This window comes from Carcharhinus amblyrhynchos, chromosome 9 (assembly GCF_965287045.1).
Source record: "Carcharhinus amblyrhynchos chromosome 9, sCarAmb.v2.hapA, whole genome shotgun sequence".
In the NCBI taxonomy this organism is placed as follows: domain Eukaryota; kingdom Metazoa; phylum Chordata; class Chondrichthyes; order Carcharhiniformes; family Carcharhinidae; genus Carcharhinus; species Carcharhinus amblyrhynchos.
This window is the reverse complement of record NC_137332.1, coordinates 5,445,184-5,505,255: the sequence shown is the minus strand read 5'-3', so window position 1 is coordinate 5,505,255 and position 60,072 is coordinate 5,445,184. Positions and strand designations below refer to the sequence as shown.

The 60,072-nt window shown below is 45.2% G+C and overlaps 1 protein-coding gene across 1 annotated transcript; it reads left to right on the top strand.

Moving 5' to 3' along the window:
* Nucleotides 1-7,989: 7,989 nt before the first annotated feature.
* On the top strand, nucleotides 7,990-55,807 carry spata1 (spermatogenesis associated 1). Its single transcript, XM_080196488.1, has 12 exons — nucleotides 7,990-8,179; nucleotides 27,562-27,668; nucleotides 30,620-30,737; nucleotides 42,374-42,427; nucleotides 42,519-43,089; nucleotides 44,330-44,477; nucleotides 44,584-44,638; nucleotides 45,445-45,568; nucleotides 47,181-47,306; nucleotides 50,063-50,235; nucleotides 52,544-52,642; nucleotides 54,617-55,807. The coding sequence occupies exons 1-12, from the start codon at nucleotides 8,141-8,143 to the stop codon at nucleotides 54,743-54,745; spliced, it is 1,743 nt and encodes a 580-aa protein (XP_080052614.1). The 5' UTR covers nucleotides 7,990-8,140; the 3' UTR covers nucleotides 54,746-55,807.
* Nucleotides 55,808-60,072: the final 4,265 nt, after the last annotated feature.

Genomic DNA, 60,072 nt, shown 5'->3' with positions numbered 1-60,072 from the left:
TGACCACTCAATATAACTGACTGACCACTCAGTATAACACTGACCACTCAATATAACTCACTGACCACTCAATATAACTGACTGACCACTCAGTATAACACTGACCACTCAATGTAACACTGACTACTCATATAATTCACTGGTCACTCAATATAACACTGACCACCCAATACAATTCACTGGCCACAAAGTACAGTCAGGAATTAAACTCATTGACCACACATTTCAAATCGCTGACTATTCATTACAACAAGAAAAGAATTGATGACCACTCATTACAGCTCACTGGCCACTCATTACAGCTTGCTGACCACTCATTACAGCTCACTGACCACTCATTACAACTTCCTGACCACTCATTACAGTAAGAGTTCACTGACCACTCATTACAGCTCACTGACCACTCATTACAGCTCCCTGATCACTCATTACAGCTCACTGACCACTCGATATGGCAACAGCTCACTGACCACTCATTACAGCTCACTGACCACTCGATACAGCAACAGCTCACTGACCACTCGATACAGCAACAGCTCACTGACCACTCATTACAGCCAGAAATACATCTCACTGACCAATCATAATGGCTCACTGACTGCTGAGAGAGAGAAACAGAGAGAGAGAGAGAGAACACAAACTAAATGCACTGACCACTCAGAACAGTGAAGCAATCTCCAGCACACTGACCTTTCATTTAAACACACTCCAGACACACTCTGTGTGATTATTTTTCACTGCGCTCTGAAGCAGACTCTACGTGCTCTATGTGACTGTGGGGAACTGGTACCATTACTGGGACAGAAGGGATGAGCAGAGCAGAGACCAAAGCTTTGACAAAGGGTCAACTGGACTCGAAACGTCAGCTCTTTTCTCTCCCTACAGAAGCTGCCAGACCAGCTGAGATTTTGCAGCGTTTTCGTTTTTTGGTTTAAGGGAAACCCCCATGTTACGTTTAGCCAGTCTAATGACTTCAGAATGCTTGTGGAACATGTCAGCTCCGAGCAAGGTTCATCTGGACCTGAGAAATGCAATCTGGCCGAGACAAAAAGCAAACACATCAGCCCAAGATCTAGCTTGTCCTCTGTAACTGTCGTGTTCTCAGTTTCTGAAATAACTGGAGATTCTGGTTCCACATTTACATCCCAGTAACCAATCCAGGCGGATCTCCATGCGCTGCTGCAGTCACCATGTATCAGTACTACTCTCCTCCGCAGGTGACGTTCATGTTCCATGATGCAGCAACCTTGTATCTCTATAATATAGGAGACTGGCCCCGGCCTTACTGAATAAAATATTCATGAATGATTGTCATGGTCACCATTACTGAATAAAAATACAAGAAGGTAGGATAAAAACTGTGCAGGACATAAGTCTATTAAGGATTGGGTGATCGATTGGAAAGAAGTTGTTCTTGAGGAGCTGCGAATTAAAAGTAAAATAGACAGCAATAATGGTTAACCACAGGAAATACTTCAAATGGTGTTTGTCCAGATAACATATATTTCTCAAAATACCAAGAACAAATTAAATCCCCATGAGGCATTATACATTACCAAAGACATAAAGGCAAAATTGAGGATAAGGAAAGAGATTTTGTCATCATCATTATAGAGACCTTTAACTTCTAAAAGAAAGTTTGAATTCCAAGTTATGGATTTAAAGGAATTGCAAAAAATGAGGGAGATGGTGGTAATGTTACTGGAATAGTAACCTTGTGATGCAGGTTAGTGTTTAAACATAGAACATTACAGTGCAATACAGGCCCTTTAGCCCTCGATGTTGCGCTGACCAGTGGAACCAATCTAATGACCCTCTAACCTAAACTATTCCAATGTTATCCATATGCCTATCCACTGACCATTTGAACGCCCTTAAAGTTGGCGAGTCCACAACTGCTGCAGGCAGGGCACCCTTACTACCCTCTGACTAAAGAACCTACCTCTGACATCTGTCCTATAATTACCACCCCTCAATTTAAAGCTATGTCCCCTCTTGTTAGCCATCACCATCCAAGGAGAAAAGCTCTCAGTGTCCACCCTATCTAACCCTCTGATCATCTTGTATGCAAGATTTGGGTTTAAATCCCGGCAGGACAACTTGCGTGCATTTAATTAATAAATCTGGAATATAAAGTTAGCCTCAGTAATGGTGACCATGACAATTAACACTGATTGTTATCAAAACTAGTTCCCTTTGGGGAAAGAAATTTGCCGTTTGTTTCCCTGCTGCCATCAGACCTTTGAACGGACCTACCTCATATTAAGTTGATCTTTCTCTACATTCTGCACTCTCCTTTCCTTCTCTATAAACAGTATGCTTTGTCTGTACAGCCCGCAAGAAACAATACTTTTCACTGTATGCTAATACTTGTGACAATAATAACTCAAATCAAATTAAATCTTGTGGATTGTAAACACTATGCCATTGTTTGTCAGTGGTGGAGGGATTGGATATTTGTGGATGGGGTGCCAGTCATGCGGACTGCTTTGCCCTGGATGGTGTTGAGCTGTTAGAATGTTGTCGGAGCTGCACTCATCCAGGCAAGTGAGCATATTCTATCACATTCCTGACTTGTGCCTTTTAGATAGTGGACAGGAAGTCAGGAAATGAGTTACTCACCACCGAATTCCCAGTCTCTGACTTGCTCCTATAGCCACAGTATTTATATGGCTAGTCATGTTCAGATTCTGGACAATGGTAACCCCCAGGATGTTGATAGTGGGGGATGGAATGGAATGCAATGGAAATACTATTGAATGTCAAGGGGCGATGGTTAGTTTATCTCTTGTTGGAGATGATGATTGCCTGGAATTTGGGGTGTGGGAATAGATTTTCAATTTGATCCTTCAATTATGATTCTGGATTGAAGAAAAAGTGGGATTGTGTCAATCCCAATCAGAATATGAAATACACCACCATTGTCTCCTTGACATTGTTGAGAGTGGTCTAAAATACATGGCAATGTTTGCATGTAGATTTTGCTGGTCTGTTTGAGTTATATGCTCATGGTCACAATTTATGTACACTTAGAGTGGCTGGAAGTGACCCTGGGGTGTCATTTGTTAGCCCAAACCTGGATATTGTCCAGATCTCGCTGCATCTAGACATGGACTGCTTCAGTATCAGAGGAGTCATGAATGATGCTGAACATTGTGCAGGCATCAGTTAACATCACCATGTTTAGCCTTATGATGAAAGGAAGGTCATTGATGAAGCAGCTGAAGGTTGTTGGACCTTGCTTGGACACTATAATGTCCAAACTATCTTAGGGGTTGTGAATTTTATACAGAAATATGATTTGCACATGGAGATTCAAACTAACACACAAAAGGTTTTATTGAACAAGGCGTCCAATGCACTGCACAGATTACAAAGCTGAAAGGAAAACAGCTCTCTGCAATACCCTAATGACATCATTAACAAAGCATATGATCAGCTCTTCAAGTAATCTGCAGCTGTTTTAAGAACATAAGAACATAAGAACATAAGAAATAGGAGCAGGAGTAGGCCATCTAGCCCTTCGAGCCTGCCCCGCCATTCAATAAGATCATGGCTGATCTGTTGTGGCTCAGTTCCACTTTCCCGCCCTCTCCCCATAACCCTTAATCCCCTCTCTTATCAAGAACCCATCAACCCGCTTCTTAAAAATATTTAGCGAGGCAGCCTCCACCACTTCAACGGGCAGAGAATTCCAGAGATTCACCACCCTTTGAGTGAAGAAGTTCCTCCTCAACTCCATTCTAAACCGCCTCCCCTTTATCTTGAGGCTGTGCCCCCTAGTCCTACTGTCTTTTTTGAGCGGGAAGAGTCTCTCCACCTCTATCCTATCCATCCCATTCATCATCTTATACGTCTCAATGAGATCTCCCCTCATTCTTCTAAACTCTAACGAGTACAAGCCTAGTTTATTCAGCCTCTCCTCATAGCTCAATCCCCTCAACTCCGGTATCAGCCTAGTAAACCTCCTCTGCACTCCCTCCAGGGCCAAAATATCCTTGCGCAGGTGCGGCGCCCAAAACTGCACACAGTACTCCAGCTGCGGCCTCACCAATGCCCTATACAGCTGCAGCAAGACCTCCCTACTTTTATATTCAATCCCCCTCGCTATGAAGGCCAGCATCCCATTCGCCTTCCTGACCACCTGCTGCACCTGCAAGCTGTAAATGTATAACATCCCTCCCTCTTTTTGTCTGTGGTCATGACAAAAAAAATCACTCTAGACACAATACTCTACACCATTCATTATGCACAGCCAATAAGAGAGTCAATCAGGAGGACACCTATTCCTCTTTGGTTGTATATGACATTCTGAAATTTGGCTGTTCTTGACTCAAGAAGTATGATTGGGAGCTTCAGTGGAAACCTCTTCTCTTGGAACTAATTCTGTATCATTTCCACTCTGTTTTTTGTTTCTGTCTTCACGGAGGAGGACGTGAATAATTTGCCAGGTGTTAGAGATAGAAAGGTGGTAGGACTGGAGGGTCTTAATGACATTACTGTTACTAGAGAGGAGGTGCTCGACAGACTGGAGGGGCTGATTGTGGACAAGTCGCCAGGACCGGAAGGAATGCATCCGAGGGTTCTGAAAGAAATGGCGGAGGTGATAGTGGATGCCTTGGTGGTTATTTTCCAGACGTCACTGGATTCCGGGGAAGTGCCGGAAGATTGGAAAACGGCTAATGTTACGCCGGTGTTTAAGAAGGGTGCCAGGCAAAAGGTGGGGAATTATAGGCCGGTTAGTTTAACGTCTGTTGTAGGTAAAATGTTAGAATCCGTCATCAAGGAGGAAATAGCGAGGCATCTTGAGAAGAATTGCTTGATAGAGCAGACGCAGCACGGTTTCGTTAAAGGGAAGTCGTGTCTGACAAATTTACTGGAGTTCTATGAGGACGTGTCTAGGGCGGTGGATAGAGGAGAGCCGGTGGATGTGGTCTTTCTTAATTTTCAGAAGGCGTTTGACAAGGTACCTCACAGGAGGTTATTGCAGAAGGTCAGGGGACATGGAGTTGGGGGTAGGGTGTTAGCGTGGATAGAGGATTGGTTGTCAAATAGGAGGCAGAGAGTGGGGGTCAATGGGTGCTATTCGGATTGGAGGATGGTGACTAGTGGAGTGCCCCAGGGGTCGGTGCTGGGGCCTCAGCTATTTACCATTTATATAGATGATCTGGAGGAGGGAACCGAGTGTAGGGTGTCGAAATTTGCTGATGACATCAAAATTGGTGGAAAGGCAAATTGTGCGGAGGGTGGGGAGAGTCTACAGAAGGATCTAGATAGGCTGGGCGAATGGGCCAGGAAATGGCAAATGGAATTTAATGTTGGCAAGTGCAAGGTGGTCCACTTTGGTAGGAATAATGGTAGGAAGGATTATTACTTACGTGGAGAAAAACTGCAGCAGGCGGCGGTGCAGAGGGACCTTGGGGTCCTTGAGCATGAGTTGCAAAAACCCAGCTTGCAGGTGCAGCAGGTGATCAGGAAGGCGAATGGGATGCTGGCCTTCATAGCGAGGGGGATTGAATATAAAAGTAGGGAGGTCTTGCTGCGGCTGTATAGGGCATTGGTGAGGCTGCAGCTGGAGTACTGTGTGCAGTTTTGGGCGCCGTACTTACGCAAGGATATTTTGGCCCTGGAGGGAGTGCAGAGGAGGTTTACTAGGCTGATGCCGGAGTTGAGGGGGTTGAGCTATGAGGAGAGGCTGAATAAACTAGGCTTGTACTCGTTAGAGTTTAGAAGAATGAGGGGAGATCTCATTGAGACGTATAAGATGATGAATGGGATGGATAGGATAGAGGTGGAGAGACTCTTCCCGCTCAGAAAGGATAGTAGGACTAGGGGGCACAGCCTCAAGATAAAGGGGGGGAGGTTTAGAACAGAGTTGAGGAGGAACTTCTTCACTCAAAGGGTGGTGAATCTCTGGAATTCTCTGCCCGTTGAAGTGGTGGAGGCTGCCTTGCTAAATATTTTTAAGACGCGGGTTGATGGGTTTTTGATAAGAGAGGGGATTAAGGGTTATGGGGAGAGGGCGGGAATGTGGAACTGAGCCACGACAGATTAGCCATGATCTTACTGAATGGCAGGGCAGGCTCGAAGGGCTAGATGGCCTACTCCTGCTCCTATTTCTTATGTTCTTATGTTCTTATGTTCTTATATTAGCAGAGACACAATCATCGAGCGAGTCAAGTTCAACTAAGTCTTCCATTCATAATAGCATTCATAATACTAGGGACTAAAGAAGTTGGTACTTCTGGAGATGATTCTGAAAAATAATTTTGTGACGACAACAACAGTCAGCATGTTCATTTTCTGTTTGAACTGTTCAAGAACTTGGATCTGTTGCTAAAGTTGCTTAAACTATGGCTGGCACCATTTCTTACTCATGGCATAATTACATGCAAAGTTTTGATTTTCTTCTGAAATGACCACTGTTTTGCCCTCACTTCTCTTCCAGTGACTTGAGATTGTTGTTGACGCTTTACTATCTCTGAAGTTTCTGGAGATAATAACAAATCAAACATAATTCTCAACTTTCCCTTTAAGTGTAGTGATACAGGTGAATGTTGGGTAGTGTTTCTATAAGATACCCAAAAGCTATTCACATAATGTAATAATGCACCTTGCTCTTTTGAAGCTTTGAAAGAATGTTTGAAGATTGTATAATCTTTCAGCTAATCCATTGATTAATGGATAACAAGGCGTGGATTTTATATGCTAAATACCAGTGAGATATTTGAGATAATCTATGAGATAATCCTCAAACTCTTGTGAAGTAAACTGTGAACGATTATCACTAACAATCTGTTCCAGTTTACAAAATCTTGCAAAAAAGTCATTGAGCTTTTCAAAGTTTTATTCAGTTGTAGTAGATCTCATGATAACAACTTCCAGCCACTTTAAGTGTACACAAATTGCAACCATGAGCATGTAGCTCAAACAGACCAGCAAAATCTACATGCAAACATTGCCATGTATTTTAGGCCACTCTCAATGGTGTCAAGGAGACAATGGTGGTGTATTTCATATTTGTGATTGGGATTGACACAATCCCACTTTTTCTTCAATCCGGAATCACAATTGAAGGATCAAATTGAAAATCTAATAATGAACAGTTAACACGGATTTTGAAAGGAGAAGTCTTCCTTGACCAACCACATTGAATAGATCAGCTTTTTTAAAGTTTATTTATTAGCGTCACTAGTAGGCTGACATTAACAGTGCAATGAAGTTACTGTGAAAATCCCCTAGTCACCACACTCCAGCTCCTATTCAGGTACACCGAGGGAGAATTTAGCACGGCCAATTCACCTAACCAGTATGTCTTTTGGATTGTGGGAGGAAACTGGAGCACCCGGAGGAAACCCATGCAGACCTAGGGAGAATGTTCACAGACAGTAACCCAAACCAGGAATTGGACCCAGGTCTCTGGCGCTGTGAAGCAGCAGTGCTAACCATCATACCAACAGGGGGAATAGATGCAGGATTAGATGGGATATACGTCACAGAAAGAGGCCATTTGGCCCAATCATTCCATGCTGGTGTTTATGCTCCAGTTGAGTTTCCTCCCATCTTTCCCCATCAAAATGTACTGTTGTTGCTCGCTATTTCCTTCTTTCTTGTTCTCTTGTTTTCTTTGAAATATATCTACGGCAGCAAGGCCCACGTTCTCTCCACTAGCTGGGTAAAGAGGTTCCTCCTCAATTTCTTTATTGAATTTCTTGGTGATTTGTTCACAATCACTTCATCTAAGTGGATTCGAACCAGCTGTCACTCACTGTCAATGTAACACTCCCACTGGACAGGACTCAGTCAATCACTACCAATCGGGAATTGTGACTGGGTGAATATTCCGTCAATCATTCCCAATGTAACACTCTAACTGGACAAGCCCCAGCCAGGCAGCCCTCTGAATGGTCCCTGTTACTTGTCAATCACACCAATGTAGCAATGTAACTGGACAAAACTCCTGTCCATAACTCACCAAGTGTCAGCGCTTGTCCAGCACCCCTGGGCTGGGTTGAGATATAAAGGGTCTGAGTGCAGCTCGCTTACAGGAGAGGTGGGGAGTCACTGAGATCGGGAATGTCCTCTTTCTCACTCGGGAATAATCCCCAGGCATTTCTAGCTTCGGAGTTCCTTGGGAAGTATGAGATCGGCAGGACGCCGGAGAACTCCGAGCGCTGGGGTGAGTCAGTGCATTGAGAGTTTGGTACCGTCTTATCCAATGTGACACGAGGTAAATCACTGTCTGGTAACATCTGCCCCAGCTTGTGGGGAATACTTGGTGCTGCCGAATACTTCCAGCTACAATCATGAGGAGTTAAGAAAACTTTAGAATATATACACTTTTGAAAAGATCAAACTGTTAAAAGAAATGAAGGAATGGGAGGATGATTTGGTCGCAGTGGAGTAGGGCAACATTGGGAAAGGTGAGATAAATAAATGTTAAATTTCCCAAATTGCAACAAGTGGGGAAACTTCACAGCACTCGCGTGATTATTCCACTGAATCCAGATCTTCCTTTCCAGCTGCCTTCATTTCATTGCTTTCTTCACACAGTGATGGGTCCAGTGACTGTTTTAGAGAGAAAAAAAACCCACCAGTCATTCTGCACCAATATTTCCCATACAGCAGGTCAAATTGTACTGGTTGATTTCAACTGGAGATAAATCTACATCACATCAAGTTTAAACAAAGGTAGCATTCCAGGAAAAAATCTCAGCAGGTCTGGCAGCATCTGTAAGGAGAGAAAAGAGCGGACGTTTCAAGTCCAGGCAACAATTTGTCAAAGGGTTAAAAGGATATTATATGCATTGGTAAAGTGCCTTTCGTTATGGTGAGAGGTTTGCAGGCACTGAAGTAATCAGCCATGCTTGTTTATTTTGATTTATTATTGTAACATGTATTAACATACAGTGAAAGGTATTGTTTCTTGCGTGCTACATAGACAAAGCATACTGTTCATAGAGAAAGAAAGGAAAGAGTGCAGAATGTAGTGTTACAGTCATAGCTACGGTGTAGAGAAAGATCAACTTAATGTGAGATAGGTCCATCCAAAAGTCTGACAGCAGCAGGGAAGAAGCTGTTCTTGAGTCACACCATGTAATAATGCACCTTGATCTTTTGAAGCTTTTAAAGAATGCTTGAAGATTGTGCACATCTTTCAGCTAATCCATTGATTAATGGATAATAAGGTGTGGAAGAGAGAATGCCCGGGGTCCTCAATTATGCTAGCTGCTTTGCAGAGGCAGTGGGGAAGTGTAGACAGAGTCAATAGATGGGAGCCACAGCTACCCAGGCTCGTGGAGCAGATGGTTTAACATTTCATGACAATGCAGCACACCCCCAGTACTGCACTGGAACATCAACCTTGACCAATTCCTGGAGTAGAATCTGAACCCAGAACCTCGAGGCAAGAGTGTTACTGAGTGAGCCACAAGCTGTGACTTAGAGTAAAGGTAAAGTCGCCAGAGTCTCAAAGAACAAAGAACAGCACAGCACAGGAAACAGGCCCTTCGGCCCTACAAGCCGCGCTGCCCATTTTAACACTCAGTGAGTGCCTTACTCAAGTCCTTCTTCTACCTACGACTTTTGTCTATATCTAGTGGACCCCACAATAAAGGGGTGCAAATCTAGGGAATTATATGTGCGCCAGGTTAAGGGAGATCCAATTTAGGGACAATTTAGTAACACCAATCAGCCTAAAAGCATGTTTTTGGGGTGTGGGAGGAAACTGGAGCATCCAGAGAAAACCCATGCAAACACAGGGAGAATGTGCAAACTCCCACAGACATTGACCCGGGTCCCTGTAACTGCACAGCAAACAGTGATAGTCACTGAGCGCGAGTAAGTCTCAGATCACCATAAGCTGCTCTCCCATTTGAGACTGGTGATTTAACCTGAGGGTCACTACACCTCAGGCAAGAGGCAAGGTTGAGAAGTTTCATGAATAACCTCAGCCCGTGCGGGAATTGAACCCATGCTGTTGGTGTCACTGTACATCATGAAATAGCTGTCCAGCCAACTGAGCTAAACTGGCTCAAAGTACGGCACAGAAACAGACACAATAGATAAGCCTGTTATCATCCCTCTTCATCAAAGTTTACAAATTAATCTTCTCTATTTAGCTTCCCCTCATATTATACAATTGACCTCAACAACTTCCTGTGGTAGTGTGTTCCACGCTTTAGGTAAAGATGTTTTTCTAAGTTACACATTGCTGATTCTTTCATTTATGAACTTGGGTTTTGGACTTGCTGATAGGTAGAAACTTCTCAATGATTTTCCATACCCCTGTGGGGGATGGGGCAGGACAGCCAAGAGTCCACTGACTTTCAGTGGGACCGGGCTACAGAAAATCCCACCCAATGTTTGCCCTTTATGTTAAAGAACTCACTTCCCTCAACCTTCTCTTTTCTAGAGAGTGGTTCCCAACTCTTTATATATCAGGGCACACCTCCATATTGCAAAAGTAATTTGAGGCATATCTAAGAACATAAGAACATAAGAAATAGGAGCAGGAGCCTGCCCCGCCATTCAATAAGATCATGGCTGATCTGAAGTGGATCAGTTCCACTTTCCCGCTCTCTCCCCATAACCCTTAATTCCCTTGTCTATCAGAAACCTATCTACCCGTGACTTAAATATATTCAGCGAGGTAGCCTCCACCACTTCAACGGGCAGAGAATTCCAGAGGTTCACCACCCTCTTGAGTGAAGAAGTTCCTCTTCAACTCCTATTTTCTCTGAACTGCCCTCTAGCAAAAAACTTATTTTGGGATGATGTTCAGACCATGCTCCTCCCCCGCACACCCCCCCCCCCCCCCACCCCCTGCCCAGCCCATTTCCTTGCAACACATTCTCCAATTGGAGGCTGTTTCTTTTCTTAATTTGATTGGTCCTGCTTTGCACTTCTGTCTTCCTCGCTTACTGGGAATTTCATTTTTAACTCTTCCCTGTCCTCTCTCCTGCATTTCCTTAACCTCTCTCCATCTGTCTTCCTTCTCCCTTTGTGGCCTTTTTGAGTTTTCATTCTCTGTCTGGGCACAAGGAGCCTTTGTCTTCAGCTCCAAGTCTCGTTGATCATGGGCCTGACTGATGTAAAAAACTAAAACTGTGCACGTGCGGCTCTTTCCCACGTGTGGAAGGCCTGAGGTTTGTCGGAGCTGAAGATGAAGGTTAGTTTTAGTTTAATTACATGAATTTTTAATCATTTTGAGTCCATTTTCATGGCACACTTGGGGAGTCTTCACGCACACCAGTGCACTTCATCACAAGTTGGGAATCATTTGCTGGAGAGAACTGAACACAAGCCTATTTAACCAGTGTTGACAAGTATATCCTCTGAGTTCTGGTGTTATCCTTGCATATTGTTCTTTTTTTTTACACCTATTCCAATGTCTGTACAACCTTTTGTTTTGAACAGGCAGACAGGATGTCTTTGTGTTCACCTGAAGAACAGTTGAGACAATGCAATGCTCCCTTGATACCATAGTAAATATTTGGTGTGCCAGTTTAGACATGCCCTCGTGTAAACTTTGAAACCAATGCCTTTGAACACAGAGGCAAGGTTGCTAGCAAGGCTGCTGCCAAGTTGGCAGTGCAGAGAGGTAGTTATGGTTCTATTAAGAATGGAACTGAGAAGGATGACACCAAAAAGTCAAGGAGGTCACTACTGCCTGGAGGTTTCCCTCCAAGACACTGACCATCCTGACTTGGAAATATATCTCTTTTCCTTCTCATTCGCTGGGTCAAAATCCTGGAACTCCCTCCCTAACAGCACTGTGGCTATACCTACACCATATGGATTGACAACAACCCTGGAACTCCTACCCTAACAGCACTGTGGGTGTACTTACAACACATGGTCTGCAGTGTTTCAAGAAGGCAGCTCACCACCACTTTCTCAAGCGCAATTATGGATGGGTGAGAAATGCTGGCCAGCCAGCGATACCCACATCCTGTGAAAGAATATTAAAATGAATTCCAGTTGAGGTAAGATGCAGAATTTAACCTAAAGTAAATACCCTTATAGCAAATAGGAACCCATCTTCACAAACTAGTCGAAATAAAGTGGTTAGGGTGCAAGTTACTGGAAATGTATCAAAGCAACTAATCAGCAGTGCTCAATCAGTAAATTTACCATTTATATAGACGAACTGGAGGAGGGAACCGAGTGTAGGATGTCGAAATTTGCTGATGACACCAAGATTGGTGGAACAGCAAATTGCGCGGAGGGTGTGGAGAGTCTGCAGAAGGATCTAGATAGGCTGGGCGAATGGGCCAGGAACTGGCAAATGGAATTTAATGTTGGCAAGTGCGAGGTGGTCCACTTTGGTAGGAATAATGGTAGGAAGGACTATTACTTACGGGGCGAAAAACTGCAGCAGGTGACGGTGCAGAGGGACCTCGGGGTCCTTGTGCATGAGTCGCAAAAACCCAGCTTGCAGGTGCAGCAGGTGGTCAGGAAGGCGAATGGGATGCTGGCCTTCATAGCGAGGGGGATTGAATATAAAAGTAGGGAGGTCTTGCTGCAGCTGTATAGGGCACTGGTGAGGCCGCAGCTGGAGTACTGTGTGCCGTTTTGGTCGCCGTACTTACGCAAGGATATTTTGGCCTTGGAGGGAGTGCAGAGGAGGTTTACTAGGCTGATACCGGAGTTGAGGGCGTTGAGCTATGAGGAGAGGCTGAATAAACTAGGCTTGTACTCGTTAGAGTTTAGAAGAATGAGGGGAGATCTCATTGAGACATATAAGATGATGAATGGGATGGATAGGATAGAGGTGGAGAGGCTCTTCCCACTCAGAAAGGACAGTAGGACTAGGGGGCACAGCCTCAAGATAAAGGGGGGGCGGTTTAGAACGGAGTTGAGGAGGAACTTCTTCACTCAAAGGGTGGTGAATCTCTGGAATTCTCTGCCTGTTGAGGTGGTGGAGGCTGCCTCGCTAAATATTTTTAAGACGCGGGTTGATGGGTTTTTGATAAGAGAGGGGATTAAGGGTTATGGGGAGAGGGCGGGAAAGTGGAACTGAGCCACGACAGATCAGCCATGATCTTATTGAATGGCGGGGCAGGCTCGAAGGTCTGGATGGCCTACCCCTGCTCCTATTTCTTATGTTCTTAAAGCATATGTCAGAAAAAAACCCTGCATTTATATAGCACCTTTCACAGAACTTTGGAGGGGGTAAATGGTTTACCAGGATGTTGCCTTTATTAGCTGTTGGCTGTTAGTATTAGTTTTGAGGAGAGGTTGAATAAACTGGGATTGTTCTCCCTGGAAAGGCGGAGGCTGAAGGGTGACATGATAGACGTTAATAAAATTGAGGGGCACAGTTGGAAGCTTTTCCCCGGGGCAGAAATGACAATTACAAGGGGCACACCTTCAAGGTAAGGAGGGAAAGGTGCAGTGGGGATGTGCGGGGGAAGTTTTTTTACACAGTGGGGTGGTGGAGGCCTGGAACGCACTGCCAAGTGAGGCAGATACATTAGCGACATTTACGACTTATCTGTATAGACACATGAACAGGTGGGGGAATAAGTGATACAGGCGGTTCATCCAGATAGGAGATTGTGATCAGCGCAGGCTTGGAGTGCTGAATGGCCTGTTCCTGTGCTGTACTGTTCTTTGTTCTTGTTCAGTGAATAGAGACTTGGCTGAGTGCCAAATTTTCCATCCCTGCCAGCAGCAGCACCGGGGTGTGAACAGCTGGGGAATTCCAGCCATGCTCAATGTTACTGGTGGCCAAGGAGAAAGGGAAACATTTTTTTAAACCCTTGGCTGCGGAATGTCTGGCTGGGAATCTAACATGTTGTGGAGATGCCGGCGTTGGACTGGGACAAACACAGTAAGAAGTCTCTCAACACCAGGTTAAAGTCCAACCAGTTTATTTGATAGCAAACCCACAAGCTTTTGGGGTTTGCCACTCCGTCAGGTGGGTGGGCTCACCTGATGAAGGGTCAAACCCCGAAAGCTCGTGGGTTTACTATCAAATAAACTGGTTGGACTTTAACCTGGTGTTGAGAGACTTCTTAATGGGAATCTAACAGGCAGGGGATGGGGTATGGTCTCCGGATAAGTGGTCAATAATTCAGGAATGAGATGAGAAGAAATGTCTTTACTCAAAAGATTGCAAATCTTTGGAATTCTCCCATCCCAGGAGGTTGTAGATATTCCATTCTTGAATATATTAAAGGCTAAGTTGACAGATAATTGGTCTGTCAGGGAGATTTGGGGAATGAGTCAGAGGTTTACAGCATGGAAACAGGCCCTTTGGCCCAACTTGTCCATGCTGCCCTTTGTTTTCAAATTCTTAAGCTAGTCCCAATTGCCCACACTTGGCCCATATCCCTCTACACCCATCTTATCCATGTAACTGTCTAAACGCTTGTTAAAAGACAATGGGCGAGAAAGAGGAGCCAAGATCAACTATGATGGTATTGAACAATGGAGCAGTCTCAATGCTCCGAATGGTCTCCATCCTGCTCTTGTTTATTATGTTTTTACTTTGGTACTATAAATAAGTCTTGGACAGAATAAGAACAAAAATGCTAAACCCGCAAGACAGTAATTGAGTCAGCAACACATTGTTCTTTTGAAATGTCTAGAACAACATTGTGCCTATCCACAAAGCATAAGGCTGTGGTTTTGTGGAGCAGTCTCGGTCAGCTGAGTAGATTGAATAAGGTAACCGATAACAACGCCAAGAATGTTGTGTGATTGTCAGTAAGTCAGGTCATTCAGTGTATCATCATCATTTGCTACTTCTGAGTCCTGGTCATTCCACCTCCGCTGCTCTCAAATGGAAACTCACCCAGAAATTGCAACGCCCTGGGAGACAGGTCAGGGCAGAAGTGGAAGTGTTTAGAATTTATCTCTTTGGGAAGAAGGGGAATATTAGAGCTGTTGTGTTTGGAATGTTATTTAAGGTAACAGTCTCAGGGAATGAAAGTTACCAAACTGAAAACTAATCTATTTTATAAGCTGGCAGCTGGATTGGAATTTGCACAGTAAGAAATCTCACAACAACAGGTTAAAGTCCAACAGGTTTATTTGGTAGCACAAGCCTTGGGTCACTGTTTGTGTGGAGTTTGTACGTTCTCCCCGTGACTGCATGGGTTTCCTCCGGGTGCTCCAATTTCCTCCTATAGTCCAAAAGACGTGCTGGTTAGGTGCATTGACCATGCTAAATTCTCCCTCAGTTTACTTGAACAGGTGCCAGAATGTGGCAACCAGGGTATTTTCACAGTAAATTCACTGCAGTGTTAATGTAAGCTACTTGTGATACTAATAATTAAACTTAAATTATATATCTTCCCTGTTGCCCCTACTATGTCACCCTGACACTGGATTAAGGCTTGAGAGTCTTGGGTTCCTAGTCCTCTGACTGTACAATGAAGGCACTGGCAGGAGAGTCCTGTACTCATCTGTTATACGTCCCATGACATGCACGTGCATGCACTTGTTGTGGTTTGGAAGAGGTGCCTGTAGGAAACGTGCTCAGAGTATCTGCCACTACCTTCACAGCGCCGGGGACCCAGGTTTGATTCCCGCTTGGGTGACTGCCTGTGTGGAGTTTGCACATTCTCCCCGTGTCAGTGTGGGTTTCCTCCGGGTGCTCCGGTTTCTTCCCACAGTCTGAAAGACATACTGGTTAGGTGCATTGACCTGAAGAGTTGCCGGACTGTGGCGACTGAGGGAATTTCACAGTCACTTCATTGCAGTGTTAATGTAAGCCTTATTGTAACTAATAAATAAACTTTACTAACTTTACATTTTTCAACAGGGCCTGCAAAACAATTGTGGAAAAGCCCATTGCTCCCCACAGCCTTTTCCTCACCCTCTCTGCCCTGATGTCTAGCCTCCCACCCTCTTTACTCCTTCTGCCTCCCCAGCTCCCATGTATCTGTGCCCCCACCTTTCTCAGATGCACTCTCCCCACCCCACATCCACTCCCTCAGCCCAAACCTATGAAAGTTCTCCACCATCTCAATGACTCCTCACCACCGTGAATATCACTGGTTTAGATCATAGTGGATCTATATTTTTACTCCATCAATCTCATCACCCCAGTTGTGTGATGCTTCGTACGTTTGCTAACAAAAATCGATTGTTGGGGTCACTGAAGATTACAGCATGGAAGCAGGTCCTTCGGCCTAACTTGTCCATTCCACTCTTTCTTAACCACCAAGTTAATCCCAATTGCCTGTGTCTGGCCCATATTTCTCTCGAACCATCTTACCCATGTAATTTTCTAAACACTTCTTAAAAGACAAAATTGTACCTGCCTCTATTACTACCTTTGGCAGCTCACTCCAGACACTCACTACTCTCTGTGCAAAATTGCCCTGTGGGACTTTTTTGTATCTCTCCCCTCTAGTTCTAGACTCCCCTACCTTTGGGAAAAGATGTTGACTACCTACCTTATCTAGACCTCTTATTATTTTATGGACCTCCATAAGATCATCTCTAAGCCTCCAAAGTGCCTTATAACTCAAACCATCATGTCCTGGTAGCATCCTAATAAATCTTTTCTGCATTCTTTCTAGTTTAATAATATCCTTCCTACAATAGGGTGACCAGAATTGCACACAGTATTCCAATTGTCACCTTACCAATATCTTATACAACTTTAATAAAACATCCCAGCTCCTGTATTCAGTATTCTGACCAATGGAACTAAGCATGCCGAATGCCTTCTTCACCACCCTGTCCACCTATGATTCTATGAGGTATGAATCTATACTCCTACATCTCTTTGTTCTGTAACTGTCCCCAGTGCCCTACCATTAACTGAGTAGATCCTGCCCTGGTTTGATCTACCAAAATGCACTGCCTTGCATTTTTCTAAATTAAATTCCATCTGCCGTTCATCAGAACCTTGGTCCAATTGATCAAGATCCCATTGCAATCCTAGATAACTTTCTTCACTGTCCACAATGCCACCAATCTTGGTGTCGTTTGCAAACTTACTAACCATGCCTCCTCCAAATTCTCATCCAAATCATTAATATAAATGACAGTGGGCCCAGCACCAATCCCTGAGGCGCATCGGTTGTTACAGACCTTCTGTTTGTGAAACAACCCTTTACAAGCCCCCTCTGTCTTCTGCCATCAAGACAATTTTGTATCCAATTGGCTCCCTCACCCTGGATCTTCCCGTGAGATTTAACCTTATGCAACAACATACCATGCGCTACCTTGTCCCTGGCTTTGCTAAAATCCATATAGACAATATCAACTGCACTGCCCTCATCTACCTTCTAGGTTACCCCTTCAAAAAACTGAATCAAATTCATGAGACATGATTTTCCACTCTCAAAGCCATGCTGACTGTCCCTAATCAGTCCTTGATTCTCTAAATGCCTGTCGATCCTGTCCCTCAAAGAGCGACTCACCCACCGCAGACGTTAGGCTCACTGGCCTGTAGTTCCCAGACTTTTCCCTGCAGCCTTTCTTAAACAAAGGCACAACATTTTCCACCCTCCAATCTTCAGGCACCCAGAACTGATCGTTCTCAGTTTTGCAATTTCAAGTTGACCCACCCCTCCCCAAACTCAACAGCTTTCTGGGGAGAGGATGCCCGCTTGCCCTTGTCTGAGGAAATGCCTCTTAATCTCAGAATGCAGCAAAAACCTACCTTTATAGGGTGACTTTCCAAAGTTCCAAAGCACTTCATAGAAATAATCGAATGTAGTTCAGCGCTGAGCCGCATTTGAAGATGTTGGACAGCTGACCAATGGTTTGGTCAGAGAGTGGGGGGTTTTAAACACATTCTGCAGGGGAAGGGGGGATGCTAATGAGGGTGAGAAGTTTACGAGAGGAATATTCTAGAATTTGCAGCCTCCTTAGTTGAAAGCCAGGCTGCCAAGAGGAGCGTGGGGATCTTGGAAAGTTGTCTGGCTGGAGGGGTTTACAGAGATAGGGAGGGGTGAGGACAGTCATGAAAAGAAGGATGAGAGTTACAAAATCAAATTACTACTTAACTAGGAGCAATGTGGGTGGTGGCACAGTGGTTAGCATTGCTGTATCAGGGACCTGAGGTTGAGCCTGCCTTGGATGACTGGCGTTTCCACATTCTCCCCGTGTCTGTGTAGGTTTCCTCCAGGTGCTCTGGTTTCCTCCCACATTCTAAGGTTGTACAGGTTAGGTGGTTTGGCTAAAGGAAATACAGGGCGATTACATGGATGGGGCAGTGGGCTGGGCCTGGGTAAGATGCTCTTTCAGAGAGTTAGCGCAGTCGTGATGGACTGCACTGTAGGAATTCTATGGGTGGCTGGTGAATGGGACTTGCTGCGTTTTGGGATTTGGCTTGGAGGATATCACATTTGCAGAGATTGGAAAATGGGAATAAAAAGAGAAATTGCTGGAAAATCTCAGCAGGTCTGATAGCATCTGTGGAGAGAGAATAGAGCTAATGCTTCAAGTCTGTATGAGCCTTCGTCAGAGCCCATTGGAGCTGGAAAATGGGAAGCTGGTTTCGGAAGTTTTGGACAAACCAACTCTAGAGATAACTTGATGGAGCATTTCAGCAGCAATTGAGCTGAGGCAGGAGTAGTGTTGGGTGGAACTGTACACTCTTGAATGACATAGCTTGAATCTACTGCTAATGTCCCTTAATCTGTTTCCCTCTGAAGCTGAGATATCAAATCCTTGACTCATCTTAAATATCGCAATAAGATCAGACCTCTCTCCTCAGCGCAATCCAGCTCTAAGCTATGCAACCTAATATCATTAAAGCTTGCTTTTTGGCAAAGAAGCAACTTAAAATATATCACTGAATTTAATTAAGAACGTCATGATCAACAACTTTTTCCAGAGAAATGCTTTTGTAATGAAAACAAAGCAGTAAAAATGTGCGGAATGTGTAAACAGATACAGTAGTCAGGCATATGCCAGTTCTGTTAGCTTTGATCTGAATTTATAACTGCATTATTTGGGAAATGATTGCAAAGTTTTTAGTTGCTGGTCTTGTTGATTGACCATGTTTACGTACTTTGTAAACGCGGACAATATCTTGCAAATAAAAATGTAATGCAATGTTTAACATCATAAACATATTTTTATTTGTCATAGGTTGTGGAGGAGTGTTTGCAGATTTGACAGACCATATAGGAAAGGGTAACTGAAAGATTTATGTAGCTCCATTTGTCTGGATTTCCGTTGTAACGTGCATTGTTAGCAGATGAATTAAACATGAGTTTGTATTTACTCAATGATTTGGCCAATGTCCCAATGTGGCACACAACTCCCAGCTCCTGTTCTTTTAACCTTCAGCTGAAAGCCCACAGGATGAGTGTGTTGTCACGAGGAATTTAGTAGAATCCAGTGTTGGCTTGGTGAAAATTTTCATATTGTGCCTACTGCAACTTTAGAAGAATCAGCCACTTGAGAATTTCACCCTGCCAACAACGTCCATCTGTTAATGATAGAAAGGCAAAACAGAACTTTCCTTTCTCGCCATCAACTGGCTGCAGAATTATTCTACTTTTTTGGAATAGGCAGTTTCCCTCAAACTCTTGGTGATTCACAGTAAACACTCTTTATGATTAAGTTAGAAGTATAGTTTATTCATACATTCAAACCCAGGGAATAGTCATGTTATATATTTAAGTGATTGTATGATTGCTTTAAAAGCAAGTCACATGACTTGATCGTGCAGTCATTGGGGTGTTTCACCTGCTTCTGTCTTAGTTTCACTTTCTGTTCTGTGTAGAGAACATCTTTCCATAAATCAGTTGTATATAAATTTGAATCTAAGATGGAGATGTCGGGTAAGTTTTTCACTCAGAGGGTAGTGAGTGAGTGGAATCGGCTGCCATCGGTGGTGGTGGAGACAGATTCGTTGGGGTCTTTTAAGAGACTTCTGGATGAGTACATGGGATTTAATGGGATTGAGGATTATAGATAGGCCTGGTAGGTATGGATATGATCGGCACAACTTGTGGGCTGAAGGGCCTGTTTGTGCTGTAGTGTTCCTTGTTCTATGTTAAGCGTGCAAATCTTTTTTGTTTTGTTTAAAGCTCACAACCCCTAATGAAGTTAAGTCATTAGAGGTCACAATTTCATACACTCGCATAATAATAAAACAAAAGTAAGAGGAGTTTATACAACTATGAATAACTTGGAAGGAAAAACACCACTGATGTGGAGATCAGTTCACATGATCGACAGAGTCCAGAATGTCAGAGTTAGAACATAAGAACATAAGAACATAAGAAATAGGAGCAGGAGTAGGCCATCCAGCCCTTCGAGCCTGCCCCGCCATTCAATAAGATCATGGCTGATCTGTCGTGGCTCAGTTCCACTTTCCCGCCCTCTCCCCATAACCCTTAATCCCCCCTCTTATCAAAAACCCATCAACCCGCTTCTTAAAAATATTTAGCGAGGCAGCCTCCACCACTTCAACGGGCAGAGAATTCCAGAGATTCACCACCCTTTGAGTGAAGAAGTTCCTCCTCAACTCCGTTCTAAACCGCCCCCCCTTTATCTTGAGGCTGTGCCCCCTAGTCCTACTGTCTTTTTTGAGCGGGAAGAGTCTCTCCACCTCTATCCTATCCATCCCATTCATCATCTTATATGTCTCAATGAGATCTCCCCTCATTCTTCTAAACTCTAACGAGTACAAGCCTAGTTTATTCAGCCTCTCCTCATAGCTGAAGAGTTCCAGTGAAGATTCCTTCACAGAGGAGCTACAGTTCAGGTGGGGCCAGCTAACTGAAGCAGAGGTTTACAGAATTCCTTTCATGTTAATGGTGACGCAGAAAGGTGAGGCTGGTTCCAGAGGCTTGGAATGCTCGGCAAGTGATGGCCAGAATCTTCCATTGGAAACAGGCTTCATGGAGCCAAGTCTGGTGAAGCTATTGTCAGCCTGGAGCAATGCTCTGATGTTTTTGTTTTTGGGCTGGAATTTAAAAAGCAGACTGAGTTACAAGTCTAGAAATGTAACATTGGAACTTTCCAAAGACTAGAAGCTTAGTCATGTGGTGTTGCCCACTTCCGTGTCAGTTTTTATTTTGTTTTATTCATTAGTGGGACATGGGCGACACTGGCTAGGCCAGCATTTATTGTCCATCCCTGGTTGCCTGTGAGCAGTTGAGTGTCAACCACATTGCTGTGGGTCTGGAGTCACATGTAGGCCAGACCAGGTCAGGACAGCAGATTGCCTTCCCCAAAGGACATTAGTGAACCAGTTGGGTTTTTCTGACAATCGATAATGGCCACCAGTAGATTTTTAATTCCAGATTTTGTTTTATTGAATTCAGTTCCCACCACCTGCCATGGTGGGATTTGAACCCGTGTCCCCAGAACATTAGCTGAGTTTCTGGATTAATAGTCTAGTGATAATACCACTAGGGCATCGCCTCTCCTGTTACAGGCTAACGAGCAGTGTCTGTGCCTCTGGTCAAACTCCATTGTTCATCTTAGGAGATAGATGGTGACCTTTAGTGCCCCTGTAAGTTTGGCCCCCTTTGCTAGAGTCCAGGCTGGGGAGACAAGTTGTGCTGATCCTTGGTTTTGTTGATTGTAATTTGTCGTAGCAGTGAGAGAGGTGTGAGATTTCACAAGGATAAAGGTTCAGCTTTTGTCCTCTACCTGCTGTTGGAAATTTCCAGGAACTGTAACTGGTTCAATGAGACTTTGAATATAAAGGTAAGCGTTTGATTGAAGTAGTTTATGACTATGATTTGGGGGCGTGACAGTCACTAAAATCATGACAATCTGATCAGGTGTCTCTGCCACATCAAAGGAGCCCACAATGATTCTCGGAGGCTATTTCCCAGGGTTGAAATGGTCGCTACGAGAGGACACAGGTTTAAGGTGCTGGGAAGCAAGTACAGAGGAGATGTCAGGGGTAAGTTTTTCACTCAGAGGGTGGTGAGTGAGTGGAATCGGCTGCCGTCGGTGGTGGTGGAGGCGAACTCGCTGGGGTCTTTTAAAAGACTTCTGGATGAGTATATGGGATCTAATGGGATTGGGAGTTACAGATAGTTCTATGGCTTGGTAGGTATGGATGTGATCGGCGCAACTTGTGGGCCGAAGGGCCTGTTTTGTGCTGTAGTGTTCTATGTTCTAATGTGTTTACCCAATCCCGAAAAGTGATTCAGGTCTTTATATCAGTCCATTGGTGTGTGGGTTTAGGTTGATTGGCCATGATAAATTGTCCCTCAGTGTCAGGGGGATTAGGAGGGTATATATGTGGGGTTATGGGGATGGGACCTGGGTGGGATTGTTGTCGGTGCAGGCTCAATGGGCTAAATGGCCTCCTTCTGCCCTGTAGATTCTATCGTATCGCTATAATAACACAACAGGCTAAAAACAGGAGAAGCACAAGGGCCATGATTTTTTTCCCTCCCAGCCCTGCGTAGTTGACTATTTGATATATTTCAGACAGCCTATTTCCATCTTTGTCACTTCACCTCTTTCTCAGGTTACCTGCTGCTGAAATCAACGCCTTCCAAATGTCTAGATCCGACTATTAAGTAATGTATTAATTTTGAAATTCTCCATGGCCTTGCTGCTCCTTATCTCTGTGATTGCCTCGGGCTCCACAGCTCTGAGATATCTGCACTCTGCAATTCTGGTCTTTTGTGAATCCCTGATTTTAATCGCTCTATCTTTGGTGGCCGTGTCTTCGGCAGCCTGGACCCCAAGTTCTGGAATTCCCTCCCTCAACCTCTCTATCTCTCTACCTCACTTTCTTCCTCTAAGACATTTTATAAAACCTTCCCGTCTGACAAAGCCTTTGGTCATCCGAACAGCACTACTGCCTCACAGCACCAGGGACCTGGGTTCAGTTCCCAGCTTGGGGGTCACCATCTGTGGGGAGTCTGCACCTTCTCCCTGTATCTGCGTGGGTTTCCTCCGGGTGCTCCGGTTTCCTCCCACAGTCCGAAAGACGTGCTGGTTAGAACAAAGAACAACACAGCTCAGGAAACAGGCCCTTCTGCCCAACAATTAGGTTGGTTAGATGCATTGGACATATTTAAATTCTCCCTCAGTGTGCCTGAACAGATGCCAGAGTGTGGCGGTTAGGGGATTTTCACAGTGACTTCATTGCTGTGTTAATGTAAGCCTATTTGTGACTAATAAATAAACTTTATTTTCCAGCTGTTCACACCAATGAGATTCTCAGGTCCCACTGCAGTGAATGGAGATTGGACTGAGTTCCGAATTCTCTTGTGGCGTCCGTGGGTCGTGACCAGCTGGAGAATTCTGGACTATATCTCTGAATGTGGCTTGCTGTGACATTTTCGACGCAATTCCCCCAGCTGTTCCCAGTGGGAAAATCGGTGAGATGCCCACTAGGAGTGTCGGTGTGATCCAGTTCTCAGCTCAATCACACTTGGAGCCTGGAGAGATTCTCACTGAATTCTCCCACACTTCTTGAATGTTTTTTGGAGTGGGATCTAACAATGCCACAAGACTGGCTCCACGGAGATCGAGGCACTGGTTTTAAAGGGAGCCCCGATCTCCAGCCAACCCCACACACCCCGCTATGGGGTGGTCAAAGATCCTCCCCTTTCAGGAGCACACTCCTGCCCCTCACCCCCTCCCTAAGGGGCCCTTCTCTTCAGGAGTCCCCCATGCCAGCTCCTTCAGTGGCCACCACCACCCCCCCCCTCTCCTTGGCAATGACAGGGGAACTGCCCAGTCATTTACCCCTCTACCAGGGGTTTCAGTAGCCTGATTCACGCTGGGTTCCTGCTATGCCCCAAGGATTGGAGACTCCTGGGAATGTGGAGAATCTGACCTGGAATCTACAAAGCATAACAAAATGAAGATTAGCACAAAATGCGCTAGGACCCTCCCCTTCGACTCTCTGACCTCACAGCACCCAGCTCTTTATTTCATAATTGCTCCCATTGAAACATCTTGGGGTGTTTGCTTTAAAAGTTACGGGGAGTAGGGAGGAGAATGGGGATGAGAATCTTATCAGCCATGATTGAATGGCGGGGCAGATTTGATGGGCCGAATGGCACAATTTTGTATCTCTATCCGTTGGTGTTATGAATATAAGTAGTTGTTGATAGCTTCCCACTGCTGGCCTTGCTAAAAACCAGAATGTCAGTCCACACTTTCACCCACAAAGAGGAGGGCCATGTATTTATCTAGTTCCTTTAACAATCTCTCAATGTGCCAAAATACTTTGAAACCATTTAGAGTCATAGAGGTTTACAGCATGGAAACAGGTCTTTTTAAAACCCCTAAGCTAATTCCAATTGTCCACATTTGGCCCATATCTCTCTATACCCATTGTACCCATATAACTATCTAAATGCTTTTTAAAAGACAAAATTGTACCCATCTATACAACTATCTCTGACAGCTTGTTCCAGACACTCACCACCCTCTATGTGAAAAAACTGCCCCTCTGGACACTTTTGTATCTCTCCCCTCTCACCTTAAACCTATGCCCTCTGGTTTTAGACTCCCCTACCTTTGGGAAATTATATTGACTATCTGCCTTGTTTATGCCCCTCATTATTTTATAGGCCTTTATAAGCTCACCCTTCAGCCTTATAGGGTGACCTTATAGAGGACTATAAGGGAAAAAAGTCCCAGCCTATTCAGCCTCTCCTATAACTCAATCCATCAAGTCTCGGTAGCATTGTAGAAAATCTTTTCTGCAGTCTTTCTAGTTTAATAATATGCTTTCTATAATAGGGTGATGAGAATTGCACACGGTATTCCAAGTGTGACCTTACCAATGCCTTGTACAACTTCAACAAGACGTCCCAACTCCTGTATTCAATGTTCTGACCGATGAAACCAAGCATGCCGAATGCCTTCTTCACCACTCTATCCACCTGTCACTCCACTTTCAAGGATCGCTTTGTTCTGTAACTCTTCCCAACACCCTACTACTAACTGACTAAGTCCTGCCCTGTTTCAACCTACCAAAATGTATCACCTCGCATTTGTCTAAATTAAACTCCATCTGCCACTTGTCAGCCCACTGGCCCAATTGATCAAGATCCCGTTTGTAATCCGAGATAACGTTCTTCACTGTCCACTGTGCCACCAATCTTGGTGTCATCTGCAAATTTACTAACCACACCCCCTACATTCTCATCCAAATCATTATTATGAATGACAAATAACAGTGGGCCCAGCACTGATCCCTGAGGCACACCGCTGGTCACAGGCCTCCAGTTTGAAAAACAACTCTCTACAACCGCCCTCTGGCTTCTATCAAGAAGCCAATTTTGTATCCATTTAGATATGTCACCCTGGATCCCGTGAGATTTTAAAAACATTAGTATTACATGTTATAATGTGGAAATGCAGTGGCCAGTTTCACACAGCAAGATCCCACAAACATCAGTGAGCAAAATAATCTCGCCATTTGTTCCAAATGTTGGCTGAGGGATAAATATCGACCAGGATACTCGCAAAATTCCACTGCTGTTCAGGAACAGAGTCACGGGACCGTTTGACACGAGTGTGGATGAGGTTGCAGCTTATCATCTCAAGCAACAGCACCTCCGACACTGGTGAGCTCTCTCAGCGCAGAGCTGGACGAAGAGTTTGTGGTGAAGTCTCCGTCTGGGTCAAGATTTGAAACCACAGCTTTCAAACTCTGGTGAGACTGCGACACTATTGCAGCTGTATTTATGACCCTGGTATTTACTACCCTCTTTACTCAGAGGGTAGTAAGGGTGTGGAATGCCCTGCCTGCAGCAGTTGTGGACTCGCCAACTTTAAGGGCGTTCAAATGGTCAGTGGATAGGCATATGGATAACATTGGAATAGTTTAGGTTAGAGGGTCATTAGATTGGTTCCACTGGTCAGCGCAACATCGAGGGCCGAAGGGCCTGTACTGCGCTGTAATGTTCTCTGTTCTGGCGTTTTATTTTAGCAATATGTTGGAATCCCTGCCCACAATTCCAACTACTTTTCTAGGAAACTTTGGAAAACGGTACTTTAACTAAAACACACTAGGCAATCTGCTGTGGCACTGTAAATGTCAAAGGAGCCTTGGTGAGTTGCTGCAGTGCATCTTGTAGATGGTACGCACTGCTGCTACTGAGCGTCGGTGGTGGAGGGAGTGGGCGTTTGTGGATGTGGTGCCAATCAAGTGGGGCTGCTTTGTCCTGGATGGTGTTGAGCTTCTTGAGTGTTGTTGGATCTGCACTGTGTCGTTAAGAAACAAGTTTAAACTCCAGTTTATTGGCATTTTTAACAGCCTCTGCTTTTGTGCCATTGTCTCAGACTTTCCTTTTAATAAAGGGGTAAAAATCTCATTTCCAAATCCTTTCTGTGGAATACCGAAAAATATCAGAGTTTCATTCCCAATATCTATTTAGAAGTTTAGTGTCCGATAGCCATGCTTTGCTGATTGAATTGATGAAACAAGTGTGATTATAGCTGGAATTCTCCGACCTTGCCTGTGGCTGGGATTCTCCAGTCCGGCTGCAGTGAATGGAGATTTGGCTGAGTGCCAGATTCTCCATTCTGGGGGCAGGGTGTATGCCGTCGGAAAATTCCAGCCAATATCCTGTACCCTTTATATGAAGTAGGAGCAGGAGTAGGCCATTCGGCCCCTCAAGTCTGTTCCATCAGTCACTAACTACTATCATGGCTGTTCTGATTGTGACCTCAGTGCCTCTTTCCTTCCTCACAACCCCCCTCTGTATCCTTTTACCCTCCTTGTTCATCACGAACCTATCTACCTCTGCCTGAACAATGTTCAGTAACCCTGTCTCTACCACAATCTGAGGGAGACTCATGACCAGTGTCTATCCCCTTGGCGACTGTCAAATAAAACAATTCAATTATTCAGTCGTGACTTCATCTAACCAAATGTTTTCTTGGAATGTCTTTGAGAAGGCTGGATTAGTGGGTGTACTAACACATGCAAAAGACACAACATCCAGTTTAAATTTCAAGTGTTAAAAAAAAAGCAAATTACTGCGGATGCTGGAATCTGAAACCAAAAGAGAAAATGCTGGAAAATCTCAGCAGGTCTGAAAGCATCTGTAAGGAGAGAAGAGAGCTGATGTTTCGAGTCCAAAGCTTTTGTTTTAATTCAAGTGTACCATAGGGCCTGGGTTTATTGACTATGTCACTGGATATTGGCCACACCTATGTTTACTGCACACCATTGCATTTAGACATGTTACAGAACTTGCCAAATGCTCATTCAGTCTTTAATTTAAGATAATATAAAATATTGGTGCCTCGTGATTGTGAGTATTTCAAAATTTTGTGCCATCTACACTTTTGTTCTCTTTTTAAGATGCTTGGGAACTTCAATTAGAGATTTTGTCTCAGAGTTTTGCACAGTGGTTACGTGGTACAGCATGTTATTAATGTCAATACTTTTACAACTCTCCATTAATAGCGCTGCAGTTAAATAGACTGGCTGCTACAGCAGTGTAATCCCAGCAGTGATTTTCAAACCATTATAGCTGTTTATTTTTGTAACTGTGATTAGCTTGTCCGCCTCCAGTGAATACATTCAACATCCTTTGTTACTCCAGTTACTGGGCTATTGATTGTGTTCAGATGTAATTACATTGTTGGCTGTTTTGTATTCACAGTCCTCACTTTATAAACTGTTTTCAGGTCTTGGAGCTTCATGTCTTCTACGTCCCAGCTGAACTGTGGAACAGTAAATTAAATACAGTTTCTAACCACGCCATCAGCAAGTTCATCTCTGCTGGCTTTGTCAGGTAAGGGCTACTGTCAAATCCATTTCTCTCGATGCTCCTTCACAGCCTAATCATCCAAGCTTGTCCAAACTCCCTGAGCGGGGAGGCACATTTCAATTTTTCTCAGGAAGGTGGGGTTTGGCCCAATATTAAACATGAATTCCAAACAGAAAGCAGAGAGCGCCTGTTGGTGTGTGGGCGTGAGGGTGAATGAGAACTCTGAGACTGGGAGAGAGCCAAACACACACTCTCTCCCCTCCCTCTCTCATGTCTCTTTCTCACACACACACACACACACACATATATATTCATCCCCCTCTCACTCACACTCACTTCCCTTTCATATGCACATTCACCTTTTGTCTCTCACACAGATACACGCTCATCCTTCTGTCCCACACACACACATCCTTTGTCTCACACACATTTCTCTCACTCACACATCCCCACTCTCCCTCCCCACCACACACACACACACACCTACACACACAACTCTCTCACACACATTTTAAATTAACATTACAAGAACCTGTCAGTCCGCTATCTGGTGGGTACTAACAGTAAACACTGGGGAAGCCATGTATCTGGATTGGATATTTACAGTAAAATGATACCAGGAATCTCTCTGGATGGGTGATGAGGCTTGGGTTTTGCTGGGACAAATTGGGTTGTGCTCTAACCGACATCTGTTGTTAAAAATCCAATCATTGCTTCTTTCAGGGACATTGTCAGTGGGTCATGGTGTGTAACCCACCTACCCCCTCTCTCACTCACTCGTTAAATTGTTTTGGGGGGAGGAGGTGCAGTGAGAGCAGAAGAAAGACCTGGAGCGAGGCCTGAGGCCTAGCAGTGCTCCAACACGTCTGCTGCCAGTGGAGTGCGAGGAGTTGGGGGGGGGGGGGGGACCTCTGTGTTTTGCGTTTGCCTTTGCTATTTGCAAATTCCTCACTCAGTATTTGAAGGGGATGTTCCCCAGCTCTGGGTTCTACATGAGGCTGACTCATGGGCCCTGTGAGAAGGAGGGTGAGGTTTGGGGAGGAAGTGGGGTAACGGTGGTGTGGAGGGGGGTGATTGGAGGATCTGCTGCTGGGTCTGGTCCAGACACTGACCATCCAGAAGTCCCGGTAACTTTCAGGAGTGGTTGTTCCAGTGTTTTGCCCACTGCTCCCAATTTCTCTGAAGGAAATTTAGCTTGCGGATCAACTATCATGGATAAAATAATTTCTCATCAATTTCACCCTTTCACTACAGTTTTTTGATTTATTATTGTCACATGTATTAACATACAGTGAAAAGTATTGCTTCTTGCACGCTATACAGACAAAGCATACTGTTCAGAGAAGGAAACAAGAGAGTGCAGGATGTAGTGTTACATTCACAGCTACGGTGTAGAGAAAGATCAGTTTAATGCGAGGTAGTTCCATTCAAACATCTGTCAGCAGCAGGGAAGAAGCTGTTCTTGAGTCGGTTGGTGCGTGACCTCAAACTTTTTCCCGACGGAAGAAGGTGGAAGAGAGAATGCGTGGGGTCCTTAATTATGTTGGCTACTTTGCCGAGGCAGCGGGAAGTGTCGACAGAATCAATGGATGGGAAGCTGATTTGCATGGATTGGGCTACATTCACGATCTTCTGTAGTTCCTTGCCTCTTTCTGTGCAGCAATGCATTCTGCTTAGTGTCGGCTTAGCAGTAATTGAATCCCTTGTTCCAATATCCATTAATTTCCCTTTATTCATAACCTTTTGTACTTTCTTGCAGTCTTGGACAGATCAGGAGCCATTTCCCCACCTAACCTGATGGTGTTCCTAAATGTGAACAAGTTCTTTGTTTCGATCGCCAGGAACACATTCCCAATCTCTCAAGTTGTAAAAACACAAATACCTCTCTGCTCTTTTCAATTTTTACCCAGCAGAAGATGAAACTGATTGAAAAGATTTTTATTATTAACTTTGCAATTTACAGCTGTTTAAAGTTGTATATTTCCGTGGATTTGTCAGCCTGGTCTGTGGTGTTGCTACACTGGCTATTTGTTTGCAACTGATAGTTCTCTGTGCTTATCTGATCTGTACGATCTTGCTGTGCATGTATAAAAAGCATCGTCTGCTTCGGACAGTCAAATCCATTATCCCAGAGTGGCCAAGATTACAAAGAGTTTTCTCTAGTCGCTTAAAAAAAAGAGAAAAAATTACAGATCCTGGTTATTTACACTAGAGTTTTTTTTATTCATTCGTGGGACATCGCTGGCTGGCCAGCATTTATTACCCATCCCTAGTTGCCCAAGGGCAGTTGAGAGCCAACCACATTGCTGTGGCTCTGGAGTCACATGTAGGCCAGACCGGGTAAGGACGGCAGATTTCCTTCCCTAAAGGACATTAGTGAACCAGATGGGGTTTTTCCCCTACAATAGTTTCATGGCCACCAGTAGACTCTTGATTACAGACTTTTTAATTCAAATTCCACCATCCGGCATGGCAGGATTTGAACTCGGGTCCCCAGAACGTTAGCTGAGTTTCTGGATTATTAGCCTAGTGATAATAGCACTCAGCCATCACCTCCCCTGCTGTGTAGAGATCGCAGTAAGAAGTCTGACAACACCAGGTTGGAGTCCAACCAATTTATTTGACAGTTATCTCACAAGCTTTCGGAAACGGTGTACCTTCATCAGGTGTGTGGAAGGTTCTGATCAGAGAAGGGCGTATAAAGATCGCTGCGGTGTTCAAGTAGAGTTACAGGTTGCCATTGATCCCATGGTGGGGTGGGGAAATGGAGAATTCTACCCAATATCTCCTTGTGTAGCCGATAATGGGATTTTGATGATAATACTCCGGGAGGGTGTTCCATTACATTAAGGACGGCGTATAAATAACAGCAGTTGCTGTTTCTTTAACATTTTGTTTTGTGAGTGTCAGTGAGAGACGTTGACTGATATCTGGGGAGTTGGGAGGCTGTGATTGTGTTGTATTTCATCCTGCAGGGTGTTACCTGACCTGAGTCTGAAAGCACTGAGACAACAGATTGGTGATCTGCTTGGGACCCATCTTCTCGACGACAAGTTTGTTTTCTTAAAGTGTGTTGGAAGGAGTTTAGCCGTGGTGAGTCACTTGTTGCTGTGCCCACACAGTGGAAAAGTCTTAGGAGCTAACCTTGATGTATGGGTGACGTAACGGTTGTGCTGTGGGACTAGTGATCCCAGGTGGGTGGGTTTTCAAATGCATCCGTGGCAAAATCAGTTTTAAATAAACTAACCTGGAAATTAAAAGCCAGAGATTAGTAAAAGACACTCATATAGAATCCCTCCAGTGCAAAAGGAGGCCATTCAGCCCATCAGGTCTGCACATACTCATGTCTAGGCTTTCCCTGTAACCTCACATATTTATCCCTTAACCTATGTATCTTGGGACACTAACGGGTAATTTAGCCTGGCCAATCCACCTATCCTACAGACCTTTGGAGTGTGAGAGGAAACCGGAGCACCCGGAGGAAACCCACGCAGACATGGGAAGAAGGTGCAGACTCCACACAGACAGTCATCGGAGCCGGGAATCAAACCCGGGTCCCTGGCGCTGTAAGACAGCAGCGCTAACTACTGTGCCACCCACACAGCAGATCTTTAGGATAGTCTATAAGAATTAGGAGCAGAAGTAGGCAAATCCAGCCCTTAGAGCTTCTTCACCCTTCAATCAGATCATGGCCAGTGTCTCCCTGGTCTCAAGTCCACCTGCCCACCTTTCCCCATATGGCTTTCACACTTTTTTTTTAAAATCAGAAATATATCTATCTGCTTCTTGAAATCATTTAACGATTCAGATTCCACCCTGCTAAGGGGTAGTGAATCCCACAAATGCACCGCCCTCTGTCACCTCTCAACCGATACCTGTGACCTGTTGTTCTAGATTCTCCCACAAGAGGCAGCATTTGGTCTCTGTTTTACTTTATCAATCCCCTCTCTCATCCCTGATGGACAAGTTATCTCCATTCTGAACAATGGGGAACAAGCTCCTCCCACTCATTGACAACATTGCCCCCTACAAAGATGGCGACCACATGGCGTGCACTGCTGCACGTTGCCCCCAATAAAAATGGCAGCCGTTAACACAGGCTGATCATTAGACTTGGTGGCCCCCTCTCATCGCGAACCGAGGAACCAGGAAGTCTTTTTTCAGAGTTTGGGCTTGAACAACCGTGTTTCCAGACACCCGCCAGTTGCATTGCTCCATGCGGTCTGCAATTTTTCAGCTTACTGTTTGTGGATCTGAGAAGGAACATCCCCACATCGCCATCACCAGGTACATGTTTAGAACATAGAACATTACAGCACAGTACAGGCCCTTCGGCCCTCAATGTTGTGCCGAGCTATGTCCAATCCCAAGATCCAGCTATCCCACTCCCTATCATTCTGGAGTGCTCCATGTGCCTATCCAATAACTGTTTGAAAGTTCCTACCTCGGACATCCCTCCTATATCTCCCCATGAACCTTATAGTTATGCCCCCCAGTAACAGTTACACCCACCCGAGGAAATAGTCTCTGCACATCCACTCTATCAATCCCTCTCATCATCTTATAAACCTCTAAGTCGAAAATGTTTGAAAAATCCTAACCACTTCGCTAATGTTCCTCAGGCAACGTCAATACCCCTTCTAATCCATGGGCGGGATTTTCCCGCTGTTCCCACCCCCACCTGGGGATTTAGTCCAGGTGGTGGAATTCTGCCACGGGATCTTCCAGACCTGCCGATGGTGACTCACTCATCGCGGGTCTCCAGCAGTGGAAGGCGACGGCAAATTGCATTGACAGCGGCGGGACTGGAAAACCCTGTGACTGGCCAATGATGGGTCACCTCCACACAACGTGCTGTGGTGGGGGGAGGGTATGGTGGGTGGAATTTTCATCCCACCCAGACCACCCCAGCTCCCTCAGTCCCCATCTGAATGTGGGGCCAAGTCAACATGGTTATTTGAGTGGCGTCAACGGCCTTTCAGCTGACTGTCTGTAGCTGTTGGATACCAGATGGCCCAGGAACAACGTCTCAGGGCCTGTGCGCAGTAAATACTCACTGGTGCTGCTTACCCACTGAAGGCTTACCTTTAAAATTTTATACACGCCGCTTATTGTGTAACAGAATGGGCTATTAACATCTTAACGAGGCAAGAAAAGCTTGCGCTTGCAAAGCATCTCATCACGTCACTCAGAAATGTCGTGTAACCTGGGCCGACGGCGACAGTTGTTAAGGAGGAAAGCTTGTGTAAATAGCACCCGCGAGCTTTGACTGCTGTGGGCCGAAGCCTAGAATTCGATCCCTTTGTTCGTCATCAGGAACGGCCTTTCAGTCGCTCCTCTGTAACAATCCAAACCTTGATCTCTGCCTCTCCCCACCCCCCCCCCGCAACCATCTCCACACTTTCCCACATCAACCAGCCACTTCTGAAGGGTTCCGCCCAAAGACTGTATCACTACCTGAAACTGGTTGTAACGTTACTTTTTGATCTGATTTATTATTGTCACGTGTGTTAGCGTACAGTGAGAAGTATTGTTTCTTGCGCGCCTCACAGATAAAGCGTACCGTTCATAGAGAAGGAAAGGAGAGGGTGCGGAATGTAGTGTGACAGTCATAGCTAGGGGTGTAGAGAAAGATCAACTTAACGCGAGGTAGGTCCGTTCAAAAGTCTGACAGCAGCAGGGAAGAAGCTGTTCTTGAATCAGTGGGTACGTGACCTCAGACTTCTGTATCTTTTTCCCTTATGGAAGAAGGTGGAAGAGAGAATGTCCAGGGTGTGTGGGGTCCTTAATTATGTTGGCTGCTTTGCCAAGGCAGCAGGAAGTGTAGACAGAGTCAATGGATGGGAGGCTGGTTTGCGTGATGGGTTGGGGCTACCTTCTGCCTGTTGAATCATACAGCACTGAAAGAGGCCATTCTGCCCATCATGCTTGTGCTAGCTCTTTGAAAGAGCAACTCAATTAATCCCATTTGCTTGCTCTTTCTGTACATCTCCCCCTACCCCACCATAAATATTTATCTAATTCTCTTTTTGAAAGTTAATATTCGATCTGTTTTCTGAGCAACACATTCCAGATCACGACAACACGTTCGTTTGTTTTTAAAGTTTAAAAATCCTCCCAATTGAAGTTTTGCTGCCAGCATCAGCCTCAAAGTCCGTCTGACTCTCTGGTGCACACACCGATGCCCCCAGTGTCCTGGTCAGTGATAATCCAAAATCAGCGGCACAGTGGTTAGCACTGCTGCTTCACCAGGGATCCCGGTTCGATTCCCAGCTTGGGTCACTGTCTGTGCGGAGTTTGCACATTCTCCCTGTGTCTGCGCGAGTTTCCTCCGGGTGCTCCGGTTTCCTCCCACAGTCCGAAAGACGTGCTGGTTAAGTGCATTGACCTGAACCAGTGCCAGACTATGGCAACCAGGGGAATTTCACAGTAACTTCATTGCAGGGTTAATGTAAGCCTGCTTGTGACACTAATAAGAACATAAGAAATAGGAGCAGGAGTAGGCCATCTAGCCCTTCGAGCCTGCCCCACCATTCAATAAGATCATGGCTGATCTGAAGTGGATCAGCTCCACTTTCCCGCCTGCTCCCCATAACCCTTAATTCCCTTGTCTATCAGAAACCTATCTACCCGTGACTTAAATATATTTAGCGAGGTAGCCTCCACCACTTCAACGGGCAGAGAATTCCAGAGATTCACCACCCTTTGAGTGAAGAAGTTCCTCCTCAACTCTGATCTAAACTGCTCCCCCCCCCTTATCTTGAGGCTGTGCCCTCTAGTTCTGCTATCCTTTCTAAGCGGGAAGAATCTCTCTACCTCTACCCTATCTATCCCCTTCATTATCTTATACGTCTCTATAAGATCCCCCCTCATCCTTCTAAACTCCAACGAGTACAGACCCAGTCTATTTAGTCTCTCTTCATAGTCTAACCCCCTCATCTCTGGTATCAGCCTAGTGAACCTCCTCTGCACTCCCTCCAAGGCCAATATATCCTTGCGCAAGTGCGGCGACCAAAACTGCACACAGTACTCCAGCTGCGGCCTCACCAGTGCCCTGTACAGTTGCAGCAAGATCTCCCTGCTTTTATATTCTATCCCCCTCGCTATAAAGGCCAGCATCCCATTCGCCTTCTTGATCACCTGCAGAATGGGTTTTTGCGACTCGTGCACAAGGACCCCCAGGTCCCTCTGCACCGTAGCATGCTGCAGCTTTTCGCCTTTTAAATAATAATCCCTCCTACTATTATTTCTGCCAAAGTGGATAACCTTATGCTTGCTAACATTGTAGTCCACTTTAAACCATCAGAAACAATTTATTCACTTTGATCTTTCTGGGATCTTGCTGTGTGAAAGGACTGCCAGAATGGCCATTATGGAATAGACTCACTGATGTGTAAGTGCTTTCTGAGCACAGCGATTTTTAAAGTGGAAATTGCTCTAGTGAGCACTGTCCCCTTTAACTTAAAGCCAGGCTCTTTTCTTCCACACTCTCATACAATGGGAAACAATAGGTTATATATAACTGTAACTGCTGAGAGTTTCAGATCTTTAAGAAGTGAGTTGCAGCATTGCGTAATGTCGGACAAGATTATCAGTTAAGAGTTGTAATGTGAACTCCAGGACATGTAAAGACATGCACCAAATGAGGGAGCTTTTGTCTTTAGTGGTTTATGAGATGTCACTAGAGTTAATATTGTGTGTAAACTCTGCCAGCACTGTTCAGCCTCACCTACTTGTGCGGGACACAGTGTGAGTCACTTGATGACTAAGTGTTTGTGCGATCACAATGCTGTGAGATTTCTGAAGCTCTGGCATTTTCACCTCTGCTCCTCCGAAGATCATAGAATCCCTACGGTGAAGAAGGAGGCCATTTGGCCATCGACTCTGCATCGACTCTCCAACAGAGCATCTTACCCAAGCTCTATCCCCATAACCCCACACGTTTACCCTGCTAATTCCCCAAACCTATACGTCTTTGGTCACTAAGGGACAATTTAGCATGGCCAATCCACCTAACCTGTAGTCAGGAGTAAATCACATTGCTGTGACTCTGGAGTCACATGTAGGCCAGGCCGGGTAAGGATGACAGATTTCCTCCCTGAAGGACATCAATGATCAGATGGGTTTTTCCGACAATGGTTTCACGATCATCAGTAAATCCTTAATTTGAGATTTTTACTGAATTCAAATTCCACTATCTGCCGTGGCGGGATTCGAACCCCGGTCCCCAGAATATTAGCTGAGTTTCTGGATTGATAGTCTAGCAATAATGCAACTAGGCCACCTGGGAGGGAGAGCAGCATAGCCTGTGTCCACCTGAAGCGAGAGAAAGCGGCAAAGAAGGTGGAGGCCCTGATCTAACACTGTTAAACTCAGTGAACACAGTAAAAAGTCTGACAACACCAGGTTTTAGTCCAACCTATTTATTTGATAATATACTCAAGCTTTCGAGGGACACCCTCTTCGTCAGGTGAATGGAGAGTTCTGGCCTCAGACAGAGCATATAAAGCATATAAAACTCAGTGAATCCAGGAAGATAGAGAAGACAAAAAGCAGAGGTACGGGTTTCTGGAGTTTGTATTGAGATTTACTGGAAAACTGTAGCAGTCAAGAACAGAATGTTCCAAATGAAAGTCAAGCAAAGAATTGAACAGATCTGGGTCGATGGTTTTGTGAACAGAGGTAGCTCCAGACCGCAGCTGATCAGCCACAGTGTAGGGAAGATCAGACAGTGAGTAACAGGTTCAGCATCATGAAATGCAAGGAGTGTTCCGTCTGTGATAATCCCCGTGGGGAATCACTGACTGACCTCCCCATGGAGCTCATCGTGTATGGGTCCCCCTGGTAACAGGCAATGGCTGGAACTCATTAACTGAACCCTTTTATAAAGCAGGTCCAGAACTGAGCCTGCTGAGCTGTAGCCCCAACAGGGACCAGAGTGCGTATTACCACACTAGTGATTTTACTTTGCATTCTATAACCAACTAAGTTACTTGCTGGTCAGACTAATGGTTTTAGAACAAAGAAAGAGCAAAGAAAATTACAACAGAGGAACAGGCCCTTCGGCCCTCCAAGCCTGCGCCGACCAGGCTGCCCGACTGAACTAAAACCCCCTACCCTTCCAGGGAGCATATCCCTCCATTTCCATCCTATTTATGTATTTGTCCAGACGCTCCTTAAAACTCACTATCGTATCTGTTTCCACTACCTCCCCCGGCAGTGAGTTCCAGGCACCCACCACCCTCTCTTTTAAAAAAGAATCTTGCCTCGTACATCTCCTTTTAAACCTTGGCCCTCACACCTTAAACTTAGTAATTGACTCTTCCACCCTGGGAGAAAGCTTCTGATTATCCACTCTGTCCATGCCTCTCATAATCTTGTAGACTTCTATCAGGTCTCCGCTCAGCCTCCGTCGCTCCAGTGAGACCAAACCAAGTTTCTCCAACCTCCCCTCATAGCTAATGCCCTCCATACCAGGCAACATCCTGGTAAATCTTTTCTGTACCCTCTCCTAAGCCTCCATATCCTTCTGGTAGTGTGGTGACCAGAATTGAACACTATGTTCCAAGTGCGGCCTGAGGTTCTATAAAGCTGCAACATGACTTGCCAATTTTTAAACTCAATGCCCTGGCCAATGAAGGCAAGCATGCCGTATTCCTTCTTGACTACCTTCTCCACCTGCATTGCCACTTTCAGTGACCTATATACCTGTATACTCCGTCCAAGCTATGTTACTTTTGGGTCAGGCTTCCTGAGTCATTACACAGTCAAATGCTAGTTGGGTACAAGGGCTTCTGTTGAAGGAAGACACTTACAGGAAGACTGTCCTGTTGGGATTGAGTGGTTAGGCATCCCTTGGGAAAAGGAGATGATTCAGGCCTGGAAACTGTCAGAGCAGATAAACCTGATTCCCCTGGATTACCTGACTTAATTATACAGGCAGCAAAGCTGAGGAGCCGATCTCACCATTCAGGGGGAAGAGCATTGGGGGATTTTCATCAAATGGATGAACAGTTTGAGTCTCTAGTTTAATGTGGAATTCTTTACAGCTGCAGTTCTCAGAGAAGCCACTGGATGGCAGCAGCATCCCAGGTCTGATCATGGACATCACCAGCACCGGACCTACTTTAGTCGAGAGATCCCATGGAATCTTCGAGGGGACCACATAAGATAGATAGGAACTGGAAGAGGCCATTCAACCCTTCGAGCCCCTTCTCAACCCTCAGAGAACCCTTTTCTCAAGGGCCGTTAGGGGTGGACAGTTAATGCTGGGTTAGCCAGTGAAATCCACATCTTGAATGAATAAAAAAAATCTTCTGCCTTATATGCTGCTGTTACCTGTTTAAGTGTCATTGCATGTTTAATCTATTTGTGACTTTAGGGTGGCATGGTGGTTAACACTGCTGCCTCACAGTGCCAGGGATCTGGGTTCGATTCCAGCCTCAGATCGCTGTCTGTGCAGAGTCTGCACATTCTCCCCGTGTCTGTGTGGGTTTCCTCCGGATGCTCCGGCTTCCTCCCACAGTCCAAAGATGTGTGGGTTAGGTTTATTGGCCAAGCTAAATTGTCCTTTAGTGTCAGGGGTTTAGCTCGATGGGCCGAATGGCTTTCTTCTGCACTGCAAGGGTTATTATAACACCGTGAACCCTATTATTTGGAGTAACAAAAAATGATAAAGGATTTTTAAAAGTTGATGTAGGTGTTGCTGACTGAGCCAGAATTTATTGCCCACCCCTAATTGCCCCTGAACTGAGTGGTTTTGTTTAGGGGGAGAGTTAAGAATCAACCACATTGCCAGACTGGGTAGGGACGGCAGATTTCTTTCCCTAAAGGACATTAGTGAACCAGATGGGCTTTTAACGGAAGATTATATTTTCATGGCCAGGATTCCTCAGACAAGCTTTAGACAGTAGATTTATTAATTGAATTTAAGCTACTAATGATGAGCGACTTGGATAGAATGAATAGTCTGAGTCTTTTTTCCAGGGTAAAAATATCAATTACAAGGAGACGCATGTTTCAAGTAAAAGGGAGGGGGGGAAGTTTAAAGGAGATGTAAGAGGTAGGATTTTTACAGAGGGTGATAAAGGCACTTACCTCCCTCTTAGTAAAAATCCTGCCTCTTGCATCTCCTTTAAACATTCTCCCTTTTACATTGTACCTATGTCATTCCTATCCTGGGAAAAAGATTTTGACTGTCCACTCTATCTGCGTCATAGCTTAAATTCAATTAATAAATCTAGTAATCTTGTACAAACACACCTCCAATGTTATATGTGTTGCAACAATGACTGTGAGTTAGAGTATAAAAGCTGGAGTCTGATGTTACAGCTGTATAGAACGTTGGTTAGGCCACATTTGGAGTACTGCGTCCAGTTCTGGTCACCGCACTACCAGAAGGACGTGGAGGCTTTGGAGAGAGTGCAAAGGAGGTTTTACCAGGATGTTGCCTGGTATGGAGGGTCTCAGCTATGAGGAGAGATTGGCTAAACTGGGGTTGTTCTCCCTGGAAAGACAGAGTGAGAGGGGACTTAATAGAGGTGTTGAAAATTATGAAGGGTATAGATAGGGTGAACAGTGGGAAGTTTTTTCCCAGGTCGGAGGTGACGAACACGAGGGGTCACAGGTTCAAGGTGAGGGGGGGGCGAGGTATAACTCCGATATCAGAGGGACGTATTTTACACAGAGGGTGGTGGGGGCCTGGAATGCACTGCCAAGCAGGGTGGTGGAGGCGGACACACTGGGATCATTTAAGGCTTACCTGGATAGTCACATGAGCAGACTGGGAATGGAGGGATAGAAACGAATGGTCTAGTTGGACCAATGAGCGGTGCAGGCTTGGAGGGCCGAAGGGCCTGTTTCCTGTGCTGTACTGTTCTTTGTCACTGTGGGGGGGTAATGTCACTGCAAAGTATTCCAGAGACCTGAGGAAATGCTGCAGTGGCACAGGTACAAATCCCATTATCAAAGAACAGTACAGGAACAGGCCCTTCGGCCCATCAAGCTTATGCTGACACCTTTGTAAACTAAAGACCTTTTGCCTCTCCGCAGTCCGTTCTCCCTGTGCAATCCACAGCTCCCTGTGTGTGGGGATAATAACCTTCACAGTGAGTGTCCTGAGAATCTTCCTCTGCCGTGTTGCTGGAGTCTGTGCCACGTGGAGTGAAATCATCGCAATCCCCACACTGCCTCAAGAGGCACTACCTCTCTGGTGAACCTGACCATTCATCCAATGGAGCTGATAGATTAGTTCTTGTCAGCCATCTACATTCAGGGTTCTCCTGCCCCTCTGCAGCCCTTTACTTCCTTCTGCAGAACCCCAGCCGTTCCTCATCAAACAACAGTTGGGACGTCTTGTTGGAGTTGTACAAGACATTGGTAAGGCCTCACTTGGAATACTGTGTACAGTTCTGGTCACCTATTATAGAAAGGATATTATTAAACTAGGAAGAGTGCAGAAGAGATTTACGAGGATGCTACCGGTTATTGATGCATTGAGTTATAGGGAGAGGCTGGATAGACTGGGACTTCTTTCTCTAGAGCGTAGGAGGCTGAGGGGTGATCTTATAGAAGTCTGTAAAATAATGAGGGGCACAGATCAGCGAGATAGTCAATATCTTTTCCCAAAAGTAGGGGAGTCGAAAACTAGAGGGCGTAGGTTTAAGGTGAGAGGGGAGAGATATAAAAGTGTCTAGAGAGGCAATTTTTTCACACGGAGGATCTGGAACAAACTGCCAGAGGTAGTAGTAAAGGTGGGTACAATTTGTCTTTTAAAAACCATTTAGACAATTACATGGGTAAGATGGGTATAGAGGGATATGGGCCAAATGCCGGGCAATTGGGACGAGCTTTAGGGGCTTAAAACAGGGCAGCACGGACAAGTCGGGCCGAAGGGCCTGTTTCCATACTGTAAATTTCTGTGACAATTGTGGCATCAGGAAGCCGACAAAACTGGAGTCAGTGGGAATCAGGGGAAGATGCTCCACTGATTGGAGTCACATCTGCTTGTTGGAGGTCAGTTGTTTCTGGCCTCTTGCATATCCCTGGTTTTCACTGCTGTGGCTGTGTCAGGTTCTAAACTCTGAATACGCTCGTGAGATCTCTCTCTATAATCCTTTAAAGTCTACTTTTCTGACCAAACATCTCATCACCTGTTCTGACATTTTCTGACATGGCTTGATACTCACGTTTTATTTTGTAATGCTCACAGGAAGCACCTTTGGATGTTTTACTGTGTAAAAGATAGATAGATATGTGTATACTACTGATTCATGTCTACATGTTAAAACATTGCAGTCCTGAACAATACATGCAGATGTACAAATTAGGAGCTGGAATAGGCCACTGCTCCACTATTTAGTATGATCATAGCTGATTGGAGGGGGCAGGGCCTCAGCTTACCGGAAAGCCGGATGCTTGCACCAGAGGGCGCAATTGTACCGATCTGGTGCGCACCCAATTTTTTTCACTGCTCCTCCGCCCATCAGCCGGCATGATGAGTCAATAAGATTGCCCCCAAAGACTCTGCGCCCACTGCCTTTGGAGGAAGAGTGTTCCAGAGACTTGCAGCCCTCAGAGAGAAAAACAAATTCTCCTCACCTCCGTTTTAAATGAGTCATCCTTTATTTCTAAACTGTGACCGGGATTCTCTGATCTCATTCACCCCACCACCACTGCCAACGAGACAGGAGAATTTGGCGCTCAGCCAAGACTTCATTCACTGCAGTGGGACTGGAGAATCCCAGCCATGGGCGAGGTTGGAGAATTCTAGTTGTAGATTCTCCGACAAGAGGAAACATTCTCTTCACATCCATCCTGTCAATACCTCTCAGCATATTGAAAAGCTTTTGATCAAGTCACCTCTCGCTCTTCTAAACTGTGAATATAAGTCTAACCCGTCCAACCTCATTGGACAACCCGCCCATACCTGTTATTAGTCAAGTGAACCTGCTCTGAAGTGCTTCTAAAGCATTGGCATCTAGTGTCCTTGTGCACCAGTCACTGAAGGTAGGCATGCAGATGCAGCAGGTGATAAAGAAGGCAAATGGTATGTTGGTCTTCATTCAAGTACAGAAGCAGGGATGTGTTGTTGCAATTATACAGGGGCTTTGGTAAGGCCACACCTAGAATATTGTGTGCAGTTTTGGTCTCCTTTTCTGAGGAGGGATGTTCTTGCTCTCGAGGGAGAGCGGCGGAGGTTTACCGGGCTGATTCCGGGGATGGTGGGACTGATGTACGAGGAGGGATTGACTAGGTTAGGATTGTTTACGCTGGAGTTCAGGCAAATGAGGGGGAATCTCATACAGACTTATAAAATTCCAACAGGACTACACATGGTAGATGCAGGAAGGATGTTCCCCCATGGTGGGGGGAGTCCCAGACCAGGGGTCACAGTCTGAGGATTCGGGGTAGACCATTTAGGATGGAGGTGAGGAGACATTTTCTTCAGCCAAAGAGTGGTGATCCTGTGGAATTCATTAACACAGGGAGTAGTTGATGCCCAAACATTGAATGTATTCAAAAGATGGCTGGATATAGCATTTGGGGCGAATGGGATCAAAGGTTATGGGGAGAAAGCAGGATTAGGCTATTGAGTTGGATGATCAGCTATGATCGCGATGAATGATAGAGCAGGCTCGAAGGGCTAGATGGCCTACTCCTGCTCCTATCTTCTATGTTTCTACTGATGGCACCTCATTTTTATACTAACTTCTAAACCATCTTTTCAGGTGCGGGCAAAGCAAGAATTGGAACTCAAAGTGAAATCATTTGCCCCTCCCTATGTGAGTAGACCTGTAATGGAATTATAACTCAGCAATACCCTTTGTTTAAATCTTTCTCTGGATCTAATTGGAACCCACTGTTCTTTCTCAGGCCCCCCAACCTGAGCTCTACTTGTTACCCGGTGCTGGCAGGAGACACCTGCATCACACGTTCACACCCAAAGGTCAACCCCTCCCTGCAGATGATTTTGGAACGTACGCACCTCGCCCAAGACCGAGAGATAGAGGCCTGGATGAGAATGAGTCTTCAGGAGACTTGAAATCTTCTGGTCGTTGCTCCCAAGCTCACGTTACTCAGAGTCCTGACGCACACAGCGACTGCCCGTTGTATGATAGGCCGCAGAATACCAACCACAAGGAGAAAGCAAAGCCAAGGGGTTGTAAAGCTGATGAGTTTCCACAACCAGCTCACCGCACCGGGAGCCCGGACATTACCTACACTCCTGTCCATCAGAGAAGCCCAGATCTGGGTCGAATCACCGACTCCAGGGAATTTAAAACCAATGGTTTCTCACAGGACATCCAGAGCACGAGGAGTCCCAGTTTAAGTAACGGCTGGAAGCAGGAGACACCCGGAAAATCCCTTCAGAGCACAAGAGAGTCCAATCAGAAAATACTCAGGAAGCAACAGCATGAGCATCGGGTGTGCCAGGGAGAGAAAGGTTCTTGAGTTGGAGATTAATAGAAATCTGAGGCACAGATGGAGGCCATTTTTCACAACACAGAAACCTTATAAATAGGAGCAGGAGGAGGCCTTTTGGCCCTTCGAGCCTGCTCCACCACTCATCGCAACCATGGCTGATCATCCAACTCAATAGCCTAATCCTGCTTTCTCCCCATAACCTCTGATCCTGTATCCTGTTCGCCCCAAGCGCTATATCCAGCTGCAGCTTAAATACATTCAATGTTTTGGCATCAACTAATGAATTCCACAGGCTCACCACTCTTTGGGTGAAGAAATGTCTCCTCATCTCCATCCTAAATGGTCTCCTCCGAATCCTCAGACTGTGACCCCCTGGTTCTGGATTCCCCCACCATCGGGAACATCCTCCCTGCACCTACTCTATCTAGACCTGTTAGAATTTTATAAGTCTCTGAGATCCCCCTCCCCTTCTCACTCATAGAGATCCTACAGTGCAGAAAGAGGCCATTCAGCCCATCAAGCATGCACCATTAACAATCCCACCCAGGCCCTATCCGGTGTAACCCTATGTATTTACCTTACCAATCACTTGACACTAAGGGACAATTTACCATGCCCAATCAGCCTAACCTGCACATCTTGAGTGTGGGTGGAAACCGGAGCACCCGGAGGAAACCCATGCAGACATGGGGAGAATGTGCAAACTCCACACAGACACTGACCGGAGGCCAGAACTGAGCATTGCAGTGAATCAGGAGCCTGGATTATGTGCTGAGGATTCGGATTATCTCAGATGAGAATCCAATCAATCCAAACACATTGCTATTGACAAGAACATACAACATAGAACCCTACAGTGCAGAAAGAGGCCCTTCGGCCCATCGAGTCTGCACCAACCACAATCCCACCCAGGCCCTACCCCCATATCCCTACATATTTTACCCACTAATCCCTCTAACCTACGCATCCTAGTACACTAAGGGGCAATTTTAGCACGGCCAATCCACCTAACCCGCATGTCTTTAGACTGTGGGAGGAAACCGGAGCGCCCGGAGGAAACCCACGCAGACACGGGGAGAACGTGCCAACTCCACACAGGCAGTGACCCGAGCCGGGAATCGAACCCGGGTCCCTGGAGCTGTGAAGCAGCAGTGCTAACCTACTGTGCTACTGTGCCGCAAACTGAGAGACTGAAGCTAAGTAACTGTACAAACACATTTACCCAATTCTGTTGTTGTAAGTGACTTCTATTTCTGCAGGAACTGCTGCCACGAGGGTTGTGCAGAAGGACGCCCGTTTAGTTTTAGAAGAAAGCAGAATTCCCAGCAATAGCACAAGGGATTCAGGAATACAGGAATCGCTGGACGAGAGAGACTTGGAATGTTACGAAAATCAGAGAAAGAAGAGGTGAGAATCTTCGAGAAACTCACTATTGATCAATTTCTGTTTGTTCTTGGTGGATTTGGTTGTCTCAACGTCCCAGTCCAAGAACTGTTCCGATTCTGCATTACAGCCAGCAAGTAAATAAAGCTCCAGAGTCTTTCAATGGCGAACTCAGACCCAGTCAGGTACTGAATACTTTTCTGCTAATGTACAAAACTGGATTGTCCTCCTCTGAAATAAAAGCAAAACACTGCGGATGGTGGAAATCTGAACTAAACGCAGAAAATGCTGGAAAATCTCAGCAGGACTGGCAGCGTCTGCAGAGAGAAGAACAGAGTTAAATGGCCCCTAATTTTACCGACACGGCTGCCCGAGTGGGTGAGGTTTGCAGAATGGCATTCCTTGTTGAGCCTGAGCGCATTCTTTATGAGCTTTGGATGGCCACGCAGGTAAAATCAGGGCCAATGTTTTATGTCCTTATTCAGAGCGACCCTCTTCTAATTGTTTAATCCCCTCGTCATTTTAACGAGGCTCGACACCATCCAGGAATAAGCAGCCGATGCAATATCACAAGCACCCGCTCCCCCCCCACCACCGACGCGCAGTGTTCACCGTCCCAAAGATGCACTGAGGCAACACACCAAGGCCCTTTCAAACTCACGACCGCTGCCATCTGGTAGGATAATGGCAGCAGAAAGCTGGGAATCTCACCACCTGGAGGTTCCCCACCAAGTCACTCACCACCCTGAGTTGGAAACGTATCAGCCATTCCTTCACTGGATCAAAATCGTGGAACTCCCTCCCTCACCGCACTGTGGGTTTACCTACATTGCACGCACTCCAGTGGTTCAAGAAGGCAGCTCAGCACCACCTTCTCAAGGGGCAATTAGGGATGGGTAATTAAGGCTGGCCAGCCAGCCATTGAAAGAACCACAATGAATTTTGTATTCCCCATTGTAAATTTTTGCCTGTGTTTGTTTTTGCTACTTAGGTACAGAGCGATGGCTACTCACCAATGACACCCCCAGTTACAAAGCATTATTCCCTTCCTGCTCCCCCACCATCTCTACCAACTTTCAATCTAAAGCCACAACTTGAATCAGCTCCGACAGACAGTAAGTAGTTGGTGTTAAGACCAGCGATGCCAGATTCGTTTTGTTAGAGAAATAAATGGATGGCCCAAAGTGCTAATCAATCCTCTCGGTTATGAGGCGGGGGAGGGTGGAGGAAGTGAGGAAGCTTCAAAGTGTTGTCCGAAGCTTGTTTTTCACATGGAAGACACTCAGTTGCAACAGTTCCCACATTGGGTAAACGATAAGACCTCAGCAGACTGGCTTCTGGGGAGGAGATAGATCTTAAGCTGGGCCATCTCAGAGGAGGGTTAAGAATCACTCACATTGCTGTGAACCTGGGGTTATATGTAGACCAGGACTTTCCGTCCCGTTCCTATCCAGTGGGTTTGGTGGCGGGAGTGGAAAATCTCATGACAGGCCCAGATCGCCCCAATCTGTCAAGTACCAGGTTGCTGGTGGGCTGGGTGATGTGGAGGGACGCGCCCTTTTAAGGTTTTTGCAATACAGTACACCAGAGAAAACCAGCACTGACCTTAATTTCAGGGGGCTTGGAGTATAAGAGTCGGGAAATCTTGCTGCAACTGTACAAGATACCGTGAGACCACGCCTGGAGCGGTGTGAGCTGCTTTGGTTCCCTTATTTAAGGAAAGATTTTATTTCATTGGAGGCAGTTCTGAGAAGTTTCACCAGGATGATCCCTGGTATGGAGGAATTGTCTGATGGGGAAAGGTTAAACAGGTTGGGACTGATTGGAGTTTCGAAGAACGAGAGGTGACCTCGTTGAAGCACATAGGATTATTAAGCGTCTTGACAGGTTAAATGCTCACGGGAGAGACTAAGACCAGAAGGGATAGCCTCAGAATAAAGTGCCACCAATTTAAGACTGAAGAGAGGAAGAATTTCTTCTGAGGATTGTGACTCTTTGGAACTCATTGCTACAGAGAGTTTTGGGGACAGAGTCATTGTGCATATTTAGGACTAAGATAGATTTTTGATTTGTGATAGAATTAAAGGTTCTGGGGAAGGGGCAGGAAAGTGGGCAAGGGGAATGTTGGATCAGCCATGACCCTATTGAGTGGCAGAGCAGGTTCAATGGGCTAAATGGCCTCCTCCTGTCCCTATTTCTTATATTTTATTCACACCTCTTTTCCTGCCCACTGCCGCACTATTGCAAAAAGATAAAATTCCACATGTAGGCCAGACCAGGTAAGGACAGTAGATTTCCTTCCCTAAAGGGCATTAGTGAACCAGATGGGTAGCTGCCAGTTTTATATTCCTCTATGACTCTGTGTTATTCTTTCACAAAATGACTAACTTGTTGGACTAATTGGACCTTTCCTCTTTGGGGAGAACCCTCTGTTTGAACCTAAAGACAGGCCCAGTGACACTCTTGTGTGGATTTTGAAGCTTTTCGGTGATGTAAGGCTCAATATAGAAGCATAGAATCCCTACAGTACAGAAGGAGGCTATTCGGCCCATTGAGTCTGCACCGATTCTCCAACAGAGCATCTTCCCCCAGGCCTACCCTCCCGCCCTATCCCCGTAACCCCATGCATTTACCCTGCTAATGGTATTGGTCCAAGTACCTTGTGTTTTCTCATTCTCAAAATGTGTGATAACATTCTGAGCTTCATGTCGAGCTTTTTATTTAAAGAGGAGCAGCTCATTGCAGCGATTAACGCGACAAAACAAGAGAGAAAATGCCTCGAGAAAACCAGGGAAGAACTTGTGAAAAAAGTGAGAGGATTGTTAACACAAAACCGATTAAGACGAAACCAAGGTAAGGAGCTGGAGATGGAGTTTGCGAACTCTCTAAACAACTTACAGCCATTCAATATTCTTAAACTGCAGCCCCTGTTTGTAGGGAAAGCAGCCGGCATCGATTTATACACAGCAAGATCCCACAACCAGCAGCTGGATGATCACTGGAGTTGACACAGGGCACAAAACTCTTTCTCTTGTTTCAAAAGTGACCCGGGAGCTTTTGTATCATTTTACTACCTCACCGCGGTGTAACTTCTGATTCGAAAGACAGAGCCTCCGACAGTGCAGCACTCCCTCAACACTGACACTGGAGTGCCAGCCTAAATTTGGCATTTGATTAACTGCTCAGGACCTTCTGATTCAGGGGTCAGAGTGCTGGGGCGGCATGGTGGCACAGTGGTTAGCACTGCTGCCTCACAGCGCCGGGGACACCGGGTTCGATTCCCGGCAGCACCAGGGACACAGGTTCGATTCCCGGCTTGGGTCACGTAAGGACATAAGAAATAGGAGCAGGAGTAGGCCATCTAGCCCTTCGAGCCTGCCCCGCCATTCAATAAGATCATGGCTGATCTGTCGTGGCTCAGTTCCACTTTCCCGCCCTCTCCCCATAACCCTTAATCCCCTCTCTTATCAAAAACCCATCAACCCGCGTCTTAAAAATATTTAGCGAGGTAGCCTCCACCACTTCAACGGGCAAAGAATTCCAGAGATTTACGTGGAGTTTGCATGTTCTCCCTGTCCCTGCTTGGGTTTCCTCCGGGTGCTCCGGTTTCCTCCCACAGTCCAAAAGACGTGCTGTGTACCCGAATAGGAACTGGAGTGTGGCAACTGGGGGATTTTCACAGTAACTTCATTGTGGTGTAAATGTAAGCCTTTACTTTAGGTGTGAGGAGAAGAGAGAGTCAGCTGTGCTGATTTACACCAATGAGACGGATGCTTAATTCACCAATGGTTACAAAGTTTATCGAACACTGAATTTCATGAATGAAGCAAAATCATGTCAGCAGGAGGAGGAGCCATCTGCTTCGACCAATCAGAAATGTCTGTGGTGGTTGGTTGGATATTAGTACTCTCCCTTTGAGTAACAAACAATCACTCGAAATCATCAGCTTCACAGCTCCAGGGACCTGGGTTCGAATCCCGGCTCGGGCCACTGTCTGTGTGGAGTTTGCACATTCTCCTCGTGTCTGCGTGGGTTTCCTCCGGGTGCTCCGGCTTCCTCCCACAGTCCAAAGATGTGCGGGTTAGGTTGATCTGGCTGTGCAAAAATTGCCCCTTAGTGTCCTGATATGCATAAGTTAGAGGGATTAGTGGGTAAAATATGTAGGGATATGGGGGTAGGGCCTGGGTGGGATTGTGGTTGGTGTAGACTCGATGGGCCGAGTGGCCTCTCTCTGTACTGTGGGGTTTCTATGCCCCTCTGGGGTTTCTATGATTTTGTTTCTTTCTAACAGTAATGACTTCAATTAGGCCATTGAGGTTGCCCTATTGGAATATTATTGTCACATGTATTAACATTCAGTGAAAAAGTATTGTTCCTTGCGCGCTTTACAGACAAAACATGCCATTCATAGAACACATGGGAAGAAGGAGAGGAGAGGGTGCAGAGTGTAGTGTTACAGTCATAGCTAGGGTGTAGAGAAAGATCAACTCAATATATTACAAGAAGGGAAGCAAATCCTGAATTCCGGATCCACCTTTCTCATCCTGCCCCATGTTCCCAAAAACCTGTGTTAAAATTCTTTCATGGGATATGGGAGTCACTGGCTGGGCCAGCATTTATTGCCCATCTTAATTGCCCCTTGAGGGTGAGCTGCCTTCTTGAACTGCTGCAGTCCCCGTGGCATAGGTACACACATGGTGCTGGTAGGGAGGGCGTTCCAGGATTTTGACCCAGCGACAGTGAAGGAATAGCGATATATTTCCAGGTCATATTGGATGCTACATTTATATGGAGACAGATGACAGAATCTCATCACCTTGAGTAGATGTCATCTTTGATTTGAGGGAAACACCATTGCTGACAGATTCAAATCCCACTGCACATAATAGAACATAGAACACTACAGCACAAACAGGCCCTTCGGCCCACAAGTTACGCTGATCACATCCATACCTACCAGGCCATAGAACTACCTGTAACTCCCAATCCCATTAAATCCCATATACTCATCCAGAAGTCTTTTAAAAGACCCCAGCGAGTTTGCCTCTACCACCATCGACGGCAGCCGATTCCACTCACTCACCACCCTCTGAGTGAAAAACTTACCCCTAACATCTCCTCTGTACTTGCTTCCCAGCACCTTAAACCTGCGTCCTCTCGTAGCGACCATTTCAGCCCTGGGAAATAGCCTCCGAGAATCCACCCTATCTATTCCTCTCAACATCTTATAAACCTCTATCAGGTCGCCTCTCAACCTTCGTCTCTCCAGGGAGAAGAGACCTAGCTCCCTCAACCTATCTTCATAAGGCATGCCTCCCAATCCAGGCAACATCCTTGTAAATCTCCTCTGCACCCTTGCAATAGCTTCCACATCCTTCCTGTAGTGAGGCGACCAGAACTACGCGCTATAATTTGTAATTGTGTATAAAATCCAGGAAAACAATCCAAGTATTATCCTAAGATAGAAACACAAAAACGAAATCACACTTCTGTTTTTGAGCTTTCTGTGTGAAAGTTGGTCATCTTATTTTCTAATTACAATGGCAAGTAACAGTTGAATTTTTTCATTGGCTGCCTTTTGTTCTTTGTGTTATTCTTTTGTCCGACAGTTCGTGACAAGTGGAAAAAGAAATACTTTGAATCAAAGAAAGTGACCACTCCGTTGGAAGAAACATCTAGCAAGTTACGGGAAGAGCTGGAAGCTTATTATCTGAAACTGCTCCAGCAGCTAGAGGCAAGGGACACGAGGAAGCAGTCCAGAAAATCGACAAGCAATTCGAAAGTAAATACTGCGCATTTCGATCAATTCATTCCGTCAGTGCTGGGGTCTCGACTTGTTACCGTTTATATCAGTGACTTGTGATAAATGGTACGACAGTTAAATTTGCTGATGGCACAGAGATAGGTAGGATAGTAAGATGTGAAGAGGAAGTAAGGAGGCTACAAGGGGATACAGATGGGTTAAGTGAGTGGGCAAAGGTCTGGCAAATGGAGTCTCATGTGGGAACATGTGAAATGGTCCACTTTGGCAGAAAAATTGAAAACAAAGCAAATTATTTAAATGCTGAGAATTTGCAAAGCTCTGAGGTGTAGAGGGATCTGGATGTCCTAGTGCATAAATTGCAAAAGGCTCGTATGCAAGTACAGCAAATAATTAGGAAAGGTAATAGAAATATATATTTTATCGTGAAGACAATTTCAACAGTGGGGAGATTCTGTTTCATTTGTACAAGGCATTGGTGAGACTACATCTGCAGCACTAGTTTTAAGTTTAGTGTCACAAGTTGGCTTACATTAACACTGCAATGAAGTTACTGTGAAAATCCTCTGGTTGTCACACTCCAGTGTCTGTTCACGTACACTGAGGGAGCATTTAGTATGGTTAATGCACCTAACCAGCATTTCTTTTAGATACCCGGAGGAAACCCATGCACACACGGGGAGAACGTGCAGACTCTGCACAGACACTGAACCAAGCCAGGAATCGAACCCGGGACCCTAGTGCTATGAGGCAGCAGTGCTGACCACTATGCCACCCCGTCGCCTCATTACCTGCCTCCACCGCCTCCTGAGGCAGAATTCCAAAGCCACACCACCCTCTGAAGAAAAGAAATTCTCATCTCTGTCCAAAGCTTTTACATCCTTATTAAGGAGACCAAAATTGCACACAGTATTCAAGTTGTGGTCTCACCGTTGCCATTGTATAACTGAAGCATAACGTTTCATTTCGCCTTCTTAATTACTTGCTTTACCTGCATACTAACCTTCTGTGACTCCTACACTAGAACACCCAGATCCCTCTGCAACTTGCAGTCTTTCTCCATTTAAGTAATACTCTGTTCTTTTTTTCATTCTTCCGGCCAGAGTGAACAATTACTTTTGCCCACATCTACTCCATTTGCCACATTTTTGTCCCCCTTCACTCAACCTATCTCTATCCATCTGCAAATTCCTCGGGGCAGAGTTTCCTGGCCAAGGTCACCCTAAAACCGAAAAATCCCACCCGAGGTTATAGAGTCATAGAGGTTTACAGCATGGAAATAGGCCCAACTTATCCATGCTGCCCTCTTTTTTAAAACCCCTAAGCTAATCCCAATTGCCCGCATTTGGCCCATATCCCTCTATACCCATCGTACCCATGTAACTATCAAAATGCTTTTTAAAATATAAAATTGGGGGTTTCAAACAAGAAGGACAACATGGACAAGTTGGGCCGAAGGGCCTATTTCCATGCTGTAAACTTCTATGACTCTATGACCTCGGGTGGGATTTTTCAGTTCTAGGGTAACCATGGCCAGGAAACCCTGCCCCGAGGAATTTGCGAATGGATAGAGATAGGTTGAGTGAGGGGGACAAAAATGTGGCAAATGGAGTAAATGTGGGGAAAAAGTAACTGTTCACTCTGGCAGGAAGAATAAAAAAGAACAGAGTATTACTTAAATGGAGAAAGACTGCAGAATTCCAAGTTGCTGAGGGATCTGGGTGTTCTAGTGTAGGAGTCACAAAAGATTAGTATGCAGCTAGAGCAAGTAATTAAGAAGGTTAAATGGAATGTTATGCTCTACAGCTACCTCTGGCAGCTTGTTCCAGACACTCACCACTCAGAGACCTTTGCATGGTCTGCACCACCCACTATGATTCCCTTGACAGGTGTGATGGGAAAATTCTCCCCTCCTTATGTCCTCTTCACAACATACTTTTCCTATCTTTGTGTCCTAAGTGAGTGACTGGAGACGTAGGTTTTGTAGTTACCTAGGAGTTACAGTAGGTTTGAATCTATCTAACATTTCCTCCAGGTAAGCATATCAGAACTGTCTAAAACCTCTGACTCTGTCACTGAGAGTCAAAGACTTTCATGGAGGTTTCCGGGGAGCATGGGAATTGCCCCATCAGAAGTTGAAACATCCTGGGAAATTCCCATGGAGGTCAATGGATCAGAGCATCCCCAGGATCCTGATGTGCATCTCCAGTTGTACAACTGGTCACCAAAGATCTGGAGACCAGAAGTTACCTTTGGAGTACTTTGTAATAGTTGAGGAGGTGTGCTAAATACCTGTCTAAATTTAAACATTAATGATGTTCTCTTCCAGAATGAGTTAATTATTCAGATCACAACACTCAAGCATGAAATGGACCAGCTATACAGAAGTGTGGAAAATGCCAAAATGAAGCTAATTACTGAGATCAAGGTATGACTGTCCAGAGATCTACAACCGTGCCACACAAGTCTCTAAAACTAGCACCAAGATCATTTTCATGAAAACATGACTGACTTAGAGCAACATAAATATATTTCTGAATAGGTTTGGTTTATATTGAACCATAGAAAAGTTATGGTGCAGAACGAGGTCATTCAGCCCATTATGTTTGTGCTGGGCAAAAAAAAAGAGGGTAGCCGCGTATTTTAATTTCACTTTCCAGCACCTGGTCCGTAGCCGATGTTTTTACATCTCTACAGCTTTCTCAACCGATCAAACAATTGATATAAATCAGTGTTTAACTATCACTGCCTCTGGCAGCTTGTTCCAGACATTCACCATACCCTATGAAAAAAATTGCCCCTCTGGACCCTTTTGTATCTCTCCCCTCTCCCCTTAAATCCACACCCTCTAGTTTTAGGAAAAGATGTTGACTATCTAGCTGATCTGAGCCGCTCATTATTTTATAGACCTCTATAAGATCACCCATAAGCCTCCTACTCTTCTGAAGAAAAAAGTCCCAGTCTATCCAGCCTCTCCTTATAACTCAAACCATCAAATCCCAGTACCATTCCAGTAGCATCCTTTTCTACACTCTTTCTAGTTTAATAAAATCCTTTCTATAATAGGGTGACCAGAACACAGTATTCCAAGTGTAGCCTTACTAATAACTTGTACAACTTCAACAAGATGTCCCAATTGCCGTATTCAATGTTCTGCCCGATGAAATCAAGCATGCTGAATGCTTTCTTCACCACCCTGTCCACCTGTGACTCCAATTTCAAGAAACTGTGAACCTCTACCCCTAGGTTTCTTTGTTCTATAACTCTCCCCAACATCCTACCACTAACTGAGTAAGTGCTGCCCTGGTTCAATCTCTGCATCACCTTGCATGTATCTAAATCAAACTCCATCTGCCATTCATCAGCCCACTGGCCCAATTGATCAAGATCCCATTGCAATCCTAGATAACGTTCTTCACTGTGCACTATGCCACCAATTTTGGTGTCATCTGCTAACCATGCCTCCTATATTCTCATTCAAATCATTATATAAATGACAAATAACAGTGGATCCAGCACTGATCCCTAAGGCCATTGTCAATGGGATTTCCCATTGTAGCCGCTCACAACACCAGAGAACCGGTGGCAGTGGTATGCTGCTGTCAGGACCAGAGAATCCTCCACTAGCGAACAGCTGGAGAATTCCGGCCATTGTGTGTGGTGTGAATGCTGAATTCCACCTATCCTGCGGTTTGCAGATTGCAGAGAGTCAGGATTTATTCCCACTTGGAAATAAGCGGACGTATTAGTGAGAGGCAACATGGTTTTGTGAAGGGGAGGTCGTGTCTCAATCAAGCTTTTCGAGGAAGTGACAAAGATGATTGATGAGGGTAGGGCAGTGGATGTTGTCTACATGGACTTCAGTAAGGCCTTTGACAAGGTCCCTTATGGCAGACTGGTGCAGAAGGTGCAGTCGCATGGGATCAGAGGTGAGCTGGCAAGGTGGACACAAAACTGGCTCGGTCAAAGAAGACAGAGGGTAGCAGTGGAAGGGTGTGTTTCTGAATGGAGGGCTGTGACAAGTGGTGTTTCTCAGGGATCAGTGTTGGGACCTTTGCTGTATGTAATATATATAAATGATTTGGAGGAAAATGTAACTGGACTGATTAGTAAGTTTGCGGATGACACAAAGGTTTGTGGATTTGCATTACCAACTCAAAGCATATACAAACCAGCAATGACTGGAACTGTTACTTTGGAATTATGAAACGTAAAGGGGAGGCTATTCAATGCTGGTTATTTATACAATTTAATATAAAAGTAATGTTTTTCAATTAATTGATTATACATATGTGGATATGTTTAAAAACACTCTGGCTTCTGCTGAATGAGATAATTAAAGCTGCCATCCAGTTGAATAGATCTTTGAAAAATATTTCAATAATGTCTGTTGCCTTTGCAGCTGAGAAAGCAGACATCAACAGATCTCCGAGCTCTCCGCGCTGAACTGGCACAGAAGAAGACTCAGTCATCCCTAAACCGCATGCATGGTGATTCTGTCCCTCACAGTTTGAATGTTTCTGCATCTTAGCCCATTCCAGGTTACCCAACCATTGACGCGGTCGCTGTCTGTGTGAGATCTTGTTTCAAACAGCTTCCATACTTGTACGCGAGTGAATACACTTTAAAAAGCTCACTGCCTGTGAAGCACTTGGTGACATTTTTATTGACGCTGTATGAGATACGAGGGATGTATGGTTCTAAACCACTCTAACCAATCCTAAAGGACAAACTATCTTCCTCTTCGTTCCTATGCAAATATCAGCAAGCCATGTGGATCTTGTGACTCACGATATTGCATTCCGTGCCTCTGACCTAGGGGAACTGGGTTCAAGCCTCACTCTAGCAATTGGCAGCTACAGAAGGAGCCTTTGTGTCACAGATTAAACAGGCTCATTAATTACCCTCATAACCGCCCCCCCCAAATTGGGAACAAATTGTGTGTGATGATAGGAAGCAAACCAGTAAATTGCAGAATGAGATGGAACCCAAGAAACAATGTTTTTGTTTTCTTCTGGCTGATGTGAATATCGAGTAACAATTATAATTGTTATCAGTTTAATAATGGAAATGCTTTCCAACGGAACAAAAGAATCAACTTTCCTGTTGTCGTGTTCACTTTTCCATATGATCCAAGCACCAGACATTAGCCATTACCACAGCGGGGTAACTGGAAAGGTCGATACAACCACATTCCTGCTCTTCTTTGGTCTTTGGGGAAGTTATACTTGCTCCACCCTCTCATGTCACAGACACAGTCTTGTGTGTAGCAGCATATAACAAGGTACATGCAACAGACTTGGGCAGTAGGGAGTGTCTAACATTTCTTCAAGTGCCTCTTTCTGAGCTCAATCTGAGACTGTACAAAGATAATCAATGCTGTAGGGACAGACTAATAAGAATTGTGAGGAAACGGGGCAGGTTATCCTTATCAGACTGGGTACCTTGTTCCTGGGATTGTTGTTGATGATCATTGGACTTAAAAAAACACTGGGCAGACTCTGACAGAAAATGGCAAAGTGCCAGGATAAAATCATAGAATCCCTACAGTATGGAGTCCGGCCCATCAAGTCTGTACCAAACACATCCCACCCAGGCCCTAATCCTGTAAGATCACACATTTACCCTGCTAATCCCCCTGGCATTAGGGTCAATTTAGCATCGCCAATCAACCAATCCAGCACATTGTTGGTTTCCTCCGGGTGCTCCGGTTTCCTCCCACAGTCCAAAGATGTGTGGGTTAGGTTGATTGACCATGCTGAATTGCCCCTTAGTGCCCTGAGACACGTGGGTTAGAGGGATTAGCGGGTAAAAAAGGGGGTAGGACCTGGGTGGGATTGTGGTCAGTGCAGACTCGATGGGCCAAATGGCCTCCTTCTGCACTGTAGGGTTTCTGTGATCTTTGAATTGTGGGAGGAAACCAGAGCGCCCGGAGGAAACCCATGCAGATACGGGGAGAACGTGCAAACTCCACACAGATAGTGTGACCTGAGGCCGGAATTGAACCTGGGTTCCTTGTGCTGTGAGGCAGCAGCGCTAACCACTGTGCCACCGTGCCACCCATGGATCTGACTGAAAAAGGGCAGGTTTCTCTCCAGATCCTATGGTAAATTGTCAATAAAAGGTGTGTTTCACCCTGCCATGTTGAGGGGCGGGGCCTGAACACGCCAGTGAAGTTGCTGCATTGAGATGGGTGTGCCATTTTTAAAGGGTGCCCCGATCAGAGGGAAAATAAGCCCCCCCCCCCCACTTTGGTAGTTTCAGGGGTTCCCAACCACCCTCGTGATCAAAGACGGCATCGCTCTGCCATCCTCAACCTTTCCCCTCACATGGTGATCAGAGCTGGCATCACCCTTTCTCCCCCCACCTCTCAAACAGTCATGCCAGCACCCCCATCAACCCGTCTCCCCGAAGCAGTCATCGCTGGCATCCCCACTGCTCCCACATCCGCTTCACCCACCCACCCCAAAACCAACACAAATAAATGATTGTCCCATGAAGTTCCTGTCAGTGCCTACCTTGGCACTGTCTCTGGTAGTTTGGCACTGCCACGATGGCACAATGTCAACCTGGCAGTGCCAACCTATGCCAAGACGTTGTCGGGGCACTGCCTGGCCTTGTTCCTGTCCCCCGGGGGAATCCCCATTATAGGTTCACATCGGGATGAACCTGTTGTAAACCTCAGTGACACGATGTCATGTTGGCAAAGTACAAAATTACAGCCGGGGGAATCCTGTGGCGAGGGAGGGGCCTTTAATGATATTGAAATGTCTGTAAATGTGCTGAAATTAGGGCCCAAAAAGGGCATGAGTGTGATTATGTCACCGGTGAGGGGCAGTGAACATCAGAGATCGCCGCCGAGATTTGCAATTACTGGGTTTCGCTGGATTTTGAGTATCCTCCCCCCCCCCGATCCCACAGATGGAGAGTCTGCGCTCAAAATCCCCCCCCGGATGTTTTCTAAACAGTAACTGAACTAATCTAGATGTTAACAATTGGTTTTAGTTTAGTTTATATATTAGTGTCACAAGTAGGCTTACATTAACACTGCATTGAAGTTACTGTGAAAATCCCAAAGTTGTCACACTCCGACGCCTGTTTGGATACACTGAGGGAGAATTTAGCATGGCTAATGCACCCTAACCAGCGTGTCTTTCAGACTGTGGGAGGAAACTGGAGCGCCCGGAGAAAAGAGTCATCAGGACTCAAAACGTCAGTTCTTTTCTCTCCTTACAGATGCTGCCAGACCTGCTGAGATTTTCCAGCATTCGCAGTAATTTGCTTTTATCCTGGTGAATCTCCTCTGTAATCCCTCTAGTGCAGTCACATCCTTCCTAAAGTGAGGTGACCAGAACTGCACACAATGTTCCAGCTATGGCCTAACCAACGTTTTGTACAGCTCCAACATTCAACAACAGCGAAACACATTATGCCAAGATCAAATAAAATTGGTTTTTAGGCTATCTTTATACCATAACTTGGATTTTCTGATCTGGTCCCCAAAGCACAGAGAAAAGTCTTGACTGATACCTTATTCATGATTTGTGTTCACATCTTTGAGGTTTGGGAAATTAAAGATTATTGGGAGCGGGAACACCAGTAAAAACTGGATAGGTTATACCTTGGCTTGACCAGGACTAATGTCCTTGAGCAAGTATTTTCTAGTGTGCTTGGGAAGGGTTTAAACTAGAATGTCAGGGGGATGGGAAGCTAAACAGGGTGACAAGCGAAAAAGAAATGAGGACAGTAATAAAAGTCAGAACAGTGAAATGCAAAAATGGTAGGCAGGATAATCAAGGGTGAGAGGCAAATAGAACCACAGTACAAAGAAAAGTTAGAATGATTAAAAATGGCAAAATGACAAATCTGAAGGCCTTGTATCTTAATACATGAAGCATCCAGAATAAGGTAGATGATTTGACAATGCAACTTTAGATAAATGGGTATGATTTGATAGCCATTTTGGAGACATGGTTAAAAGGTGATCAAAACTAGGAACTTAACATCCAGGAATATTTGACCTTTCAGAAAGACAGGAATGAAGGAGAATGTGGGGTAGCACTATTAATAAGAGATGAAATGAGGTCAGTTGTGAGAGATGATCTAGGCTCAGATAATATGGAGTCCACTTGGATGGGAGATAATGTACGGCAAGGGAAATTTATTTTTTACTTATTACTTAACTTCTTAGTGTCACAAGTATGCTTACATTAATACTGCAATAAAGTTACTGTGATGGTCCCCTAGCTGCCACACAATTTAGTATGGCCAATGAACCTAAGTAGCATATCTTTCAGACTGTGGGAGGAAACTGGAGACACGCAGATACGGGAAGAACGTGCAGACTCCACACAGACAGTGATCCAAGCCAAAAATCGAACCCGGATCCCTGGCGTTGTGAGGCAGCAGTGCTAACCACTGTGCCATGAAAGGAAACATTGGTAGAGTAGCGCATAGACCCCCGAAACATTAGCCACACTATAGGACAGGGCATGAATCTGCAAATAATAGGAGAATGTAGAAAGAGTAGAGCAATAAATAAGGGTGAATTTAATCTTAATGTTGATTACATTAATCAAGTTGGAAAGAGTAGCTAGCACAACAAGTTTACAGAACACATTAAAGATAAGGAAGAATTTCTTCTCTCAGAGGGTTGTGAGCTATTGGAATTCCTTGCCACAGAGAGCTGTGCGGGCAGAGTCCTTGTATATATTTAAGACCGAGATAGATAAATTTTTGATTCATCAGGGAATCAAGGGTTTCGGGGAAAGGGCAGGAAAGTGGAAATGAGGAATATCAGATCAGTGTAATCCTACTGAATGGGCTCAAGAGCTGGCTGGTCTACTCCTGTTATTAATTCTTATGGTCTAAGAGATTGAACGATTAGGTTGTTGCGGGTCCCTGAGTTAGAACATCTTTTGAGGATATTCAGAAGCCAGATCTTCAAATATACAAAATTGAAATCCCTCATGAGGGAGATGGAGCTTTAACAATATTTTGTGGATTCAGCATGATCAGTGGTGTCTGGGTGTGTGAAATCCATGAACTGTGTCTCCGTCGTATCTGCTATTTACTGTGCAACGTGATTTGTTCTACTGCAGTTTCGCTGTTCATTCATATTTACCTCAGAGTGACGTATTTCAAGAAAACTTGCTTTATTCCTATTTCTCTTGCAATGCAATCCAATCATTGGTCCTTACCTCAAAATAATGTTCACAAGGGTAATCAGAACCAAACCGTGGATGTCCCACCACAAGCTCTCTGGAATCAAAACTCAGGCTGATATAAGCAGCGAGGCCTAAGTGAGCAAAAATAAGATGGTATTCGGATAACATCGATTTTCAACAGCGAGCTCACTTGAGCAGGAGGGTACTTTGCACATACCTGATAAGAATAGGGGGAATTTGGCTTTGCAAAGCACTCATCTCACATTTCAACATGCATTTCAAAAATTTTCACAAATAAAAAGTCACAGGTTTTTGCAGCTGCTGCAGATTGGTCTGGAGTCCAAGGAACTGTCAATGAGACCTAAGAGATCGAGAAGAAATCAGTGTTATCTCACAATTCATTTTTGATATGCTTATACAGGACAGAGCCTTCTGGACCTGGGATTCTGTTCATTAAAAGTCCATCGATGGAAGAATGCCCCCTCTCCGAATTAACATCCCCACCAGTGGGAGAGTAGAACTTTCTTTTTTACAACGATGTATTGGTGACTCACACCCAGTGAGCTAGACATCTTCCTGGACGTTGAAAGGCCTGGAGGCTGCTTTGGCCTCTTGGGAACGGTTCACAGTCTCAGCCTCTTGGCTCAAATCAGATGCTGGTCAGCCAAGCTACACGAAGGAGGGACGCAGG

Excerpts from the sequence above, each read along its gene's own strand:
- spata1 (XM_080196488.1), top strand. The coding sequence starts at position 8,141 with ATGAGATCGGCAGGACGCCGGAGAACTCCGAGCGCTGGG. Across the intron at positions 8,180-27,561 it reads GGAGAACTCCGAGCGCTGGG|GTCTTGGAGCTTCATGTCTT; the intron begins GTGAGTCAGTGC and ends AACTGTTTTCAG. Across the intron at positions 44,639-45,444 it reads GCGAACTCAGACCCAGTCAG|GTACAGAGCGATGGCTACTC; the intron begins GTACTGAATACT and ends TTTGCTACTTAG.